At 41.4% G+C, this 72,089-nt stretch overlaps 1 protein-coding gene and 1 pseudogene across 1 annotated transcript; one reads left to right on the top strand and one right to left on the bottom strand.

Annotated features, from left to right (window-relative positions):
- Positions 1-25,774: 25,774 nt before the first annotated feature.
- Positions 25,775-25,907, bottom strand: LOC128564243 (uncharacterized; annotated as a pseudogene).
- An 11,631-nt stretch (positions 25,908-37,538) lies between these two features.
- On the top strand, positions 37,539-54,064 carry LOC128563308 (partitioning defective 6 homolog beta-like). The gene is made up of 2 exons (XM_053558650.1): positions 37,539-37,662; positions 52,830-54,064. The coding sequence occupies exons 1-2, from the start codon at positions 37,539-37,541 to the stop codon at positions 54,062-54,064; spliced, it is 1,359 nt and encodes a 452-aa protein (XP_053414625.1).
- Positions 54,065-72,089: the final 18,025 nt, after the last annotated feature.

The following is a 72,089-nucleotide window of genomic DNA, read 5'->3' as shown; positions in this document are numbered from 1 at the left end:
CAAGGTGGGTGGATTGGCTGAGCTAGAGTGAGACCCCTGCCTCTAAAAATAGGTGGGTGTTGTGGCGGGCACCTGTAGTCCCAGTTACATGGGAGGCTGAGACATCACTTGAACCCAAGAGTTTGAGGTTGCTGTGAGCCATGATGCTATGGCACTCTACCGAGGGCAACAAAGTGAGACTGTCTTAAAAAAAAAAGGAAAAAGGTATATAAAAATAAAATGACAGATTGGGGTGAAATAATTTGCAAAGTTCAACTACTTTTTTCAGTCATGATAAATGTAAGTTTGAATTTCTGCTACCATAATTGTACTCACAGAAATTATATGAATAATGCATTATTCATTAATAAATTTTTCTACCCAACCAATTCCTTGTACACTCTAGCTTGTAACTGCAACCCCAGTAAAATTTGTGTCCAAGAAAAAAGCTAACGTATTTTCTTCTTCTAAGGGCAGTCACCCATAAGTAGATGACTGTAATTATTTACTTACTTACTTTTTAGACTCAGAGTTTTGTTCTGTCATCCAGGCCAGAGGCTAGGGTGCAATCATAACGCACTACACCCTCAAACTCCTGGACTCAAACAATCCTCCACTTCAGCCTCCCAAAGTGCTAGAATTACAGGCATGAGTCACCGTACCCAGTTAATGACTAAAAAATAATTGCCCAGATGAGACATCATCAAGCATAGAACAGGACTATCCTGGGAAATCATGATGAAGGTGCCAATTCATAGCTCCAGAATGACCTGCAGTCATGAGGGCCAGAGTATGGCCTGATCCACAGAGCAGTGAGCCAACTCATTGGGTGCCATCCTAGGGAATAGACACATCACCCGGCACCTCTTCAAACCGAAACCTGGAAGAGTGCTGAACCCCTGATTCTTCCTCCCTTCCTTCTTCCAAACACTTACAAAGTATTATTAATTTCACCTCCTACTTCCATTCACTTCCACCCATATCGCTACCACTACCTTAGTTTGGGTCGTTGTTATCTATTACCCGCATTGTTGAAACAGCCTCCTCCCAGTTCCCATTTCACCTTCTCAGCCTACCAATCCATTCTTCACACTGACATCAAATTGATTTCTCAATTGATTGTCCTCCTAATTGGGCCTCCCTTGTCCTCGGGTAAATCTTCTCATCCTTCACAGTTGGAGGCACATTTCTGGCCTCTTCTCTCATCACTCTTCTCACCCCACTTTCATACTATGTTTGGGTACATTGAATCGCATTCAATGAGTAGAATGTTACTTCCCACTTTCTTTTTTTTTTTTTTGGACACACAGTCTCTTTTTGTCGCCCTCGGTAGAGAGCTGTGCCATGGTAGCTCACAGCAACCTCCAACTCTTGGCGTTAAGTGATTCTCTTGCTCAGCCTCCGAGTAGCTGTGGGACTACAGGCGTCTGCCGCAACACCGGGGTCTCACTCTGGCTCAGTCTGGTCTCGAACCTGTGAGCTCAGGCAATCCACCCACCTTGGCGTCCCAGAGTGCTAGCATTATAGGTGTGAGCCACCACGCTTGGCCCTACCACTTAATTGTATTTTGCATAAACCTTTCTGTTTTTACACTTCTCACACCAACATACCCTATTCAGTTCTCATCCCACTTCTGGGTCTAAAATTTCATTCTCATCATTTAAATCTCAGCTTAAAAACATTTCCTCCAGGGTGGTGCCTGTGGCTCAAAGGAGTAGGGCACCAGCCCCATATGCCGGAGGTGGCGGGTTCTAAACCCAGCACCTGCCAGAAACTGCAAAAAAAAAAAAAAGAAAGAAAGAAAAATTCCTCCAGGAAGCCTTCCTCCCCATAAGCCTGAAATCCTCCCTATGTGCTACCATCACATAGAGTAATGACTGTGATGTCTGTGTCTCTCATTAAGCAAACTATGGATCTTTTTTTTTTTTTTTTTTGTAGAGACAGAGTCTCACTTTATGGCCCTCGGTAGAGTGCCGTGGCCTCACACAGCTCACAGCAACCTCCAACTCCTGGGCTTAAGCGATTCTCTTGCCTCAGCCTCCCGAGTAGCTGGGACTACAGGCGCCCGCCACAACGCCTGGCCATTTTTTGGTTGCAGATTGGCCGGGGCCGGGTTTGAACCCGTCACCCTCGGTATATGGGGCCGGTGCCTTACCGACTGAGCCACAGGCGCTGCCCGGATCTTTTTTTTTTTTTTTAACAGTCTCATTCTATTGCCCAGACCAGAGTGCCATAGTGTCAATCTAGCCCAGAACAACCTTAAACTCGTAGGGTCAAGCAGTCTTCTTGCCTCTGCCTTGCAAGTAGCTGGGTCTACAGGTGTCTGCCACAATGCCTGGCTAATATTTTCTATTTTTAGTAGAGACAGGATATCACTCTTGCTCAGGGAGGTCTCAAACGTCTGAACTCCTCCTGCCTCAGCCACTCAGAGTCCTAGGATCACAGGTGTGAACCAGCATGCCCAGCCCTAGAGTCACTTCTTTGAAATACCAAAGGACTGTTCTTCATTGAATAGTTCTGCACTTCAAACCACACTTTCCTGGCCTTGACCTTCCAGCAACTTGGTTTGTATAATAAATCAAGAAAATCTGGGCGGCACCTGTGGCTTGGTGGGTAGGGTGCTGGCCCCATATACTGAGGGTGGTGGGTTCAAAACCAGCCCTGGCCAAACTCAACAACAACAAAAAAAATAGCTGGGCGTTGTGGCAGGCACCCGTAGTCCCAGCTACTCGGGAGGCTGAGGCAAGAGAATCGCCTAAGCCCAGGCGTTGGAGGTTGCTGTGAACTGTGTGACGCCATGGCACTCTATCAAGGGTGATAAAGTGAGACTCTTATCGCTACCAAAAAAAAGAAGGAAAAGAAAAGAAAAAGAAAACCTGCTCCCTTTTCAGAATGCCAGCCTAAATTTGTGCATATTCCTAACTCTCAGCCTCTGTTCCCAATTTTTATACCCTTCTGCAGATCATGGTAAATAGCTAATCATACCATCCTATCATTCATTTCTCCCCCATGCTATAAAGCTTTTCTTTCAGTGGAAACAAATCTCATGTACCTTGTAAGAGTGCCCAGGACAAACAATGTATGGAAAGGAAAATTGGCTTATTGCCCCGGAAAACACTAACTCAGCAGATTTTCCCTTCCTCCTAAGTTAAACCCGATGAGGAAAAGTGCTTACATCACCAAAGCTTCAGAGACCCCAGGGAAATTGCTGACTGCTGATTTCTCAATCTCTCCTCAGAGCAGAATAGAGGGCAAATGCTTCCAGTTATAGGAACTGGGTATTCACAGATTCATGAAGGTGCATAAAATGCTAGATAGATATTCATCAGTATTGCATGTTTACAATCACTATTTCTTTTTAATGTTTATTTATTTTGTCACATCACAATTGTATACATTTATAGGGTATAATTTGATGTTTTGATATGTGTCTATGTTGTATAATGATCCAGAGTCATTAGTGAATCTGTCATCTCATGCATTTATCATTTCCTTGTGGTGAGAACATTCAAAAGTCTCTCCTCTAGCTATTTTGTGATTAATATTTTACTGTTAACTATAGTCACCCAAGCATGCAGAGCCTTCTAATTGTAACTTTGTTCCCACTGACCAACCTGTCCCCACCCTCCCCGGTCTCTGGTAACCACTGTTTTACTTGTACCTTCTTTGGCATGACATTTTAATTTTATTTTTGTGTAGATTCCACGTATAAGTAAGATCACATAGTATTTGTCTTTCTGTGCCTGGCTTAAGTGATCATTATGTTCTTATTTCCAGATTGAGACTGCCTTTCAAATACAAAAGGATATAGAATAATAGCCTCCCCCTCATTTGAGAGAATACCTTGGAAGCAGAAAAATTCAGCTTATGCAAGAACAAACAATGAGAAAAAAAAAAAAAACTCAGAGAAAACAGTATAATGATCTTCCAGAACTCAAGTCTGAAGACAGCATCATCCAGCCCTGGCTAGAAGCACCTGCTTGTTCTACAAGCTCTATCTCAGGTCATTTTCCTTTTGGAATTTTGTGGCCAGGACAATAACCAATTAGAAAGAATGTTGCCATTTTGGAACCAGTGTGCCCAGAGTCAAAGAGAAAAAATTTTGTCCTCTGGATCCCAATGTCAATAGCCCTTTTTTCTCTGTGGACAGCTTTCTGAGGTTGGTGGAGAGGGCTGCTGTGAAGGGCCACTCTTCTGTCAACACACAGTTGACTAGATCTGCTAAAACATAACTGTTCATATTATGGAAAACTGTTCACTATGACAATATTTCATTCTGTATTCTGAAGAAATAAATATTTTCATAAATACTCCTTGAGTATCTGAGAAAACACAATTTAGTGCTTGCTTATGTGCAGCACAAGTGAGGGCAGTATGAAATAATTAAGATAAACAGTGACTGGCCTACCCCTCTCCACTTTTTCCATACAGTTTTTAGAAGGAATCCCTTGTAATGGCCCTCATACCTGTGCCATCCGGGCTTGGCCACTTCTCCAGCTGCACCTCACTCCATGCCTGGGATGCTGTATCCACATTGGACTTTTTTTCGGTTCCTCAAATTTAAAATGCTTTCTTTCTTTTTAAAGTCATTTTTATTTTTATATTTATTTCAAAATGTTACAGGAGTACAATTGTTTTGGTTACATGCGTTACTTTTGTACAGTTTGAGTCAAGGTTATAATTGTGTCCGTCCCCCAGAATGGGGTTCTTTCTTTACTGGGCCTCTTTAGCACATGCTGATTCCTCTCTCTGCAATGCTATTCCCTCACCTCTCGGGTGCTTGCCGATACTTAGCCCTTAGATCTTAGTCTGAAAGTCCCTTTTCTGGAAAGTTGTCTTTTTTTCTGAGACAGAGTCACACTTTGTTGCCAGGCTGGAGTGCTCTGGCATTAGCCTAGCTCACAGCAACCTCAGACTCCTGGGTTGAAGCGATCCGATCCTCCTGCTTCAGCTTCCCACTTAGCTGGGACTACAGATGCCCACTACAACGCCCACTGCACCTGGCCAGAAAGTCCTTCTTTGAATACCTTTTCCATCTCTCCTATTTCTTTCTAATATAGCTAGCTCTCAGTCTTTTCCACTCATAGGAGTCGCCCAATTTGTTATTACTTGCTTGCTTATTGTCGGTATCTCCTACTGGAGTATAAGCATCTTAAGGGAAGGGCCTTAACTTGACTTTTTGACTTTGCATCCCCAATACTGCATAGAGCCTGGCACTTAATAAGCTCTCGATTTATCTTTGCTGAATGAATATGTGAATATGTGGATATAATTACATCGGTTTTGTGAATTAAATACTGCGTTAATAGATTTGTATTTTATTAATCTCAAATATTTACATATATTTAAACAATATTTATACAGCATCGTTGTTGAATTATTCATACTTGGATATTCAGACTACAGCAGTGGATTAAAGACCACTTAAAATGGTATTGAAAGCCCGGCCTGGTGGCTTATGCCTGTAAGCCTAGTACTCTGGGAGGCCGAAGCGGGCAGATTGCTTGAGCTCAGGAATTCCAGACCAGTCTGAGCAAGAGCGAGACCCTGGCTCCACTAAAAATAGAAAATCTAACTGGAAGTGGTGGTGGGCACCTGTAGTCCCAGCTACTCAGAAAGCTGAGGCAAGAGGATTGCTAAAGCCCAGGAGTTTGAGAAAATTAAATTAAATTTAAAAAAAAAATTCACCTGCTTCAGTCTCCCAGTGTACTAGAATTACAGGCATGAGCCATTGTGCCTGGCCTATTTATTTATTTTTCTAAAAATGAGGATCATGCTATGTTGCCCAGGGTGGTCTCAAACTTCTGGCCTCAAGTAATCCTACCACTTCAACCTCCTGAATTACTGGGGTTATAAGTATAAGCCACCATGCCCACCTTAAAAAAAGAACAAACAAACACCTTTTCTCCTGAGATTTTAGAAAACATAAACAGTTTAAATTTTCTGCCTTGAAATTTTTCCATAAATTGAGTCACTTAGTTGTACTAATCATTTGGGTTTTTTCTTGCACCTATCAATCTCTGAAGCTTAACCTTGGCTTTTTTGTAACAATTTTATTATGCAAATGCTTTATTTATTTATTAAACTTTTATGTAACTGCTGCTAGATGCTGTGGAGACAAAGATGAGCTTTCTTTGGAAGTCCACAGCCTACCTAAAAACCTATATAAATAGTTACAATTCAGTGTACCCCAGTGAGGGCTCCTAGTTAAGCTTCCACAACTATCTCAGGCAACTTTAGAGGATCAGAGATAGTTTCTTTTTCTTTTTTTTTTTTTTTTTTTTGTTGTGGTTTTTGGCCGGGGCTGGGTTTGAACCCACCACCTCCGGCATATGGGACCAGTGCCCTACTCCTTGAGCCACAGGCGCAGCCCCAGAGATAGTTTCTTACAGGAAGTGACCCATGAACTGAAACCTCTAGTTTGCATAGGACTAAGCAGAGAGTGGAGAGTAGCAAGCGGACAGCATGCACAGAGACATTGAAACAAGAAACATTCCATTGTGTTCCAGGAGTTATAAGCAACTCAGTGTTCTGGGAGCATAAACTTTGGGGAGGGAGTGGCAGCAGTTGAAGCTTGGGAGGTAGGCAGGGCCAGACACTGGACAGGGAGCTTGTACCTTATTAGGGTGCATGGACTTTGCACCTCAGACCATGGGGATCCACCAAGGTGTTTTGTGGAAATTGTAAATTGTTAATCTCCAAGAACATGTGAATTGAAAAATTTTATGTAAATTGCTTTCCATTTATACGCTACTAGCAGTTGGAAGAGATAGATCATAAACAAAAATTTCAAAGGATTCACAATCTGGCACTATTTTAATTTTGTTTATTCCAAACACTTTCCACATCAAAATGGATGCTTAAAATGAATAAATTTGATATTATAAAGTAGTCCATCTTTTGTCCTGATGTTTATTAAATAGAAAGACTCGAAAATCATCCAATTATTCTTGGAAAATGTGCATGAATGTGTGGTATTTGGAACGCTATTTTGGAACCCAAATGTCATAGACATCTGGACACAAAAATTATGCAAGAGAGACCTTTAGAAATGTGTTACTAATTATTGACTCTTCCCTGCAACAGCACAACTAAGCCTTTGTTAGAGGAACTGTGTGCAGTACTCTACGGACTGGCTTTTTTCACATGTTATGCTTTATTTTTCATAACATATTCTTTCCTAACTAGCATCACAAAGTGCTTCATACAGTTGATAAAAACGCTAGTAAGCCTCACAAATAAATGAATTACATTAGCACTGATGAATGGGCAAAACAATATCTTAAAAATGTCTAAGGAAAGAAGAAGAGAAATATGATCAAGCTATTTGCAGGATTAGGGAAAGAATTCAGGGCAACTAACTGTAATGGAGAAGCCATGTAAAGTTGTGGAATTAGAAGAACTGGGTTGTTGTTTTTTTTTGTATTTTCATATTAATCTGCTTTATAGAACTGGATTCTGATACTATTCTCTATCTTTCTTTCTTTTTATTTTTTTGAGACATAGTCTCACTCTGTCTAGAGTGCAGTGTCAACAGCCTAGCTCTCCTGGTCACAGGTGATCCTCCTGTCTCAGCTTCCCAAGTACCTGGGACTACAGGCACCTACCACAACACCCGGCTAATTTTTCTATTTTAGGCAGAGATGGGAATCTCACTCTTGAGCAGGCTGGTCTCGAACTCCTGAACTCAAGTGGTCCATCCACCTCAGCCTCTCAGAGTGGTAGGATTACGGTGTGAGCCACAGTGCTGGCCTGATACTGGTCTTTTCACTTACCAATTATGCCATTTAACTTCTCTGTGCTTTGGTTTTTATAGATAATACATAACATGCCTCAATGCTATTAAAGCTTACAAAGGCCTCATTCCAATTCTAAAATATAGGTTTTAAGAGTTTAAAATATCATGACTTTATTGAGACACTGGCTTAACAAGGCAAGATCCCTGTTCTCATAGAGCTAAAATTCTTAGTGGGAAGGAAGACAGATAGCTATAAATAGATAAAATAATTGTAGTTAGTAACACATGCTACGAAGGAAACAAGATAGGAGCATGTTCTAGAGAGGGTCTGGGTGGTCTGGGGGCAACACTGTGGAAGAAAGCACAGACTACTAAGACAGAAGAAAGAGAAGGGTCTGGATCAGGAAACCTGGAAGTCAGCCATTCCTGATGAAGATTACAAGGGACAAAGACCTGGGGAGGGAACAAGCTATGCCCCAGTGGGGCTAGAATACAGAAATAAGTGGAAGAATAATTTTAAAAGAGCTAAGTTAAGTCATGTAGATCCTCACAGGCTGTACTAAGAAGTTTGAATTTTCTTTAAGCGCAATGGTTGGCACTTGGAGAAATTTAAACTGGAAAGTGGCACAATCTCATTTATTTTTAGGCTCAGCGCCTGTAGCTTAACTGGTTAAGGCACCAGCCATATACACCAAAGCTGGTGGGTTCGAATCCAGCCTGGGCCTGCCAAACAACAATGATGACTACAACCAAAAAATATCTTGGCATTGTTGTGGGCACCTGTAGTCCCAGCTACTTGGGATGCTGAGGCAAGAGAATCGCTTAAGCCCAGGAGTTGGAGGTTTCTGTGAGCTGTGATGCAACGGCACTGTACCCAGGGCAACAGCTTGAGGCTCTGTCTCAAAATAATAATAATAATAATAATTTATTTTTAAATAATCTCCTTTGGCTATGGTGCTGAGACTTTATGGCAGATGACAGAGTGGAAGCAGAGAGACCAGTTTCAGATAAGAGAAAATGGTAAATAAACTCAGTTGGTATAAGTGGGGAGCTCCCTAAGCAAGCCTAAAACAAACTGCAATTTATAGGATTAAATCCTTGTAATGTCTTCAGCCCAGGTATGGTAGCTCATACCCATAATTCTAGCACTTTAGGAGGTCGAGGCGGGAGGATTACTTGAGGCCAAAAGTTGGAGAGGAGCTTCAGTTAGAGCAAGACCCTGCCTGTGAAAAAAAGAAAGGAAAAATTAGCCAGACCTGTTGATGGGCTGAGGCAGGAGGATTACTTGAGCCCAGGAGTTTGAGGTTGCAGTGAATGCACTATGATGATGCCAGTGCACTGTAGCCAGGGTGCCAGAGTGAGAGCATGTTTCAATCAATACATCAAATCAATCAATAAAATACTGTAAGTGTTAATATGATATTTTAGAAGCTGACTCAAATTAACTCATAAATTTGGTAATTTTGACTTATTGAATGAAAAATGAAGTCAGCTAGGAAAAGGGCAATGCTGTATAAATGCTATTTGCTCTGAAAATTTTTATACTGAATTTGGTACCATGAATATTTAGAGATTTTCATTTGGGGTTACAGATAAGGGGAAATAATATATTTATAAAGAGAAATCCAATATCTTTAGAATAGCTTGATGACTAGCAAGGATTCCCAGTAGATACTGATGTCCAGCTCTCTCTTTTTTTTTTTTTTTGAGACAGTCTCAAGCTGACACCCTGGGTAGAGTGCTGTGGCATCATAGATCACAGCAGCCTCCAACCCAGCTCAAGCTATCCTCTTGCCTCAGTTTTTCTATTTTTAATAGAGACAGGGGTCTCAATTTTGCTCAGGCTGGTCTCAAACTCATGAGCTCACGCAATCCACTGCCTCGGCCTCCCAGAGTGCTAGGATTACAGGTGTGAGCCACCACACCTGGCCTGTCCAGCTCTATTTTTAAAATGTGAATTTAGGCTGGGTGCAGTGGCTCACAGCAGTCTGGGAGGTTGAGGCAGGTGGATTGCTTGAGGTCAGGAGTTCAAGATCAGGGTGAGCAAGAGCAAGACCCCCATCTGTACTAACAATAGAAAAACTAGCTGGACACTGTGGCAGGTGCCTATAGTCCCAGCTACTTGAGAGGCAGAAGCAAGATGATCACTTGTGCCCAGGAGTTTGAGATTGCTGTGAGCTATGACACCAGGGCACTCTACCCAGGGCAACAGAGTCAGACTCTGTCTCAAAAAGTAAATAAAATAAAATGTGAATTTATTCAACAATTTATTTTGCAAAGCATTAAAGTAGATATTTTCAGAAGATCAACTCTACTTTGAACAATTCTTCTAAACCAATCTTGTTGAGTTAAATATGTGGGGTTATCTTTGAAAAATACAAAATATATCTGTTTCTACTACTTTTTCTGTTCTTTTTTCTCTTTTATTGAGACAGAGTCTCACTCTGTCACCCGCTGTAGAGTGCCGTGGCATCATCATAGCTCATAGCAGCAACCTCAAACTCCTGGTTCCAAGTGATTCTCTTGCTTAAGTCTCCCAAGTAGCTAAGTCTATAGGCATGTGCTGCCAGGCCTGCCCAGTTTTTTCTATTTTTAGTCGAGATAGGGTCTCACTCTTGCTCAAGTTGGTCTTGAACTTCTGAGCTCAAGGGATCCTCCTGCCTTGGCCTCCCCGAGTGCTAGGATTATGGGAGTGAGCCACAGCTGCCTGGCCTCCTAAGCTTTTTATGAGAAGAAGGATGAATGAGGAATCAAGGTAGAGGGGTTAGTAAATCTACTGAAGAGAGCCCACATAACAAACGATCTTCAGAGGAACAAATGATGGTTTTATTTAATGTTTCTAAGTGGCCAGCTATAATAGTAAAGTGCTAGGATATGCTAATATTATAAAGATGATTTTAAAAATTATATGTGGGTGGGAAAAAGTTGTGAGTCATATACTGAAAGAAGCTTAGCTCTTTTTGTTTTGTATTATATAAATAATTACAGTCACATTTCAGAAATGTGCCCAAAACTCAACAGCCAGGATTTTTTAAAAAAACTTTTAAAACAATCAAATAATTTCTTTTTTAGGAGCTAAAATTGGTTTATATCTGTATCGTAGATCAAAATCAAGCGTTTGTTATTCCTGTTACACAGGTGTGAAAAATAATGCACAACTTATGACCTTCGAGGCTGTGAATAATTATGGCCAACCTTAGATGAGAAGTTAGCATTCTATAAGTAGGAAAACAACAGCATCAACAACAAAAAATAAGTAAATGCTGAGCAACAAAGAGAACACCTGCGTATACACACTCTCTTCTGAGCCACTGCAACCCTGGGGAAACACTGGGGGAGATGACATGAACAGAGCTTTTTCTAGCCTCTGGCAGTAATTCTTCTACCTCGATACAACCTTATGAAGGTCGCCTCCCATCTTCAGCTTTTGAGTGGAGGCAAAAAGGGAAGTGTTTTTAAGGGTTAGTATGAGAAAGATTCAGCTCATCATGTTTAATTTTCCCTCTTCCTTTTTAAAAAATATCTTGGGGCAGCAGCAGTTGTCAAGACCATCATGCTAAGTACAGTCAGTGTCTAGGGAACTACTGTGAGGTCCTCCCAGGAAGTTATTCTCTAAGAAGAAAATCAGAAAGTATAAAAATATTGAGGAGGGGACCTGACTTGTCTTTTATAGATGAGACAGTATGTAATTGGATGCCTGGGGGAAATGTGTGACCATTCCAATTCTATCCGGATGACTGTCTTATTGCCTAGTCCACCTGTGAGATCATCAAGTGGTAGTGAGAATCATAAGTTGGATACCACGGCCAGAACAGAACAAAAGGCCAAGGAGCAAAAATGGCTAGAAAAGTCAAGAGTAAAAGGAGATAAGTTCTGAGGTCACTGTTGTTTGTGCCTTATCTGAATACAACAAAACAAAACAAAAATTGTTAGCAGAGGGCAAGAATCTAGGCAATGAAGTGACCAAACTCAATGCCCCTAAAAAGAAATTGGGTAATGTCTCTCCTACATTGTCCAGGAAAAAGAGTCATTCAGTCTGCCAGACACAGTATGTCCAGGTCCTAGAAAGTAAGTATACTCTGTTAGAGCAAGCACTGGAAGAGTTCATCCAGCTTTTTCCTGGGTAGGAATAATGTCTCATAAGAGTAGTAGTTTCGTTTGCTCTGAATCCACACTCAACAAGTAACCCTCTGGTTTCTAATTATACCTCTTGCTTAGGCAGAAGTCTCTATCTTTTACTGTTAGTAATACACTGGCATTTTGTTTTATACTGTAAGCTTTTATACTCTGACATTTGAGGTTAATACTTATGCCTAATAACCTGGTCAATCCAGGTGCATCTTTAATCAAATTTCTTAGACACACCTAGACATACTTGGGCTATCCTCCGTAAAATGTGTAATCAGAGCAGAATAATGCCAATTAGGTGGTCTGCCGACTTTGTCTTTGATTCCTTTGTGTCATGATGATACAATATCAACAACAGAAGAACATTTTTGTGATAGTTGAAACAATTTTTCCTCTTACGCCATAAGTAAAGAAAAGAATGAGCCCAACTGCTCAGGGGGTTGAGGCACAAGAATCTCTTAAGGCCAGGAGTTGGAGACCACCCTGGGTCATATAGCAAGATCCTGAGTCAAAACAACAACAAAAAGAGCAAACGCTATAGGAGGCAGAGGTGGTAAAGCTGTATCATTCAACTTCAAGCATCTGGCTTTGGAGAACATTTGCACTAGAGATAAAAATGGTCAGGTTGTATTCATGCCTAATGTTACTTAACATAGTTAAATGAATGCAATCATTTCTTAAATATAATGTGTGTGTGTGTCTCTCTCTCTCTCTCTTTCTTTCTTTTTGAGACAGAGTCTCACTCTGTCACCCTGGGTAGAGTGCTCAAGAGATACTGTCTGCCTCAGCCTCCCAAGTAGCTGGGACTACCGGTGCCCTCCAAAACACTTGGCTAATTTTTCTATTTTTAGTAGAGACGGGATCTCACTCTTGCTCAAGTTGGTCTCAAACTCTTGAGGTCAAGCAATTTGCCCTCCTCAGCCTCCCAGATTGCTAGGATTACAGGTGTGAACCATTGCACCCCAGGCCCTTATTTTGTATCATGTATTGTATGGAAATGTCTAGAAACACAAACTGAACAAGACATATAAATAAATAACCAAAGTAAGTGTGTGGTGGATTATGAAATTATGTACAAGATTTAGGGATGTCAAAAGACAGAGAAATTCCTCAGAAGGCTCCTTAGAGGAGGTGGCCTTTGAAATGGGTTTTAGTTTATTGATTTTTTTTTCTGAACCAATGCAGTCAGAGAGTGTTTGCTTTTAGAGGAAATAAAATACAATCCCTTCTTGGCCTTTTGGCTAAGATCAAGTGTAAAGGAAATATATTTCCCTCTTGGCTTAGGAGGAAAAAGGGAATTCCAGGCAGAGGAAATAGCTGGAAAGCAAAGCCTGAAAGGTAGGAAACAGATTGGATGTTCAGAACATTGCTAGAATATTGATTGAGCAATGGGAAGAGGGAGGAGGTGTGCCTGCTAAGGACTTAATCAGGTGGGTGCTGGAGACATCTAAAATAGAGACAAAATGTGATATTAAGAAAAGTCTTTGTAGTTGTCATGACAATGAGGCAAAAGAGAGCAAGAGAAAGGAAGTCCAATTAAGAGTCTAGGTCCTAAATTAAGGCAGTTGTAACGAGAATGAAAAGGAAAAAGCAGGTTTGAGAATGGTTTGGCAGCTAGAATCAGTGGGGCTTGGTGACAGATTGCGTTTGGGGGCGAGAGAAGGAGGAACTAGCATAACTCCCAAATTACTGGCTTTGGAACATAGGGAACTCTTATTAGATCTTCCTCTAAACCATTATACATTATTCATTGTGAGATTAAAGATGTGCCTGCATTGAGAAGCATCATTAGCTACCGACTAAGGGAATCCCTAGATTAGAAATCAACCCGCCCACTCCCATCCCTCCTCTTCCTGTCCATTTTGTACCTTTCGTCAGAAGCTATGAGATCTGGCACCAGGCAAAAATATATATAACTAAAAAACAGACCCATTGTCTTAGGAAAAAAAAGCATGAACAGCAGAAGATACAATTAAACGCTTTGGAATGCTCAGGACAAGGTGTCCATGGGCTTATCACAGACTGTAGCTATACTCTCTGGGCTCAGCTTTGCCTGGTTTTCATTAGGGAAAGAAATTGGCTTTCAATAGCAAAAACATGAAAACTTATTTAGCTACAGGGTAATCAGAAACTTGTGCTTGAACATTTAGATGTGTATTAGCAAAATTACATCTTAGTCTTTTCTACAGAGTAAAAATAATAGCGCAAGTGTGTATTATTATAGATCCTGCATTCTCAAATTAAGGATATTTGAGGGTTAAAAGGCTTATGTGAAGCCTTATTATTTCTTCATTCTCAGAGTTTTATCATGGCTTTTGTATCTTTTTTTTTTTTTTTTTTTTTTGCAGGTTTTGGCCAGGGCTGGGTTTGAACCCACCACCTCTGGTATATGGGGCTGGAGCCCTACTCCTTTGAGCCACAGGCGCCACTCTCTATTTTTTATTTATTTATTTTTTTTTTTTTGAGACAGAGCCACCCTCAGTAGAGTGCTGTGATGTCATGGCTCACAGCAATCTTAAACTCTTCGGCTCAAGCCATTCTCGTGCCTCAGCCTCCAGAGTAGCTGGGACTACAGGCACCGGCCACAATGTCTGGCTATTTTTAGAGACAGGGTCTTGCTCTTGCTCAGGCTGGTCTCCAGCCTGTGAGCTCAGGCAATCCACCCACCTCCATCTCCCAGAGGGCTAGGATTACAGGGGTGATCCACTGTACCTGGCTATTGCTTTTGCATCTTGCTTCTGTGTGGCCTTAATGGGGGACATTCTAACGTAGTGGTTAGGAATCTTAGCTCCAGAGCTACATTGCTCAAATTCAAACACTAGCTCCATCGCTTAGGTCTCTGGAAGTGCCATCAGTTGTCCCTGTTATTTTGACACTCACATGCACAGAATTGATAACATCAACATGGTCTTTGAATGGTGCCCAATCCCAACACAGAAATACTAGTCAGGATTTGACTTCAAGAAACATGTGATCTAATTCAGAGGTTCTCAAACTTTGTCACACATTAGAGTCACCTGAAGAGCTTGTTAAGCCCCAGATCACTGGGCTCCAACCCCAGAATTCTTTTTGGGGGATGACAGAGTCTTGCTGTGTCACTTGTGGGGAGTACAGTAGGGTCATCATAGCTCACTGCAATCTTGAACTCCTGGGCTCATGCAATCCTCCTACCTCAACCTCCCAGGTAGCTGGGACTACAGGAGATTACCACAACACCCAGCTAATTATAGCTAGCACTTTGTATTGGCTTAATTAGTAATAATTGGAAGATTTTACTCCAATATAATTGGAGAAGGAATTACTTTGGGGAAGATTGAGAGAGAGAGGCACATAGAAAATCAAGCGTATGTGGTTAGTCACTGATATTGTTTAGGAAAGTGCACATCCTGCATCTGATGAGCCATTTGTGTAAGCGAGAATAATTTTGTTTTGTTACTAGAATGACCTGGAGTTTCTACCATTCTAGGAATGTATTTCCATAATTAGAGTGTGCAGTAGTCTCGCTCAAACTAATAGACTCCAACTTACCTTTTCCATTATTTCAGGGGGTTTTTTTGTTTTTTTTATTGTTGGGGATTCATTGAGGGTACAATAAGCCAGGTTACACTGATTGCATTATTTCAGGGTTTTATGCTTGAACTTAAACCAAACCAAACCATAAACCATTTAATTGGGAAATACGAGGCTAATTTGTTAAACTCCAAAACTAAACCAAATAGGAAATATGCTTTTCCTGAAATGTGAACCAAATGAAAGAGTTATTTTGTTGTTGTTTGTTTACTTTTATGCAAAAAATAGCAAGCTAGTTCAAAATAGCAATAAACCTTTTGAATTTCCAAAACTATTGAAATGCAAGATCGTATTTCCTGACATACCAATTCTTTTTTGAAAAGGCAAAAAGACTCTTTAAGATTCCTTTATACAAGGTCCTGGGGCGCCGGTCCCATATGCCAGAGGTAGTGAGTTCAAACCCAGCCTCGGCCAAAAACCACAAAAAAAAAATAAAAATAAAAAATAAATAAATAAATAAACACATTGCCAATTTCCCCCTCCCCCATTTACAAAAAAAAAAAAAAAAGATTCCTTTATACTAAGTAACAAGTAGCCAACTGAAATGGTAAAATAGTCCCTGTAAGAGTCAAGGTCCTGGCAAGAAGGAGTGTTCCACTCTCGGGTCCAAATCAAGATACTTTAATGAACTACTTACTGAGATGTGGTGGGGGGTTAAGGGAACCAGAGAGGGGCGTTTAGGTACCAAGAAACCAGCAATAGTGAGCTGTGATGCCACGGCACTCTACCCAGGGCAACAGCTTGAGGCTCTATCTCAAAAAAAAAAAAGTAACCAGCAACAGCAGGAAGTCTGTCAACCTGAACATAAAGAGGAAAAAGAGGATGTATGTTTACTGAGCCCAGTTAGAAGAGCTGGAGGTCTAGTCTTGGGGCACCTTCCCCTGGCAACCCACACAATTAGAATAGGGTACAACATAAGGGAGGAAGTGGGGGATGAGATAGCTCAGCTCCTCTCTCCTTCCTACCTTTTTTTTTTTTTTTAATATTTTTATTGTTGAGGATTCGTCGAGGGTACAATAAAGCAGTTTACACTGATTGCATTTGTTAGGTAAAGTCCCTCTTACAATCGTGTCTTGCCCTCAAAAGCTGTGGCACACAGCAAGGCCCCACCCCCCTCTCTCCTTCCCTCTCACTCTTCTTCCTTTCCCCACCCCTCCCTTTTCCTTTCTCTCTCTGCTCTCCCTGTCCCCCACCCCCACCATGTCCTTAATTGTCCTCATATCAAAAGTGAGTACATAGGATTCATGCTTCTCCATTCTTGTGATGCTTTACTAAGAATAATGTCTTCCACTTCCATCCAGGTTAATACCAAGGATGTAAAGTCTCCATTTTTTTTTAATGGCTGAATAGTATTCCATGGTGTACATAGACCACAGCTTGTTAATCCATTCCTGGGTTGGTGGACATTTAGGCTGTTTCTACATTTTGGCGATTGTAAATTGAGCTGCAATAAACAGTCTAGTGCAAGTGTCCTTATGATAAAAGGATTTTTTTCCTTCTGGGTAGATGCCCAGTAATGAAATTGCAGGATCAAATGGGAGGCCTACCTTGAGTTCTTTGAGGGTTCTCCATACTTCCTTCCAAAAAGGTTGTACTAGTTTGCAGTCCCACCAGCAGTATAAAAGTGCTCCCTTCTCTCCACATCCACGCCAGCATCTGCAGTTTTGAGATTTTGTGATGTGGGCCATTCTTGCTGGGGTTAGATGGTATCTCAGGGTGGTTTTGATTTGCATTTCTCTAATAGATAGGGATAATGAATATTTTTTCATATCTTGGTTAGCCATTCATCTATCTTCTTTTTTTTTTTTTTTTCATCTATCTTCTTTAGAGAAGGTTCTATTCATGTCTCTTGCCCATTGATACATGGGATTGTTGGCTTTTATCATGTGGATTAATTTGAGTTCTCTACAGATCCTAGTTATCAAGCTTTTGTCTGATTCAAAATATGCAAATATTCTTTCCCATTGTGTAGGTTGTCTATTTGCTTTGGTTGTTGTCTCCTTAGCTGTACAGAAGATTTTCAGTTTAATTAAGTCCCATTTGTTTATTTTTGTTGTTGTTGCAATTGCCATGGCAGTCTTCCTTATTAAGTCTTTCCCCAGGCCAGTATCTTCTGGTGTTTTTCCTATGCTTTCTTTGAGGATTTTTATTGTTTCATGCCTTAAATTTAAGTCCTTTATCCATCTTGAATCAATTTTTGTGAGTGGAGAAAGGTGTGGGTCCAATTTCAGTCTTTTACATGTGGATATCCAGTTCTCCCAGAACCATTTATTGAATAGGGAGTCTTTCCCCCAAGGTATGATCTTCTTTGGTTTATCGAAGATTAGGTGGTTGTAAGATGTTAGTTTCATTTCTTGGTTTTCTATTCAATTCCAAATGTCTATGTATCTATTTTTGTGCCAGTACCATGCTGTCTTGACCACTATGGCTTTGTAGTACAGCCTAAAATTTAGTATGGTGATGCCCCCAGCTTTGTTTTTATTACTAAGAACCTCCTTAGCTATACAGGGTTTCTTCTGGTTGCATACAAAACGCAGAATTATTTTTTCCAAATCTTGAAAGTACGATGTTGGTATTTTAATAGGAATGGCACTGAATAGGTAGATTGCTTTGGCAAGTATAGACCTTTTAACAATGTTGATTCTTCCCAGCCATGAGCATGGTATGTTCCTCCATTTGTTAATATCCTCTGCTATTTCCTTTCTTAGGATTTCATAATTTTCTTTATAGAGGTCCTTTACCTCCTTTGTTAGGTATATTCCTAGGTATTTCATTTTCATTGAAGCTATGGTGAAGGGAGTTGTGTCCTTAATTAGCTTCTCATCTTTACTGTTACTGGCGTATACAAAGGCAACTGATTTGTGGACATTGATTTTATATCCTGAGACGTTACTATATATTTTTTAATCACTTCCAGGAGTCTCATGGTTGAGTCTTTGGGGTTCTCTAAGTATAAGATCATGTCGTCAACAAAGAGGGAGAGTTTGACCTCCTCTGCTCCTATTTGGATTCCCTTTATTTCCTTGTCTTGCCTAATTGTATTGGCTAGAACTTCCAGCACTATGTTGAATAGTAATGGTGACGGAGGACAACCTTGTCTGGTTCCAGTTCTCAGAGGAAAAGCTTTCAGTTTTACTCCATTCAGTAAAATATTAGCTGTGGGTTTGTCATAGTTTCATAAATGTGCCACCTCTCCTTCCTGTCTTCTAATCCTTGCTGACACCTTTCTCTGTCTGAACCCAACTGAAAGTCAAGTGTGAAGGGAGCCCAAGAGATGGGGGATGTGCAGGGCTAAGCTTCCCCCAGAGAAGGGCCAGTGGTAGAGAATGAACACAGACTGACCAGCTAAAGCCCCCTTTACCAAATTAATGCTAGCCATTATATCAAGAATTAGTAAATGACTTATTGTATATAAAATTCTTAGAAAATTCCCTGGCAGATAGGAGGCATTATACCCTGTTAGCTATTATTATTGCTGCTATGATTAGTCCTATTTTACAAATAAGGAAACTAAGGCTCCTGGGCTTTATTTTTTTTTTTTTTTCAGAGTAGAGGAACTCATTGTTATTTTTATTTATTTATCTTTTTTTTTTTTTTTTTTTTTGTAGAAACAGAGTCTCACTTTATGGCCCTCGGTAGAGTGCTGTGGCCTCACACAGCTCACAGCAACCTCCAACTCCTGGGCTGAAGCGACTCTCTTGCCTCAGCCTCCCAAGTAGCTGGGACTACAGGCGCCCGCCACAACGCCCGGCTATTTTTTGGTTGCAGTTCGGCCGGGGCCAGGTTTGAACCCGCCACCCTCGGTATATGGGGCTGGCGCCTTACCGACTGAGCCACAGGCGCCACCCTGTTTATTTATCTTTTAATGTTTGGGATTCATTGAGGGTACAAAGAATTAAGTTACATTAATTGCATTTGTTGGGTAAAGTTCCAAGGCAACACTTTTACACAGCTAGTGGGACTGCAAACTAATATAAACTTTTTGGAAGGATCATCGGCTTTAAGCAATTTCTTCTTTTTTTTTTTTTTTGTAGAGACAGAGTCTCACTTTACTGCCCTCGGTAGAGTGCTGTGGCATCACACGGCTCACAGCAACCTCCAGCTCTTGGGCTTATGTGATTCTCTTGCCTCAGCCTCCCAAGTAGCTGGGACTACAGGCGCCCGCCACAAGGCCCGGCTATTTTTTTGTTGCAGTTCGGCCGGGGCTGGGCTTGAACCCACCACCCTCGGTATATGGGGCCAGCGCCTACTCACTGAGCCACAGGTGCCGCCCGAGTGACAAGATCTTACATTTACATCCTTTACTTTGCTTTCTACTTTACTGTCTAGTTATAGCATGGGTTGACTCATAAGAAATTGCATAATTACAGTAGAGGCTGGACCACCGTGGTCCAAAGGCATCCTTTGGTTTGGATAGACCTTGTAGATAGAATGTTCAAAAGATTCCCACACAAACATTACAAACCTATTTTCTGTGTAGCTCCTTTGCACTAACCACATCTACAGAAAAGACCCTAAATCCTAAAAACTTTAACCTCAAGAATATATGAAGTTTGGTGATTTCCTCAGTAGTTTGGAGCTAAGTCAGAGACCAAAGTTTAACAGGTGCAGATTTACGACACAGATTTGATTCAGCAGGTCTTTGGCCTGGAGCTTTGCATTTTGCCAATATTTGACTAATACTTGACCAGTTTGACCTACAAACATGGCAGTTTCATGGCTTCATTTTAGTGGTTCTGATTCTGATTTAAATAGTTCATGGAGCAGCAACATTTCATTTAGAAATCTTTTTTTTTTTTTTTTTTGTAGAGACAGAGTCTCACTTTATGGCCCTGGGTAGAGTGCTGTGGCCTCACACAGCTCACAGCAACCTCCAACTCCTGGGCTTAAGTGATTCTCTTGCCTCAGCCTCCCAAGTAGCTGGGACTACAGGCGCCCGCCACAACGCCCGGCCATTTAGAAATCTTTTAAAACTCATTCCATTGGTAAACACACTGCTTTAGAATATTCTACAAATGACTATCACTTCTGATGTTTTCCTTCTTATTGAAGATTTCAACTAAATTTGAATATCCAAGAAATCTGTGACATTGAGCTTTTAAGGTATTTGTAAAGAGTTTACATGGGTGAAGCACCCTACCCAAATTCCTGGTACATAGGAGGTGCTCAGAAGAATTGAGTGATAAGCTATCACCACAATAGTCACCAGTGTGAACATGTATAAATGTTGTATAGCATGTTGTAATATGGTCTTTGCTGGTTATGCATTCATTGAATACATTATTCTATTTAGTTTAGTTAAATCACCTAAAAAAACATTTGCAACATATTCAATTGAAATGCAAAATCATATTGCAAGTATATAAAAGGTAGTATTACATTGTTACGTAAACACTCTTCTAGTAGTTACCAGGGACATTGAAGAAAAAAGAAAGGGATTTTCGATGCATTTGTCTTAATTGCATGTTAGGCAATGTCATTATTATGATTTCTTTCTTAATGAGATTAGGAAATTATTTCTTACACACAGATGTCTGTCTTGTGGTGAATTTGAGGAACCCATGTATGTGATTAATATGAAAACATTGGGCCAGGCTCAGTGGCCCATTCCTGTAATCCTGGCACCCTGCGAGGCAGAGGCAGGTGGATTGCCTGAACTCAGGAGTTGGAGACCAGCCTGAGCAAGAGCAAGACCCCATCTCTAATAAAAGAAAGAGAGAGAAAAAAAAAAAAAAAAACTAGCTGGGAGTTGTGGTGGCACTTGTCCCAGCTACTCAGGAGACTCAGGCAAGGGGAATGCTTGAGCCCAAGAATTTGAGGTTGCTGTGAGCTATGACGCCACGACCCAGGGTGACAGTGAGACTCTGTCTCAAAAAAAAATTAATAAATTAAGAAATAAATATAGGGGGTGGCGCCTGTGGCTCAGCTAGTAGGGCGCCAGCCCCATATACCAAGGGTGGCGGGTTCAAACCCAGCCCTGGCCAAACTGCAACAACAACAACAAAAAAATAGCCCGGCGTTGTGGTGGGCACCTATAGTCACAGCTGCTCGGGAGGCTGAGGCAAGAGAATCACGTAAGCCCAAGAGCTGGAGGTTGCTGTGAGCTGTGTGACACCACGGTATTCTACCCGAGGGCAGTACAGTGAGACTCTTCCTCTACAAAAAAAAAAAAAAGAAAAAAAAATATAGAAACAGTATTATAAATAAGAATTTTAAAGAATAAAATATTCATTTTATAATTTTGGTATTATACCCAAACTCCCACTTATTATCTAATGCAAATTCTTACCTTTTGACAAGTTCATTGAAACTTCTGTAAGAAATTTTTCTCTTTGATGCATTTTTTTCACTGCTCTTAAATACAGAGAAAAATGTGTGCGGCACACCAACTGATGCATGAGGCCGAGGAGTCAGCCAGGTCCGCAGGCGTTCTTTGGCTTGGATAGACCTTGTAGATAGAATGTTCAAAAGGTTCCCACACAAACATTACAAGCCTGTTTTCTCTGCAGCTCCTTTGCACTAACCACATCTACAGAAAAGACCCTAAATCCTAAAAACTTTAACCCCAGAATACAGGAAGTTCGGTGATTTTTCTCAGCAGTTTGGAGCTAGATCAGAGACGAAAGTTTAACAGGTACAGATTTACGACACGGATTTGATTCAGCAGGTCTTCAGCTTGAGGCATTGCATTTTTAGGACCCTGCAGGTGATCCATTGTTGCTACCTGCAGACCACACTTTGAGTAGCAAAAAACTAGACATTTCCACCTTCATGACCTCCCAGCATCTCACAGGCAATAAACATCTTCCTCTCCAAATAACGTCTTCCTCTCCAAACCAGTTTTCCCCTTGAATTCTTTTTAATTTTTGCCACTCTTTATTCTCCACCTAACCACAGAGCAATGGGAGGCTCCTTCTAAGTTCTTCCACGATCACATTCAAATCAGCTGTGAAGTTCTTCTGACCCTTCCCATGTTTCTCATCACTTTCCATTCCATGGCTGCTCCTGGGACCCAGACCTTTCATTCCTAACTGTCCTTCCTGCTCTCTCAGTCTGCACCCTACCTCCTCCACCTGCATGCACACCTGATTGTTATGTGAATGCTCTGATAAACACTGCCTGGAATAGAGCCTACAGACCTCAACCTAGCACTGCAGGCCTCATGCTCCCGCCCTGTGTTCCCATTCTTATCTCCTACCATTGTCACATGTAAACTTCCCGGATTACTTGCCATGGCCTGTATACCTTTGATACTTTCAGTTCTCCTGAAGGATCCCAAGTTCTTATGTCACTTTAAATATCATATAAGTGCTACAAAGTGTCATGCTCATCCAAAGAGCCTGGGGTGAGGAGCTTCATGACATCAGTGAAATTTCTCTGGGCCTGGAGGGGAATAAGGATCTCTACAGAGATTATTGACTGTTTCTGTATTTCTATATCATTGAACTTATTTGATGGACATTCATTATTTAATAAAAGAAATGATGCAATAACAGTTTTAATAAGTACATTAACAATAACAAAAGAGCATCCCTTGGTCCTCTGTTCCCATTACCCGATAAACAATCAAATAATTACAAATCACATTGTAATTGCTTTTTCTTTCTTTCTTTCTTTTTGTAATTGCTTTTTCTTATGTCTCTTCTATACCAAGCCTCTCCCTAAGAGGGAATGTATCTTGTTCATATTTGTATCTGCAATATTTAATGTAATTTGTGACACAAGGAAGGCATTCAATCAAATGGACCTGGGGTTTAGAGCCAGAAGTTTATACAGTATTGCAGGGAATCTTTTTAAGAAATAAAATTCAAAAAAAAAAAAAAGAAAGAAAATTCAAAATTCACTCTCTCCCCCCAACTTTACCCCTATACCTCAGTTTTCAAAAACATGTGATCTTGGAATACATTCCTGGGACCCCTTGTAGGACCTTGAAAGGGGACCATGTAACTGAGTTAGGAGGAGATTCTGAAGCTTACGCATCTTTAACCACATGGTATATCAAATCCTACTTTCAATAAAAAGTGAAGAAATCCTGTTGATTTACTTGTGATTTTAATAACTGTTACCTTTCCTGCTATGCTGTCTAAGTATGGGGGCAGACAATATCATACATCTGAAGGTGTTCTGCTTTTAGAAAGGCATTCCAGAAGCCAGCGGGTTTGGAAAACTAAAAAAGAGACAGAGAAAGGGAAGGAAGTTTCTTTCAGGCTATATGTCTGATTTTTCTAGAGGTACCAGAGTTTTCTGGAGTTTGGAGGAATTTCAGATACCCTTGGGATCTGTCTTTGACAGTGCAACCTCCACTAACAACTATTCTAGTGAAGTCAACAGTTTTCAAATGTTTGTATTTTGAAATGAAACATCTTCTTGTAACACCACATCCTCTAAGTCCTTCAAAAAGTTTCCAAATAATATTTCCTTCTAACTGGAAACTTCCTTAGGAAATCTGAGACTTTGAGTTTAATCTGTATTCTTAATGATACTCTTCAAGGGCACTTCCTTATAGCTTGACAAGAGGAAACACAGTATTAGACACTGTTGGAGTTTCATGTAATTTCATCATAGAAAGTTACTGAGATTCATTGGTATTTGCTGTTTGTGTGAATGGAGGCAGCTGAAAGGTGCATGGCTTGACCAGCATTCCTGCATATATAACTCCTTATCTAAACCTGGTTCATAGCATTAATACCATACTTATGATCTTGCTTATATCTTTGTTTACTGTTGGTCTAGGCAGCCTTCCAGATAATGGTAAATAGCCATCAATGTAGACTATTAAATGCTGCTACTAGATTCAAAGACCATTTCATTTCCTAGTAGGACGTTAGATTCCAGGTCTGCAAAAAGCAATATGACTGAAGAACCACTGGCCCGGTGAGTTCTCACACGTATCATATCAGCTCCACCTCTTTCCTTGCCACCGCCCTCCAGGTGAACCATCCCGGCTATCCTTGGTGCCTTTGTTCCCTTCATTACATCTAGATTACTCCCGCCAGTCTTTGCCCAGCATGGGTGGAAAAATGGTTCAAATCGTAACTCTTCTTTTTACCAGTCGTGTCCCCTTGGATCCATCCTCTTCAAACCTCACTTTCCTCATCTGTAAAATGTTGATACTAACAATGCTGCTCTGCTGGGTACCTCACAGCGGGCCTTCATTCGGTGGCCTGCAATCATCATCGTTTCCTTTATGATTAGTTGCCTCACTTCTTTCAGGCTTCACCTTTTTGGCTTTTCTCTAGTAATTCTTTATAATTATTGATAATTTTACAAATAACTGTTCAAAATCATGTTGCATTTGTTAAGTTTTACTTTTTGAGCTAGATTTAAGCTCTTTTTTTTTTTAATTTTTCGAACATGGACAAGTTTATAATGTACAGTGTAGATGTGCAGTTAGCACCTACACTATTTGTTGGATTTTTTTTTTTATTAAGTCAAATACACATAGATCATGAATATATTTAAGCTCTTTGAAGTCAAATCTCCTGTTAACGCTTTACATATCCTGCTGTAGGAGTCTTATATCTGTTGCAGTGGTTGTCAACAGTGCAATTAATCTGTATCCCTGGAAGTGGTATTTTTTTTTTAATTATTTATTTATTTATTTTTTTGAGACAGAATCTCAAGCTGTCGCCTTGGGTAGAGCGCCATGGCATCATAGCTCCCAGCAACCTCCAATTTGGGCTCAAGTGATCCTCTGGCCTCAGTTTTTCTATTTTTTAGTGGAGACGGGGTCTTGCTGTTGCTCAGGCTGGTTATGAACACCTGAGCTCAAGCAATCCACCCACCTCGGCCTCCCAGAGTGCTAGGATTACAGGCATGAGCCACCACGCCCAGCTGGAAGTGGTATTTTAAGGAAGTATAAAAACATTTCTCCTGTGCTCCCCATTTGTGGTTATTCTGCTTTTGCTGCTTAGATGATAAAACCTAAAGCACCTCTTCCAGATTGGAGACTTTCTAACCTTCCCCAGTAAAGACGGTAAAGGAAGAAGGCTTTTATAGGTCTGCTTTATATGAGATTTTTCTCAATGTTTAATTATGTAACTATTATTAACCTTTTTCCCCCCAGTCTTTGTAGAGACCACCCAAAATTGCCAACTAGGCCAAAGTATGCTCACTCACACCTGTAATCTCAGCACTTGGGAGGCCGAGACAGGTGGATTGCCTGAGTTCAGGAGTTCGAGACCAATCTGAGCCAGAGCAAGCCCTCGTCTCTAAAAATAGCTAGGCGTTGTGGTGGGTGCCTGTAGTCCCAGCTACTTGGGAGACTGAGGCAACAGAATCTCCTGAGCCCAAGAGTCTGAAGTTGCCGTGAGCTATGACACCATAGCCCTCTACCGAGGGTGACAAAGTACAACTCTATCTCAAAAAAAAAAAAAAAATTGCTAACTATATTGCAAGTTATCATAATAGGGTATTGGGGAAAGTTTTCAATTAGCAATAATCATGCTTCTGATAAACCTCATTGGCTACAATACTGCCACCGCACAAAGCTGAACCACTACTAACTTCACATTGTGATTAGAGTTTCAAGACTTTAATGACACATTGCTATTAAGTATGTAGTCAATGCATGAGGATGACACTGAGGTGATTCCATGCTTGGAAACAAAATGATCTTCAGACAAATAACTTAAGAGCATCACATCTATAGAGGGAGTGATAGGATTAACCTACCTCCAAGAGATGATCGGTAGGGGCAGCGCCTGTGGCTCAGTGGGTAGGACGCCAGCCCCACATACCAAGGGTGGCGGGTTCAAACCCAGCCCTGGCCAAACTGCAACAACAACAAAAAAAATAGCCGGGTGTTGTGGCAGGCGCCTGTAGTCCCAACTACTCAGAAGGCTGAGGCAAGAGAATCGCCTAAGCCCAGGAGTTGGAGGTTGCTGTGAGCTGTGTGATAAAGTGAGACTTTACCTGGGCACTCTATGGAGGATGATAAAGTGAGACAGAGTCAAAAAAAAAAAAAAAAAAGAAAGAATCTGTAAATATGACCTTGACGGTATCAGTGAATAGTCAGATTTCATCAAAGGGCAACTAAGGTTCAGTCTTGAAAGCTATTTTCTTCTTCTTCTTCTTCTTCTTCTTCTTTTTTTTTTTTTTTTTTTTTTTTTGTTTGAGACAGAGTTTCACTCTGTTGCTCCAGGCCACAGTGCCATGGCATCATAGCTCATCACAAAATCAAACTCCTGGGCTTAAGTGATCCTCTTGCCTCACCTCCCAAGTAGTTGGCACACAGTCCCTGCCACATCTGGCAATTTTTTTTTTTTTTTTTTTTAGAGACAGGTCTCCCTTTTGCTCAAGCTAGTATCGAACTCCTGAGCTCAAGCAATCCACCCACCTAGGCCTCCCAGAGTGCTAGGATTACAGGCATGAGCCACTGTACCCAGGCAAGAAAGCTGTTTCTTAATTATAGATATTACAACGTAACAAAGAAATAATGTTGCTAATTAACAACTGCCAGGTGCAGGGCGGCCCTGTGGCTCAAAGGAGTAAGGCGCCAGCCCCATATGCTGGAGGTGGTGGGTTCAAACCCAGCCCTGGCCAAAAAAACTGGAAAAAAAAAAAAGAAAAGAATTAACAACTGCCAGGTGGAGAGTAATGGAATCTTAAAGAAAGAGAAAGCCAGCAAAATAGATTTTGAGCAGAGTTAATCAAATATTCTCTTGGGAAGAGATGTCATGCATTTTGAATTGCTCACGCACAGGAACTATAGGTAGACTCTGAAATTGGATGAGAATAGTTTTGAAGTTTACATGGTCTGCCTAAGCTATCCAAGGTAATACCATCTCTGTTGGTTTCTTCTAAGAAACCTTCTGAAGATTATTACTTCAGCTTCTTAGCACTGATAACTGCAGTGCTCTCTTAAAAAGTACTTCCACCACTGAAAATGTGTATTCTGGTTGAACCATCAATTCCTTACAGGGGTATATGGAAGATCTGCGCAGCCTGAAAATTATTTTACAATTGGTGAGGCTATCTTTAAGAAAAATAACACAGGGCAGTGCCTGTGGCTCAAGGAGTAGGGTGCTGGCCTACCAGAGGTAGTGGATTCAAACCTGGCCCTGGCCAAAAACTGCAAAAAAAAAATTACTATGCAATGGATATTATTACGTTCCTTTTACATTTAAACAAATTAAGGTGCAGAGAGCGCAAGTAATTTGGTCATGGTCACACAGTAAGAGATGGAGCTAGCTTTGAAAACATTCTGCAAAGTTTGAGATTTTCAGTAGCATGCTATATGTATTATCAATACTTAAGAGATTATCGGGCGGCACCTGTGGCTCAGTCGGTAAGGCACCGGCCCCATATACCGAGGGTGGCGGGTTCAAACCCGGCCCCGGCTGAACTGCAACCAAAAAATAGCTGGGCGTTGTGGTGGGCACCTGTAGTCCCAACTACTCGGGAGGCTGAGGCAAGAGAATCGCTTAGGCCCAGGAGTTGGAGGTTGCTGTGAGCTGTGTGATGCCATGGCACTCTACCGAGGGCCATAAAGTGAAATTCTGTCTCTACAAAAAAAAAAGAGAGATTATAAAAAATAATAATAATACTAACACAAACTGGCAAATATGAAATTGCTCCCAGGCTGTTGGAAGGGACCAGTGCAAGGGAGGGGTTTGAAGCTGAAGCTTTGTTGGCATCGAGGTGTAGCCTTTGGAGTTGGGTTAGGGTCAGTTCTGACAGCCTGTCCACTCCGGGTGCACCAACCTGCAGAGCTGAGGGTCAGACCTCAGCAGAAGCCTTCTCACTCTTATCCCACAGCACTTATATTTTACTAACATGAATGCAACAGAAGAGTCAAATTCCAAACCGTTTCTTAAAAGAATAATAATCTCTTTATGACTCTACCTGTATTATCATTATCCTGTTAAAAAAGTACAGACGCTCTCTCCCATTTCTTAGCTCTTCCCAAATTCTGTCTAGCTTTCTGAATTGCAAATACATAGCAATGCTAAAGCATGGAAAGAAAAAAAAACTGTAAAGATATGGGCTGTGCCCAAAACAAGATTCAAACATTGATGGGCCAGAAAGAGGAGAAAATTTAGAGCAGTAGACGCAAAGAATGAAGTGGCCTGACACACTGTGGGTCTGGAGGGAGCCAGCCAGGCCAGGAGGGTAACAGGGCAGAGAGACGCTCCCTCTAGGAGAGAGTGCGAGTTCCACAGCTTAAAGCCAGAGGCTGGAATGGGACTCTACTATTCCTGAGAGGAGGCTGACAAAAATCTGAAACCTGGGGACATGGTTTATATTAAAGTATGTACCTAAAAACACAGAGGCCACAGTCGTAGCCCAGAGACTAGGAATTGAGCCATGCTATACACTCATCCAATCACAAGATCTAGAATATCACCTCTTTCAGCTGCCTACGTAAAACCTGGCTCTAGGTTAAGGAACCCAGTGAGTTAAAACGGGCTGTTAATAAATACTGCCTGCACCTAACTGGTATAGGAGCCACTAGCCATATGCAGCTCATTATATTTAAATTCATATTCATTAAAATTAAACAAAATTAAAAATACAGTTTCTCAAGTGGCTACTGGACTGGACAGTGGAGATACAAAATACCTCCATCACTGCAGAAAGTTTTATTGGCTAGAGCCGACCTAGACAGAGAAAGCGAAGTACAAGGAGAGATGAAAGAAAAGAGTGTAGCAAAAAAAAGAAAGAAAGAAAGAAAGAAGAGTGTAGCAAAGAAGTATTCCACTGTAGACTTGCCACACAATCAAAATTCTAAACATATGATGAAAACACTAAGGTACAGTATTTTTTGGATATTTTCCCAAAATATTTATTGAAAAATATTTTCAGTAAATATTGTTTTAAGTTAAATTAACAAAAATTACAATATGAACAGTCCAAATACACTTCAAATGAAATAAATGTAATTAGAACAGGCTGATAAATATCTTTAAATGGGAATGCTAAGAATTCTCCATGATAATATCTATAAAAAAGAGCAGTAAATGAGAAAGGAAAACCAACTAAAATGGAAAATAAGACACCTATCTTTCTGATAAAGAACAAAATAGAAAACCTAAAAATGAAAGATTACAAAATTCAGTTTTCCTGGTTGTGGTCCAGTCCCACAGGGCCCTAGTGCGGGCCAGCCCTGGACATGCTGGATGGCTTTAACAAATGACTTTGGATGAAGGTTTCCCCATCAGTCGGGCCAGAACTTTCTTGGAACTCAGCTGTAGACAGAGACCGAGGTCATCAACCACAGTCATACAGAGGCTCGGCACTGATACCCTAACTAAGGATAATTGCACAATATTTTCTAGAAATGGGCATCTCAGCAATGATGAAGTAGTGAAACCAGGGATGCCATCTTCTGTGGGACTTTGCAAATCATGTGAGCAGAAGAGCTAATGACTGTGATGACTTAATATCAACCCTATGGATACCTTTTCTGTTTGACTTCTATTTTATTCAACATATTTTTATTAACTTCTACTATGTTATGGGTCCTGCACTAATCTTAGAAATACAAAGGGGAGAAAAGAAGCCCTCAGAGTTTTCGATTGTAACATAAGTGAGGGGGTGGATGCAGAAGCAAGTACTCACTGTTTAATGAGAAGCGGGGCACAGAGGGAATGGTGTGGACTGTCTCTTGGAAGGATTTCATGTACTGTTCATGGTGGCTCAAGCCTGTAATCCAAGCAATCCTCCCAATCGTCTGGGAGGCTGAGGCAGGAAGATCGCTTGAGGTCAGGAATTTGAGACCAGCCTGAGCAAAAGTAGGATACCGTCTTTACTAAAAATAGAAAAAATTAGCTGGGGAGCATGGTGGGTACCTGTAGTCTCAGCTACTCCAAAGGCTGAGGCAGGAGGATTGCTTGAACTCAACTTTGAGGTTGCTGTGAGCTAGGCTGAAGACATGGCACTCTAGGCTGGGCAACAGAGTGAGACTCCAAAACAAAAACAAAAAGCTTCACAAAGAAACTGAATGTGCACTTAAAAATCTTACCAAATGTTTGGAAATGTGATATTTACGATCACCCATTGGTATCCAGGGGAGAGTGGTACCAGCATTTCCACCACCCACCCTCTGTAGATTCTGAGGCCGGATACTCCAATTCCCAGGTCAGCCCTGTGAAATCTGGAAATACAAAAAGCCAATCTTCTGATCCCCCTCCCCATGCATGGGCTCTGCACCCTGTGAACACTGTATTCTAAATCCTGGTTGGTTGGACTTGCTGATGCAAACAATAAACTCCAGATGACATTTTTTTAATGTGGACAAAAGGACCAAAGAAAAAGAGGAGGAAGAGGAAGGAGGGATAGAGGAGGAGACGGAGGGAAAGGGGGAGAGAGGAGGAGAGGGAGGGGAAAGGGGGAGATAGGAGGAGAGGGAGGGGAAGGAGGGAGAGAGGAGGAGAGGGAGGGGAAGGGGGAGAGAGGAGGAGGTGGAGGGGAAGGAGGGAGAGAGGAGGAGGCGGAGGGGAAGGAGGGAGAGAGGAGGAGGCGGAGGGGAAGGAGGGAGAGAGGAGAAGAAGGAGGGGAAGGAGGGAGAGAGGAGGAGAGGGAGGGGAAAGGGGGAGATAGGAGGAGAGGGAGGGGAAGGAGGGAGAGAGGAGGAGAAGGAGGGGAAGGGGGAGAGAGGAGGAGAAGGAGGGGAAGGGGGAGAGAGGAGGAGAAGGAGGGGAAGGAGGGAGAGAGGAGGAGGTGGAGGGGAAGGGGGAGAGAGGAGGAGAAGGAGGGGAAGGAGGGAGAGAGGAGGAGGTGGAGGGGAAGGGGGAGAGAGGAGAAGAAGGAGGGGAAGGAGGGAGAGAGGAAGAGGTGGAGGGGAAGGGGGAGAGAGGAGAAGAAGGAGGGGAAGGAGGGAGAGAGGAGGAGAGGGAGGGGAAGGAGGGAGAGAGGAGGAGGCGGAGGGGAAGGGGGAGATAGGAGGAGAGGGAGGGGAAAGGGGGAGATAGGAGGAGAGGGAGGGGAAGGAGGGAGAGAGGAGGAGAAGGAGGGGAAGGGGGAGAGAGGAGGAGAAGGAGGGGAAGGAGGGAGAGAGGAGGAGGTGGAGGGGAAGGGGGAGAGAGGAGAAGAAGGAGGGGAAGGAGGGAGAGAGGAGGAGGTGGAGGGGAAGGGGGAGAGAGGAGAAGAAGGAGGGGAAGGAGGGAGAGAGGAGGAGGTGGAGGGGAAGGGGGAGAGAGGAGGAGAGGGAGGGGAAGGAGGGAGAGAGGAGGAGGTGGAGGGGAAGGGGGAGAGAGGAGAAGAAGGAGGGGAAGGAGGGAGAGAGGAGAAGAAGGAGGGGAAGGGGGAGAGAGGAGGAGAGGGAGGGGAAAGGGGGAGATAGGAGGAGGTGGAGGGGAAGGGGGAGAGAGGAGGAGAGGGAGGGGAAGGAGGGAGAGAGGAGGAGAGGGAGGGGAAGGAGGGAGAGAGGAGGAGGCGGAGGGGAAGGGGGAGAGAGGAGAAGAAGGAGGGGAAGGAGGGAGAGAGGAGGAGAGGGAGGGGAAGGAGGGAGAGAGGAGGAGGTGGAGGGGAAGGGGGAGAGAGGAGAAGAAGGAGGGGAAGGAGGGAGAGAGGAGAAGAAGGAGGGGAAGGGGGAGAGAGGAGGAGAGGGAGGGGAAGGAGGGAGAGAGGAGAAGGAGGGGAAGGGGGAGAGAGGAGGAGAGGGAGGGGAAGGAGGGAGAGAGGAGGAGAGGGAGGGGAAGGAGGGAGAGAGGAGAAGGAGGGGAAGGGGGAGAGAGGAGGAGACGGAGGGAACGGGGGAGAGAGGAAGAGAGGGGGAGGGGAAGGAGGGAGAGAGGAGAAGAAGGAGGGGAAGGAGGGAGAGAGGAGAAGAAGGAGGGGAAGGGGGAGAGAGGAGGAGAGGGAGGGGAAGGAGGGAGAGAGGAGGAGAGGGAGGGGAAGGAGGGAGAGAGGAGAAGGAGGGGAAGGGGGAGAGAGGAGAAGACGGAGGGAACGGGGGAGAGAGGAAGAGAGGGGGAGGAAAGGGGGAGAGAGGAGGAGATGGAGAGGAAGGAGGGAGAGGGGAGGAGAGGGAGGGGAAGGGGGAGAGAGGAGGAGGCGGAGGGGAAGGAGGGAGAGAGGAGAAGAAGGAGGGGAAGGGGAGAGAGGAGGAGAGGGAGGGCAAAGGGGGAGAGAGGAGGAGAGAGGAGGAGAGGGAGGGGAAGGAGGGAGAGAGGAGAAGAAGGAGGGGAAGGTGGAGAGGGAGGGGAAGGGGGAAGAGAGGAGGAGAGGGAGGGGAAGGACGGAGAGTGGAGGAGAGGGAGGGGAAGGAGACATGAGAAGGACACTGCCCTAAGCCAATCACCTAAACTTTGAAAAGATTTTGCATCTTTACCCACATCTCTGCTGCAAGGTGAATCTTTTAAAAAGTACTTTTTCCAGAGTAGAGAAGTAGACATAATGGTCAAGTATGATGAATCAAATAGATGAGTTGTTTTTTTTTTTTTTTTCTTTAAAACTTTCTCTCATATTTTCAGGTGCCAAGTAGGGTTTTGTGTTTATTTACTTTTTTTTTTTTTTTTTTTAGCTCTAGTCATTCTCTCTGAGGATTTTCATTCCTATTAGCTCCATCACCTCCCATTTCATTTCCAATGTGATATTCCATCCCACTGTGAATCTGGATACTTCACTCATTTTTGAACTTTCCTTTCAGTTACAAAGTTCCCAGAATTGTAAGTCAGCTGTAAACCTGTTGAATTTGATTTTTGGACACCTGCAAAACTTTTCTCTAGATTTCGTAGGACTTTAGTTATCCTGTAGCTGATGTGCCTGATCACTCTGAAAGGCAGGGAGAGAGGTCACTGGGAAGGGACCACCTGGACCCTCCGGTAGTTGAGCTGTCCTTTGCATTCCACTGGTAACACTTCGGGCCCTACTCACCCGCTCCCTCTGGCCTGATATCTGAAAGCAGCAATGTCAGTGCCAAGGACCAGATGTCTAGAACTTCCCTACAAATTCAAGACACTGTGAAATAATGATGCAAAAATAGTCACAATCTATAGTATTTCACAGTTACACAGCCTGCTTCTCTTCGTTCTTAGTATTTTAAATATAAGCAAATATTGTGTCTTCCTTATATTTATCTATGTTTCTCATTTGCTTTAGAATTGTACTTTCTTTGAATTGTCTCCCATCGTGTGGGGCTATGACCTTGTTGAGTTCTTAAGTTATTATTAATGGGTTGGTGCCTTTAGCTCAGCAGCTAGAGCACCAGCCACATACACCAAGGCTGGCAGGTTCAAACCCGGCCCTGGCCTGCCGAACGACAATGACAACTACAACAACAACAAGAACAAAAAATAGCTGGGCATTGGGGCAGGCACCTGTAGTCCCAGCTACTTGGGAGGTTGAGGCTGAGGTTGCTGTGAGCTGCGTCGCCATGGCACTCTACCAAGGGTGACATAGTGAGACTCTGTCTGAAAAAAAAAAATTATTATTCATGGTTCTGAAGACCTTTCAGGGGGAAATAACTTGATCTCACCCAGAAAAGAACACTGTCCATTGTCCCATCCACAAGGGAACAACACCTAGTGGGCCCCTTGGTACCCCAAGGGTTTAATGTTTCCAGCCTCCAAGGTCTGTGTAGCAAGTATGTGATACTGAAGGACTTAATCTCAGGCAGTGGGAGGGAAGGAGACTTGTGGATGAGGATGAGAAGAGGGTGCACTGTGCATGTGATGGTCCATTTCCAGGGTGCTTGGGGTGATGAGAAGCAAGCCTGCTAGCCATGCTCTTCCTCCCCCTTATCAGTCAAGGAAAAAATGAAGAAGGGCAGGGCGCGGCCACAGCTCTGGGATTGCAGATTATCGGGTCAGTGAGGGCAGGGCCGTAGTCAAGCCTGGCACAGCTTCCATTACAGGAAGAGCCCTGTACCCACTCACTCTAACTCTGTTCCCATTATTGTATCACTGTGACCGGAGAATAGCAATGAATTTTTAATTATATGTCATCGATACTGATATCACTATACATGATCATGATTCTTGCAATTTCAGGATTTGGAAAGCTCTCTAGGAAAATTTCCTTCAAACAGCAAAGATCTACACTCCAAAGCAAACTTAGCTCTCTTCTTCTCTGCAAAGCCTGAAGTTATCTTTTTTTTTTTTTTGTGACAGAGTCTCAAGCTGTTACCTTGGGTAGAGTGCCATGGCATCATAGCCCACAGCAACCTCCAACGCTTGGGCTCAAGCAAGCCTCTTGCTTCAGTTTTTTCTTTCTTTCTTTCTTCTTCTTCTTCTTCTTCTTCTTTTTTTTTTTTTTTTGTAGAGACAGGGGTCTCAATTTTGCTTAGGCTGGTCTCGAACTCATGAGCTCAAGCTATCCACCAGCCTTGGCCTCCCCGAGTGCTAGGGTTATAAATGTGAACCACCACGCCCGGCCACTGCAGTTTTCTTTTGATATCTCCAGGACAGCTGCCTCGCCACAGGCCTCCCAACTCCTACTCTCACTTCCCTGCCCTTAACTCCCATCCATTCTTTCATAGATACCTTTTTAATTGAAAATTTTGAGATAATTATACATTCACATTCGGTTGTACAAATAATGCAGGACCATCCAGTTTCACCCAATGGTAACATCTTGCAAAATTACAGTTTTTATCACAACCAGGTATAGACATCGATACAATCCACCATCCTTAACAGATGTCCACAGTGTTATCTGTGCTCACTTTCCTGTGTAGGTGCATGTAGTTTTGCCCCATTTTATGTGTGTTCACCCCCACGGTCAAGATACAGAAGGGCTCTGTCACCACAAACACCCCTCTGGCTGCCCTCTTGTAACCACACACCCTCCTCTCCTAACGATGGGCTGCACTACTGTGCTCTTTCTTTCTAAAATTGTTTCATTTCAAGAATATTATATAAATGGAATCATATAGTGTGTAACCTCTGGGGACTGGATTTTTTACTCAGCAAACTTCCTTGGAGAGTCATTCAGATTTTTCATGTATCAACAGTCATTCTTTTTTGTTGTTGATTAATAATCCACAGTATATGTAAAGCCTGTTGTATACCCATCGGTGTAGGAGTGGTCCATTTTCTCTGCATCCTTCTTGTCAGCATTTGGTGGTGTCGCTATTTTTTACTTTGTCTACATCCTGATAGATACATAGCAATATTTCACTGTGGTTTTAGTTTGCACTTCCCAATTGTTAATTATTTTGAACATTTTTTTATGTGCTTGTTTGTCATCTATACTCTCTCTTCAGCAAACTTTTCATGTCTTTTGCTCATTTTCTAATTGAATTAACCTTTTTTTTTGAGAAGGAATCTCACTCTGTTGCCCTAGGCTTGAGTGCCCCTAGCATTGGCCTAGCTCACAGCAACCTTAACCTCCTCAGCCACTCAAATAGCTGAGACTACAGACGTGCACCACCACTCCTGGATGATTTTTTTATTATTAGTTAAGAAAGGATCTTGCTCTTGTGCAAGCCACTCTCATACTCCTGAGCTCAAGGGGTTCTTCTACCTTGGCCTCCCACCGAGTTAGGATTACAGGTGTGAGCCACTGCACCCAATCCTGTTTTGTTTTTAACTGTTGCATTTTGAGAGTTCTTTATATAATCTAAATACCAGTTCTTTGTCAGATATGTGATCTGCAAATATTCTCCCAGTCTGCAACTTGTGTTTTCATCCTCTTCACAGGAACTTTGGCAAAAGAAGAGTTTTTCACTTCGATGAAGTTGAAGTTATCATTTTTTCCTTTTAGAGATTTGGTTTCAATTTTAAGAACTCTTCACCTAGCCCCAGGTCTCAAAGATTTTCTCCTATTCCTTACACATCTTTAAAAATATACAATGGATTTTCTCAATCCCTGAAGAAAACCTTTAATTGGTTTGCAACAGCATTTCAAATCAAATCCTATCTCGCTCTGCAGGGCGGTCAGTCCCTCCTTACTCTTTCAGAATCTCCTCCCATGGCCTTTCTGTCACTCGCCAGGGGCAATCCCAAGGACATTCTTTCTATTTTTCCATTTTTTCCCCATGCTGGGACATTATGCAGGCCTTTCTCTCTGTCCCAAATGCTCTCTATGTAGCAGGTTTCATCACACACTTTGGGACTCAGCTACATGTCACTATGTTTGCAAGACCATCTTGGATCACCCGGTCTATACACGTTCCACCGTTAGTTTTTATATCAACACCCAACCTTTATCAGTTAACTGCTGCTATATTTTAGCACTTTTTTCCATTCTTTGCTATTTAATTGTTTAGCATCTAGTCCCTCACCAGATTCTAAATTCTGCAAGAACAAGGACTCAGTCTTATCCCTCACACCGTCACCCAGTGCTCATTTCAGGGCTTAGCAAATACTATGCCCTCAGCAAATATTTGCTGAGAAAACTAATTAATGAGGACATTTTAAGAAAATCTTTTCCCTCAGTATACAGTATTTTCTGAGGAATTTCAAGAAGATGAAAAATTTCATTTGAGATCATAACTGCTTTGGACAAATTTCTTTTTAGATGAGCTCTTCTTATCCAGATGATCTTTATTTAGTCCCTAAAATTTGAAGTAGAAAGGAGATTTCAATAAAATTGTGCTATATAAAAAAAAAATTCTAGGCTGCAAAATAGTGTTTATGTGTCCTGTTTTCACTGAATTCCTACTATCCTGGTATCAAAGAAACTGTTTCTCTACTCAAGAATTTACAGTTCAGTGAGGGGGTGTGTGGGCAGATGGACAATGGAATCCATAATCAGAAAGCACTGTGAGAAGGACTCAAGATGCTCTTGGGACACCAGGGAAGTGCACCTTGCTCAGAATGGGGACTAGGGGCAGAGGGAATCACACAAGATTCTTCAAAGGAGACAACACTTGGCCTGAGCCTTAAAGGATACAGTGAAGTCAGCCAGGCAGAGATGCGGGGGGGAAAGGGAGGAGCTGGGGGTACCCCAAGGAACAGGAGGACCTGAGGCTATGGGGTGGTAGGCTCTGGATTGTGTGGGCCTTGTGTGCCAAGCTGTAGAGGAAGATTTGAAGGGTCCAGGAGCCTCACGACCACTGTATTCTTGAATGATCAATCTGTCCCTATTTGTAAGGATGGACAGGAGGCCGTGAGCCTGGAGCAAGCAGAGGCCATTACAGAGAAAGGCCCAAACTCAGGCAGTGACAGGGAAGCGAGGAAAAGGGTGCAGTTTGACTGATAGAGGGCAACCTGTATCAACAGCACTTGTTGACCAAATGGTAGACAAAGGGCATGATGAACAAGGGAGACTGGACCACAGGAAAGGGGAGAGAAGACATCCGCTTCAATCCCTCCACTCTCTGGGGGAGAAAATTCAGGAGGAGGAGCGAGCCACTTTGTGTAAGGGAGATTAAGAGTGAGGTGCCCCTGGGCCAGCCAGTGGGGAATGCCAATAAGACACATATCTAAGTCTGGAACTCAGATTGCATATCCTTTTAGAAATAATTTTCCCTGTGCAAATAACTGCTAGAACTGATTATTTTGGCCCCATAATATTAAAAATATTTAGGTACCCAAGATAATTTTTGCTGTTGGCTTGTGCTGGAAATCATGAGCATCACAGAGCACTTTGCATCCTTGGTCTGATGCGATGGATGAACGCTTTACAGTAGGAAATACTAAACTGTGAGCCTATAACATCTGAAGAGAGCTTAGAGTTATTTTTTGATGGAAACAGGGAAGTGAAATGAACTATGGAGTTCTGTTTCTTGGACCACTGGGGTTGGGCTCAATCCCACTCCCTTATTATATTGTTGCCAGAATACTTCATTAATCTGTTTAAGATAACCCATTTAGACAGAAATTTAAACCTATAAGCATTTTTGTTTTCCCATAATGAAGGACATAAGCATGTGTTTGAAAGAGTGAGTGTAACTGGGGTCTGGGTGGGGGGCATGAATCTCCTACGTATTCTTTTGAGCAATTTCAACACATTCTCCCACGAACCTAACACACAGCTTGTGGGCTGATACTGTAACCTGGAGCATGATAATTCACTGGCGTTAACCTAACCCAGTCTTACTGGGAACCCACATGTAAAGAGTGGCCCACCACAGGACACAGGTCAGCTGCTGCCTGGCACTCACAAGGAAGAGGAACAACGCGAGGATTCACTGAAGCCTGGAGCACCATGGCAAGCCTGAGGCTCAGTAGGAACTTGAAGCTGCTCCCAGGCCAGCCGGGCATCACGCTGGGAAGAAGGAGGCTGTTCTTTCTGGCAAAGAATATACTGTCTTGCAGAGTCTAAGAGGAAGGAATGGACCAGAAAATGGACTTTCCTGAAGTTTCATGCAACCGGCAAGAGTAGAGAACACACAGAATCCAAATCGACCTCTATGCCTCTTAGTGTTAGAATCAAATAAAGATAAGCCAGGTGAGACGGCACATGGTCTGTAGTCCCAGCTACACGAGAGGCTAAGGAGGGATGTTCACTGGAGGTCAGGAGCTCCAGGCTGTCGTGCACTGTGATTGTACCCGTGAGCAGCTACTACACTCCAACCTGGGCAACATAGCAAGATCCCATCTCAAAAAAAAAGAATCAAATAAACCTAAATAATAAAGAACACACACTAAGAATAACAACAGCAAAATGAACATACAAACACAAACTATTCAAGTACAGATGAGAACTATGTGGACAACTGGAAGCCTTTGTAAAAAAACCCTAAAAGCTGTCTCAGTACAGGTCAGCTGTGTATGATGAGAGTTCTGGGAAAGCTAGTGTAGATTTAAACTACATTCAGAATATTCTCAGGATTAGGGAGGAGGCATTTCTTTCCCCCAATGTTGATAGAAGTGGGATTCTATGTTTAAATTATATATGTGGGTAACATTTACTAAATGTTTAATATATATCAGCCAATGGGCCAAATGCTTCACATGATCCCACTTGATCCACACAGATCTCAGGGTATGTTCCATTGTATTTCACTTTTATGATTAAGGACACTGTCACTCAATGACATTGGACCAGGACATGCCAGTCTAGGGACAGACCTCAGTCTGTCTGACCAAACTCTTAGGTGGGAAATGAGATTTTTTTTTTTTTTTTTGAGACAGCAACTCACTTTGTTACCCCAGGTAGAGTGCTATGGCATTATTGCTTACAGCAACCTCAAACTCTTGGGCTCAAGCAATCCTCTTGTCTCAGCCTCCTGAGTAGCTAGAACTACAGGTGCTTGCCATATGCCCGGCTAGTTTTCCTGTTTTTAGACTCACTCTTGCTCAAGCTGGTTTCAAACTCTTGAAATCAAGCAGTTCGGCCTCCTCAGCCCACCAGATAGCTAGGATTATGGATGTGAGCCACCATGCCTGGCCCAGGAATGAGATCCTAGAAAGTGAACTATTGAAAAACTGGGGACCTAAAGAATACAGAGGACTGGGTTGGGAGGATCTAGGAAACCTAAAACACAAGAAACCACTGGAAAAACAAACACTGTTCAACAAGGAAAAGAGAAGAATACTCAAGCCCTTGTCCTCCCAGAGAAGAGGAATGAGACTCCACAGCATAGCAGGGGAGCAGACTTCCAGACAATCGCAGGGCCGGGGGTGGAGATGAGATCACTTTAAGGTGAAATTTCTGGCCTGGCGCAGTGGCTCATCCTGTAATTCTAACACTCTGGGAGGCCAAAGCAGGAGGGCTGCTTGAGGCCAGAATTTCAAGACGGGTCTGAGCAAGATTCAGATCCAGTTTCTACTAAAAATAGAAAAATTAGCCAGCATTGTGGCAGAGGCCTGTAGTCCCAGCTAACTGGGAGGCTGAGGCAAGAGGATCACTTGAGCTCAGGAGTTTGAGGTTGCTGTGAGCTATGATGATGCCACTGCACTCTAGCTGGGGCAACAGAGTGAAGCTCTGTCTCCAAAAAAAAAGATAAATTTTCTTTGTGTGTGTGCATAATTCACAGCAACCTCAAACTCTTGGGTTCAAGTAATCCTCTTGCCTCAGCCGCCCAGTTAGCTGGGACTATAAGCATTCTCCACAATACCTGGTTATTTTGTAGAGATGGGGTCTTGCACTTGCTCAGGCTGGTCTTAAACTCCTGAGCTCAGGCAATCCACCACCTCGGCCTCCCAGAGCCACCATGCCTGGCCCCAAGATGAATTTTCCATATGTAACAATCCCTATTGGTATTCAGAAATGGAACTGGCCTCCTTTCTGAGACACTGGGTGCCCATCTCAGCAAGGATTCCACAGGCAATAACTGATTATCTAGTGGGAATGGGCCCATGGACACTCAGTGCAAAAGCAAACGTAGGTCTGAAATTACTCTTGTGTTGTGCCCTCATACAGCATCAGTTTTTTTGTTTTTTTTTTTTTGTAGAGACAGAGTCTCACTTCATGGCCCTTGGTAGAGTACCGTGGCATCACACAACTCACAGCAACCTCCAACTCCTGGGCTTAAGCGATTCTCTTGCCTCAGCCTCCTGAGTAGCTGGGACTACAGGTGCCCGCCACAGCACCCAGCTATTTTTTTGTTGCAGTTTGGCCGGGGCTGGGTTTGAACCCGCCACCCTCGGCATATGGGGCCCGCGCCCTACTCACTAAGCCACAGGCACCGCCCAGCATCAGTTTTTAGAGGAGGCAAACATATCTACATAACAATATTCTGTAATTTGGCCCTTGGGCTAGGGAAGAAGAAAACTGAAGTCAGGTCTTAAGTAGCTGTAAGTAATGACAGTAATTAAGTCTGAAAAAATGCAGTGATGGCAGAGAATATGTGCAGTGAAACAAAATCAGTACTTTCTTTACAGAGGAAAAGAGGAAGTTAACAGCATGGAAGATTTATGGCATTTAAATGAAGATCTTGTATCTTCATGTTGCTTGATAAAAAACATAATAAATTTATTTTATGACATGGTAAAATAGTTTCTTAAAAGCAAAGTTAAACAAGGAACTTCAATCGGCTTCTTTTAAAAAGATTTAGCAGAGCCCTCATCTAATAATATATTAGGATAACATATATTACACCTTTGGTTCTCTTTACCTTGCTAATCCCAGAGCAAACAAAAACCTCATGGCCAGCAGTAGTATTCCCATTTCCTGAAAGTACACATATGATAAGAGTAGCAATTAAGCATTTTACTGCCCATCATATATTAACAAAAGTAAATTAGCAATTAAAACACAGAGTTACATATTATTAGATTGGCAAGCATTCTTTTTTGGTAGTGATGGGTTTTTCCTGTCTTAGAAGCTGAATGGCAGAAATTATGACCATCAACTTAAACAGATAACTAAGTTAAGCAATCTTGAGTGCTCTATCATATACGTTTATTTAGAGGTAAGAAGAGTTTCATTAGCCATAAAGTTTTTAGTAATTCTGAGTTTAGTCTCAAAGCAAGGATAACTCTGTAGCCAAATCTGAGAAGAGTGAGAATTTGGTTCATAACCAGTGATGTAAAACATTTTCTAATAAGAATGAAATTTTATTTTTCACTTCACCCAGAGGTTTTACACAACCCTCTTCCAAGCTCAGAATATTTAGTCAACTGTGGTGGTTTTAAAGATGTGTTTACCAATTCTTTGAAACTCTTCTCCTCAAGAGATAGAAGAGATGGATTCAGTTTTATAAAGACTGTCATGTCTGTCTCTCTTTCAACTCTCTGGGGTAAACTACAGCAGGGCAGCCCAGTGGAGATTCTCACATGGTAAGAAAGTATTAAAGCCTCCAGCCAACAGCCACTTGAGTGAGATTGGGAGTGAAAACTCCCGCTCCTGGGAGTTTTGCAGATGCGCAGCCGCAGCTGATAGCTTGACACGTCCTGGGCCTGAGAAACCTCCATAAGCTCTCTCAGGATTCCTGACTCTCAGAAACTGTGTGAGATAATTTACGTTTGTTGCTTCAAAATGCAAAATTGTAGGGTAATCTCTTATGCAGCGATGGATTATTAATACACTGTGAAAGAAAGATAATTTCATCTAAACTGAAAAGAAAAAGTCCCACATGACCAGGGGCAGGTAGTGGGAGAGAAGCAATGGGAAATTAAACATGACAACCAACCCAAACCCCGCTAAAATTGACCACTCTGTATCGTGGTGGTATCAGCCTGGTAATGAATCCATCACAGTAGTCCCCCTTTGGGTGCGGTTTTGCTTTCCATGTTACCCTCAGTCAACTGTGTTCCAAAAATACTAAACTCCAGAAATGAACTATTCATAGGTTTTAAATTGTGCCTGCTCTCAGTGGTCTGAGGCAATCTAGTGCCATCCTGCTCCCTCCGGCCTGAGGCCTGAATCTTCCCTTTGTGAGCCGATTCATGCTGTTTAGTCACTTTGGGGCTTTCTGAATCATCAGAACTACTGTCTTGGGTATTCCAATGTGTGTTCAACTTATTTATTTTTTTTTTTATTGTTGGGGATTCATTGAGGGTACAAAAAACCAGGTTACACTGACTGCATTTGTTAGGTAAAGTCCCTCTTACAATCGTGTCTTGCTCCCAAAAGGTGTGGCACACACCAAGGCCCCACCCCCCTCCCTCCTTCCCTCTCTCTGCTCCTCCTTCCCCCACCCCTCCCTCCTTCTTTCTCTCTCTGCTCTCCCCTTCCCCCACCCCCACCATGTCCTTAATTGTCTTCATATCAAAATTGAGTACATAGGATTCATGCTTCTCCATTCTTGTGATGCTTTACTAAGAATAATGTCTTCCACTTCCATCCAGGTTAATACAAAGGCTGTAAAGTCTCTGTTTTCTTAATGGCTGAATAGTATTCCATGGTGTACATATACCATAGCTTGTTAATCCATTCCTGGGTTGGTGGACATTTAGGCTGTTTCCACATTTTGGTGATTGTAAATTGAGCTGCAATAAACAGTCTAGTGCAAGTGTCCTTATGATAAAAGTATTTTTTTCCTTCTGGGTAGATGCCCAGTAATGGGATTGCAGGATCAAATGGGTGGTCTAGCTTGAGTTCTTTGAGGTTTCTCCATACTTCCTTCCAGAAAGGTTGTACTAGTTTGCAGTCCCACCAGCAGTGTAAAAGTGTTCCCTTCACTCTACATTCACGCCAGCATCTGCAGTTTTGAGATTTTGTGATGTGGGCCATTCTTGCTGGGGTTAGATGGTATCTCAGGGTGGTTTTGATTTGCATTTCTCTAATAAATAGGGATGGTGAGCATTTTGTCATATGCTTGTTAGCCATTCGTCTGTCTTCTTTAGAGAAGGTTCTATTCATGTCTCTTGCCCATTGATATATGGGATTGTTGGCTTTTTTCATGTAGATTAATTTGAGTTCTCTATAGATACTAGTTGTCAGGCTTTTGTCTGATTCAAAATATGCAAATATCCTTTCCCATTGTGTAGGTTGTCTATTTGCTTTAGTCGTTGTCTCCTTAGCTATACAGAAGCCTTTCAGTTTAATTAAGTCCCATTTGTTTATTTTTGTTGTTGTTGCAATTGCCATGGCAGTCTTCCTCATAAAGTCTTTCCCCAGGCCAATATCTTCCGGTGTTTTTTCTATGCTTTCTTTGAGGATTTTTGTTGTTTCATGCCTTAAATTTAAGTCCTTTATCCATCTTGAATCAATTTTTGTGAGTGGAGAAAGGTGTGGGTCCAATTTCAGTCTTTTACATGTGGATATCCAGTTCTCCCAGAACCATTTATTGAATAGGGAGTCTTTCCCCCAAGGTATGATCTTCTTTGGTTTATCAAAGATTAGGTAGTTGTAAGATGTTAGTTTCATTTCCTGGTTTTCTATTCAATTCCAAATGTCTATGTCTCTATTTTTGTGCCAGTACCATGCTGTCTTGACCACTATGGCTTTGTAGTACAGCCTAAAATCCAGTATGGTGATGCCCCCAGCTTTATTTTTATTACCAGAAACTGCCTTATCTATACAGGGTTTCTTCTGGTTCCATAAAAACACAGAATCATTTTTTTCCAAATCTTGAAAGTACAATGTTGGTATTTTAAATGGCATTGAATAGGTAGATTGCTTTGGGAAGTATAGACATTTTAGCAATGTTGATTCTTCCCAGCCATAAGCATTGTACATTATTACATTTGTTAATACCCTCTGCTATTTCCTTTCTTAGGATTTCATAATTTTCTTTATAGAGGTCCTTTACATCCTTTGTTAGGTATATTCCTAGGTATTTCATTTTCATTGAAGCTATGGTGAAAGGAGTTGTGTCCTTAATTAGCCTCTCATCTTGACTGTTATTGGCGTATACAAAGGCAACTGATTTGTGGACGTTGATTTTATATCCTGAAACATTACTGTATTTTTTTAATCACTTCCAGGAGTCTCATGGTTGAGTATTTGGGGTTCTCTAAGTATAAGATCATGTCATCAGCAAAGAAGGAGAGTTTGACCTCCTCTGCTCCTATTTGGATTCCCTTTATTTCCTTGTCTTGCCTAATTGTATTGGCTAGAGCTTCCAGCACTATGTTGAAAAGTAATGGTGACAGAGGGCAACCTTATCTGGTTCCAGTTCTCAGAGGAAAAGCTTTCAGTTTTACTCCATTCAGCAAAATATTAGCTGTGGGTTTGTCATAGATAGCTTCAATCAATTTCAGAAATGTGCCACCTATGCCTATACTCTTCAGTGTTCTAATTAGAAAAGGATGCTGGATTTTATCAAATGCTTTTTCTGCATCTATTGAGAGAATCATATGGTCTTTATTTTTGCTTCTGTTAATATGGTGGATAACATTTATGGACTTGCATATGTTAAACCAGCCTTGTGGATGGCACCTGTGGCTCAGTGAGCAGGGCGCTGGCCCCATATACCGAGGGTGGCGGGTTCAAACCCAGCCCTGGCCAAACTGCAACAAAAAAATAGCCGGGCATTGTGGCGGGTGCCTGTAGTCCCAGCTACTCGGGAGGCTGAGGCAGGAGAATCGCCTAAGCCCAGGAGTTGGAAGTTGCTGTGAGCTGTGTGACGCCATGGCACTCTAACGAGGGCAATAAAGTGAAACTCTTGACTCTACAAAAAAAAACAAAACCAGCCTTGCATATCTGGGATGAAACCTACTTGATCATGATGTATGACTTTTTTGATGATAAGCTGTAATCTATTGGCTAGGATTTTGTTGAGAATTTTTGCGTCTATATTTATTAATGAAATTGGTCTGAAATTCTTTTTAGGTGGGTCTTTTCCTGGTTTTGGTATCAGGGTGATGTTTGCTTTATATAACATGTTGGGGAAGATTCCTTCCTTATCAATTTTTTTGAATAATTTCTGCAGTATAGGAATAAACTCTTCCTTGATAGTTTGATAGAATTCTGGTGTGAAGCCATCTGAACCAGGGCATTTTTTTGCTGGAAGCTTTTTTGTTGTTTCTTTAATCTCAGTGCATGAAATTGGTCTGTTCAGAAGTTCTATTTCTTCCTGGCTAAGTCTAGGGAGAGGGTGTGATTCCAAATATTGATCCATTTTCTTCACATTGTCAAATTTCTGGGCATAGAGTTTCTGGTAGTATTCAGAGATGATCTCTCGTATATTTGTGGCATCAGTTGTTATTTCCCCTTTATCATTTCTCCTTTTTTTTTTTTTTCCTTTTGTGATTTTTGGCCAGGGCTGGGTTTGAACCCGCCATCTCCGGCATATGGGATCGACGCCCTATTCCTTGAGCCACAGGCACTGCCCCACCCTTTATCATTTCTGATTGAGGTTACTAGAGATTTTACTTTTCTATTTCTAGTTAGTATGGCCAATGGTTTATCTATTTTATTTATTTTTTCAAAAAACTAACTCCTTGTTTCATTAATTTTCTGAATGATTCTTTTGTTTTCAATTTCATTGATCTCTGATTTAATTTTGGATATTTCTTTTCTTCTACTGGGTTTAAATTTAGATTGTTCTTCTTTTTCCAATTCCATAAGATGGCTTGTGAGTTTTTTGATGTGCTCTCTTTCTGTTTTTCGAATGTAGGCATCTAAAGTGATAAATTTTCCTCTCAAAACTGCTTTTGCAGTATCCCACAGGTTTTGGTAGCTTGTGTCATCATTGTTATTATGCTCAAGGAAGTTAGTGATTTCCTGTTTTATTTCTTCCTGCACCCAACTGTCATTCAATAGAAGGTTGTTTAATTTCCATGCCTTTGTGTGGGGTTGAAGGTTTTTGTTGGAGTTGAGTTCCACCTTTAGTGCCTTGTGGTCTGAGAAGATACAAGGTAAAATTTCAATTCGTTTGATTCTGTTGATATTTGTTTTGTGTCCTAGAATATGATCAATTTTAGAGAATGTTCCATGGGTTGATGAGAAGAATGTATATTCTTTATCTTTGGGATGGAGTGTTCTATATGCGTCTTTCAAGCACGGTTGTTCCAGGGTCTCGTTTAAGTCCCTTATATCTTTGTTTAATTTCTGTTTAGAGGATCTGTCCAGCTCTGTAAGAGGAGTGTTAAAGTCCCCTGTTATTATGGTATTATAGGATATCATATTGGTCTGGCTGAGTAAGGTTTGTTTCAAAAATCTGGCAGCATTTAAATTGGGTGCATAAATATTTAAAATTGAATTGTCTTTTTGTTGTATTTTTCCCTTGATCAATGTAAAGTTACCATCTTTGTCTTTTTTGACTGTAGTTGCTTTAAATCCACATGTATCTGAAAATAAGATCGCAACTCCTCTTATCTTCTGAATTCCATTTGCCTGAAAAATTATCTTCCAACCCTTAACTTGGAGTTTCTTTTTTTTTTTTTTTTGTAGAGACAGAGTCTCACTTTATGGCCCTCGGTAGAGTGCCGTGGCATCACACAGCTCACAGCAACCTCCAACTCCTGGGCTTAAGCGATTCTCTTGCCTCAGCCTCCCAAGTAGCTAGGACTACAGGCGCCTGCCACAATGCCCGGCTATTTCTTGGTTGCAGTTCAGCCGGGGCTGAGTTTGAACCCGCCACCCTCAGTATATGGGGCCGGCGCCTTACCGACTGAGCCACAGGCGCTGCCCTTAACTTGGAGTTTTAATTTGTCTTTTGAAGCGAGGTATGTTTCCTGCAGACAGCAAATGGATGGCTTGTGTTTTTTAATTCAGTTAGCCAATCTATGCCTCTTCAGTGGGGAATTCAAGCCAGTAACATTTATTGAGATAATTGATAAGTGTGGTAGTGTTCTATTCATCTTATTTTGATGAATAGAGTCTACTGCTTAGTTTTATCTTTTGCATCAGTGTGGAAGTTAAATTCTGTCCTTTAATTGCTGAGTTCTTCCTTTGCTGTTGATCCATTGTGATGGTTAGTGTGTAGAACAGGTTGAAGTATTTCCTGTAGAGCTGCTCTTGTGGCGAATTTCCTCAATGTTTCTATATCCATAAATGATTTGATTTCTCTGTCAATTTTAAAGCTTAGCTTAGCAGGATATAGAATTCTGGGATGAAAATTGTTCTGTTTAAGTATATTAAAGGTAGATGACCACTGTCTTCTTGCTTGGAAAGTTTCATTAGAGAAGTCTGCAGTCACCCTAATAGATTTACCCCCGTAGGTCAATTGGCACTTATTCCTGGCAGCTTGTAGAATCTTTTCTTTTGTCTTGACTTGGGACACTTTCATCACAGTGTGTCTTGGGGAAGCTCGGTTAGAGATGAGGCAACCTGGAATCCAATATCCCCCTGAAAGGAGTGTGTCAGAATCTTCAGTGATGTTTGGGAATTTTTCTTTTATAATATTCTCTCATATGGCTTCCATTTCCCTGGGGCATTCTTTTTCCTTTTTTTTTTGAAGATCAGCAAGGTTATTTTAATACAGATGTGATACAGAATGTTTAATTACAGCAGGGCAGTGATCCCAGTTAAATAAAAACCTTTATTTTCCCAAATATAAAATCACTAAATTAATATCTTCAAAGAAAATATAACATGGTGAAAGCTTTAAATTATACCACCATTCACCATAGGGTTTATAATTCACCAATGACATACTCTATCATTTTGGCAAAATGACGAAAGTTTTTGAACTGTCTATAAACCTAATATAGCAAAGACTATATACATCTCCATATTGCACTTCTTTTATGTACAAGAATAAAACAGTGAAGTGTACTGCATATACTAAGGACAACACAAATCTGTCACAATTAAACTTAATGCAGAAGCTGATTTGAATATTAAAAAATGTAGAAATGTGGCATTCTTCTTCCCCTTCTGTGATATCTATCACTCATATGTTTGAACACTTCATAAAGTCCCATAATTCTGTCAGTGAACATTCTACTTTCTCTCTCTTCTTTTCTGCCTCTTTAACTATCTGAGTTATCTCAAGAGCTTTGTCCTCTACCTCTGAGATTCTTTCTTCTACATGGTCTAATCTGTTTTTGATACTTTCTATTGCATCTTTAAGTTCCCTAATTCACTGCTTCAGTTCCTTGAGCACTGCTATATCCTTTCTATATTCTTCATATCATTCATCTCTTATTTGATTCTGTTTTTGGATTTCCTTTTGGTTATTTTCCACTTTATCAGTGGTTTCCTTCATTGTTTTCATCATTTCCTTCATTGTTTTCATCATGTGTATTCTAAATTCCCTTTCTGTCATTTCTAACATTTCTTTATAGGTGGAATCCTCTGCAGTAGCTACCTCATGGTCCCTTGGAGGAGTTGCTCTGGACTGGTTCTTCATGTTGCCAGGATTTTTCTGCTGATTCTTCCTCATGAGTGATTTCTTTTGTCTGTTTCCTTGCCCTAGTTTTCCTTTCAGTTCCTCTTGCTCTTTAAGTTGCCATGCCTCTGGACCAGGATTTTGATGAGTCTGTACCCAGATGCAAGGAAGCTGTTACTCAGCCGCCATCTTGCTCCTCCTTCAAGTCACCCTTACTTTATTAATGTCCCCAAAGAGCAAGAGTTGTGATGCTGGCATATCATTATAATTATTCTATTTTATTCTTAGCTATTGCTGTTAAGCTCTTACTGTGCCTGATTTATAAATTAAATTTTATCATAGAAATATATATATACAGAAAAAAAAAATGTATGTCCTTACTATCTGCCATCTCACATATCCACTGGGTATCTCAGAATGTGACCATCAGAATAATAAGGGAGGCTACCATCCTAGAATGATAGAATGTCAGAACTGCAAGGAGCCTGAGTTTGCCCTTCATTTTACAAAAGAGGCAGCCCAGGCCAGGCACAGTGGCTCACACCTGTAATTCTAGCACTCTGGGAGGCCGAGGTGGGTGGATTCGCTGGGCTCAGGAATTCAGACTCTGTTCTCTAAAAAGAGCTGGACATTGTGAAGGAGGCCTATAGTCCCAGCTACTCAGGAGGCTAAGGTAAGAGGATCACTTGAGCCCCAACAGTGACACAGTGAGACTATGTCTCCAAAAAAAAAGGAAGCGCAGAGCTAAATCAAGCCACCTCCATCTACACACCTTGGTGTTGACAGAGCCAACACCAGAACTTTACTTTCTGGATTTTCAGGCCTGCATCATTGCTACTACTTTTTAATAAAATGTCCAGGAAAACCACAGGGCCAGCCAAACTGGTTGAGAATGACAGCTGGGTAATAGGCTGACAGCAAGAAGTGTCCCAAGCTAAAGGGAATGCCTTGCTCTCTCCAAGAATGGAAGACATCAGCAAAGTTTTGAGACATAAAAGAGTTTTAAGAAATTGTTTCCACATTTTCATTTTGTAAATTGGGATACAGTCTAATTTTCTTATATGCAATGTGTGTTTGCCACTTGGTTACCGTGGGCTGGCCTCCTCAGTTGGGACTCCTACCTGCCAGCAGGAGCCCTTCACAGCCTCATGTTCACACAGCTTCACTGGAACTGTGGGAGGAAGGTGGCACATGGCCTCGATGATGCAGGGGCAGCACATAAAGCACCTACTCTGGGGATAGGCTGGAGAAGACAGGCAGCCCTGGAGTTACAAACATATGACTTACACACAACTCACACTGATAATTTGGGTTTTTTGAGACAGAGTCTCACTCTGTTGCCCAAAGTAAGAGTACCATGTCATCAGCTTAGCTCACAGCAACCTCAAACTCCTGGGCTTACATGATCCTCCTGCCTCAGCCTCCTGAGTAGCTGGCTGCAGGTGCTCGCCACAATGCACAGTTAATTCTTCTATTTTTAGTAAAGATAGGGTCTTGCTCTGGCTCAGTCTGCTCTCCAACTCCTCAGCTCAAGTGATCCTCCTGCTTTGGCCTCCCAGAGTGTTAGAATTACAGGCATGAGCCATCGTGTCTGGCCTCTGATAATTTTTTTTTTTTTTGACAAAACTTCATTTGGGATTAGAATTATAGGCAATCTATTTAAATTTACATGGATTTCCACAAAAGGCTGCAATCATTTCACAAGCCCAAACTATCCCCAAGTAAAGGGTTTATTTGCATGAGCTTCTGTGGCTATATATGCAAACTTCAGTAACAGCTGAGACAAAATCAAGAGGAAAACATGTAGTTATTAGAAAGATAGATGGCTGTTTGACTATGATAGTGTTCAAAGGTGTCTTTCCAATGGCTTTGTGGTACTAAATGAATGGAGGCAATGACATGGCCTAGTGGTTCCTCTAGGCTACCCAAAGGGAATATTCTGCAACAAAGCAAATAAACTGAACAAACATTTGTGGAGGCAACAGATGCCACTTCTTCTGAGGAATGCTTCCCATTCCATAGCTTTCTGCTATTGGAACACTCTGTGAGTTATAATTGACTCTGCATTGTTCTTCTTCATTCCTTACTTAGTTTGTGTGATATTCTACCCCCTCTCCCTCTTTACCTGGAAATTCTTTTTTAGAAATATAGATGAACTATACTTTCATTTTCCTGGGCATACAATAAAAATAAAATGGCAGGAGAGTATGTATATCTATTAAGAAGACATGTAACAGATTTTTTTTTTTTTTTTTTTTTGTAGAGACAGAGTCTCACTGTACCGCCCTCGGGTAGAGTGCCGTGGCGTCACACGGCTCACAGCAACCTCTAACTCTTGGGCTTACGCGATTCTCTTGCCTCAGCCTCCCGAGCAGCTGCATGTAACAGATTTGACAAGTCATTTTCCCACTAATTTTATATCTGCCATTTTTCTGATATTTGCAGAAATGTGAAGGCTCATGTATGTGACTGCCAGGAAGCAGTTAACAAATTTTCTCCGTTTGTTCAAGCAAGAAGAGTGGTTATCCAGCAAGTGGCAGCAAACAGCTTATGGATTCATCTCTTCTAATTTTCCAACTCTCAGATTCTTATGAATGAAGCAGAATCATTGATTGAGCACTAGAAATGAATATGAAAGTGGAGGATGCACATTGTGAATCTCCTAAGCAGCAAATATGAATCCATCACTTCCTTCTCTCCAAGTTTTTCAAGGCAACAGAGTCTACTGATGCGTGAGCACTCAAAACACACCAGACGGCGTTTTCCACATGACTTCATTCTTTTTTAGACACAACGAGCAGGTTTTGAGGACTTACTATGAGCATTTTAAATTCATACCACTGTGTCGCCAGCATTTCGGAATTGCAGACTACTTGTCTAAAACAAAATGAGAAGTGAAAAATGCTAAATGACTGTCATGGTCACCACATGTCCAAGATTTTCTGAGACAGTCCCAATTTTAAAGATGTTTACATTTTTATTTCTTTAATTATACTTTTTTATCAAGTTGTGCATTCAGGTTTGAAAAATACGTTTTTGGGGCAGCGCCTGTGGCTCAGTGAGTAGGGCGCTGGCCCCATAAACCGATGGTGGTGAGTTCAAACCCGGCCACGGCCAAACTGCAATAAAAAAAAATAGCCGGGCACTGTGGCAGGCACCTGTGGTCCCAGCTACTGGGAGGCTGAGGCAGGAGAATCGCCTAAGCCCAAGAGCTGGAGGTAGCTGTGAGCTGTGACGTCACAGCACTCTACAGAGGGTGACAAGATGAGACTCTGTCTCAAAAAAAAAAAAAAAGGAAGAAAGAAAAAAATGTTTTTGAAAAGACCTACTGTTATTCTTAGGTATATGTTAAATTATAGTCTCCAGAATCAAAGAAAGTATTTTTAGACTATTACATGAATGGTTTCTTGATTATCCAAAGAAAAGTAAATTTCTTTCTTACAAATTATGAGAAAATACCCCGAACAGCATAATTCTTGGCTTAAGATTGATGATTGCGTTAGCAATTTTCACATTATTGTAATTGTGTTAATGCACTGGGATTTTACAATTGAAAATTACTTGACTACAACATGCAGACACAATAAAATACTTCTGAAGGACATTCAAGAGGTAGCTTTTTAGCTTAACTCTATTTTTGTTGCTGTTTCTTAGAATCTGAAACTGTTAAAGTTCTAGAATGTACACAATACAAAGTTACCAATCAGGAACAATTAGACCACACTTGATTCTAATGATCATGAGATGACTTGGGAAACAACTGCCTTTAAAATACAAGGAGCTGGCCTCCGCTCCGCGCCCCGCCCCCTACACACACACACACACACTACTGTCGCCGCGGTCGCGGAGGCCCGGAGGGAGGGAGTCGCGTCCCCGCTCGCCGCACCGCCAGTCCGACCCTCGGTCCCGCCGCGTGAGCAACCAGCCGAGTGGAGCTCAGCTCAGCCGCCCGAGCTGCGGCCTCCCGCTCTGCAGGTGCCTGCGAGGAGGCGCCGGGGCCGCAGCCGCGATCCGCGCCCGCTGGCGGAGCACTAGCTCCTCGCGCTCCTGAGGGACTGCCCGGCCCATGGGGGCCGCCGCGGGGCCCGGCGCTCAGCATGAACAGCAGGCACCGGGCCGGGAGCGGCTGCCTGGGCACCGTGCAGGTGAAGAGCAAGTTTGGAGCTGAATTTCGTCGATTTTCACTGGAGAGATCAAAACCTGGGAAATTTGAGGAATTTTATGGATTACTGCAATATGTTCATAAGATACCCAATGTTGATGTTTTAGTAGGCCACGCAGACATCCATGGAGACTTACTGCCTATAAATAATGATGATAGTTACCACAAAGCTGTGTCAACAGCCAACCCACTGCTTAGGATCTTTATACAAAAGAAGGAAGAAGGGGACTATAGTGCCTTTGGTACAGACACACAAACAAAGAAGAAGAACGTTATAACCAATGTGTTGCGTCCTGACAACCACAGAAAGAAGCCACACATAGTCATTAGTATGCCCCAAGACTTTAGACCTGTGTCTTCTATCATAGATGTGGATATTCTCCCAGAAACACATCGCAGGGTTCGTCTTTACAAATACGGCACGGAGAAACCCCTGGGATTCTACATCCGGGATGGCTCCAGTGTCAGGGTAACACCACATGGCTTAGAGAAGGTCCCAGGGATCTTTATATCCAGGCTTGTCCCAGGAGGTCTGGCTCAAAGCACAGGACTATTGGCTGTTAATGATGAAGTTTTAGAAGTTAATGGCATAGAAGTTTCAGGGAAGAGTCTTGATCAAGTAATCGACATGATGATTGCAAACAGCCACAACCTCATCATAACATTGAGACCAGCAAACCAGAGGAATAATGTTGTCAGGAACAGTCGGACTTTAGGCAGCTCTGGCCAGTCTATGGATAATAGCCTTCTTGGCTATCCACAGAAGATGGAACCAAGTTTTGAGCCAGAGAATGAAGACAGTGATGAAGATGACATTATTATTGAGGACAGTGGTGTGCCACAACAGATTCCAAAAGCTGTTCCCAATACCGAGAGCCTGGAATCATTAACGCAAATAGAGCTCAGTTTTGAGTCTGGACAGAATGGTTTTATTCCCTCTAATGAAGTGAGCTTAGCACCTGTAGCAAGTGGCACAAACACAGAATTTGAACCATATGCTCCAGATCAGAAACTCTTCGAAGAAGATGGGACAATCATAACATTGTGAAACCCTGTGTGCATGTTTTCTGAGGGAGGACGCCGTGGGGACTTGTGCATTTGGCCAGTTTAAAGCGCATGTATCTCTGACCAGTGATGTGGAATGGGCATGAGAAAATATTGCAAGCTTAGACTATTGTTAAAATAGTAGTTTGATAATTGTTAATATAAATTTTGGTGGATCAGAGGTGAATTTAAGTCTAAAACAAAGGGGCCTTTGCTAATGAAATTACGTGCTTTGGTTATTTTGTCTGTGGAGAACTGGATGTTGAAGCACATTCTCAGAACTGTGTGACAGGACTGGATCATTTCTGCTTGAAGTGGTTGCATATTAAACCTGCTGTGCAGAGCCCACTTATTTTTTCCTTTATATTTTAAAAATTCTAATGTGAAGAAGTCTGATCCTATCTCTCTTGGTACGTTGCGGGCCTCAGCTATTACGTTTCGGTGTCTTATTTTGATTTTTTTTCAATGCTGTTCCTCCATTACTAATTGTAACAAATTGTTTTGTAAATGCATTTTTTTTTTTTTTTTAGAGACAGAGTCTCACTTTGTCCCCCTCAGTAAAGTGCTGTGGCGTCACAACTCACAGCAACCTCCAGCTCCTGGGCTTAGGTGATTCTCTGGCCTCAGCCTCTGGAGTAGCTGGGACTATAGGCGTCCACAATGCCTGGCTATTTTTTGTTGCAGTTTGGCTGGGGCCAATTTCAAACCCGCCACTCTCAGTATATGGGGCCAGCACTCCACTCACTGAGCCACAGGCACTGCCCATGCATTTTTTTTCCTAATTTCTAAGAAATCAAATGACTTGGCTGTTTTTAGGAGTTTCTTGTCATGTGAAGCATCAAAGCATCAAAGCTGTGCTCCTGAGTGATGACACTCTGTAGCAGTTGTGCAACTTGGTGTTTGTTCATCCCGTTGCCTTCATATTTACAAACTAATTCCATGTGGGTATGATTTATGTTTTAAAGGCAATTCCGGTGACTCTGGAAATAATGGGAGACTCTGCTCTAACCTCTTTCTTCTTTCCTCATTCCCAATCTCACTGGAAATCATTCTGTTCGTTGTTAGTGTCTTTTGTTGGTGTCCTTTTATACTCTTAATGTATTCAGTTTCAGATCATTTTGGATGAAAAATATACCCAAATTAAGAGATTTTTACACACAGGACAAACTTGTGCACTTTTTATACAAAAAAGTTGGGTTTTCCTTTGACAGGATTTATAGAAACACTGCCTACACTTTATGAAAAATATGTAGTATTCTCCTATGACAGGTAAGATGTTTCACTATTAATTTTATGAGGTTATTTATTACTTCCTAATAGTGCATCCACTTAGAACATGTCAAGAGTGAGGCTGCTTACAATCATTCCTCGCCTGATTTCACTGTACAATGTGCACAAGCAAATGGTATGCTTGTATATAGAAACTAAGAATATTACAAAGTACATAAGTTCCCTGTGGCTTGTGAAGAGTTACTTATTAATTAATTTTATGGTAGGGCTAGTATGAATACCTTTTTAACAACTGTGCACTATTAAAACAATGAAGATTCAAATGATTCCCTTTTGAAGGATGTTTTCTCTATATGGTAAAATATATGAAGAAGTCTTAATTAAATGAAGATCACTTAACTTGGAATACTTCAATGCATTTTGTTCACATTACCATTATGCATATTATCAGTGAACTATTAGCTGCACATTATATAATACAATGTACTTTCTGTTGAATTCACCATTCTTCCATTTATATACCACTTTATTTTTAATGGCATTCCGCTTTAACATTCTGTGGGTCTTATAAGTTTGACTCTTGAATGGCAAAATAATGTTAGTATGTAGAAGGTTAAATTTCATTTATACTATAAGTGGTGCAGGGGTTCAACATTATAAGTAAAAATATTTTTACACACTACCTCTTTTTTTTAAACAAAGCTTTAACATCAGAACTTTTCTCTTGGGGGAAAAATACTTCAGGGCTTGACTTTTTGTACCAATTTTAACTGTAAAATACAGATTTATCTTGTATGCATTTGTGAAAATGGAAATCCAAACTGCTAGTGCTTCTTATTTTAAATATCCCGGGTATATGTCAGTGGTGTTTCCAACTAGATTTCTGTCATTTAAATTATTGGTGAAATAATTGATTACTGGACATATTGTAAAACCAGTATTGGTTATACAATAAAATATTAATTCATTAGTAGAATCAATTACTTCAAGTGTACCATATTAACAAAATTCAGTGGGTCCAGTGTAAAATTTTATAGTACTAAATGTCAAGCCTAACTGTGAATTTTGTTCTGTATCTTAAGTAAATTTAGGATAATGTCCTTGAGCTATCAACAAAACATATGTACTTTTGTGAACTATGAATTTTCTAATTAAATTTTGCATGCTATAACATGATTTTTACATGAATGATACTTTGTATAAACTATCAAATGTCAGTATTTTACTACAATTTTATTATAAAATGTACATTATCACTAAATGAATAAAGATAGACTTGTATAAAGAAAAAAATATAAGGAGCTGTTAAATTTTTCTTTCTTTCTTTCTTTCTTTTTTTGAGACTGAGTCTCACTCTGTCAATCTGGGTAGAGTGCAGTGTTGTCATCATAGCTCGCTGCAACCTCAAACTCCTGGGCTCAAGCAATTCTCTGCCTCAGCCTCCTGAGAAGCTGGGACTACAGGTGAGTGCAACCATGCCTAGCTAAATTCCCTATTTTTTATAAACATGGGGTCTCGCTATGTTGCTGAGGTTGGTCTTGGACCTCTGGACCTCAAGCGATCCTTCTAGCTTGGCCTCCCAAAGTGCTAGGATTGTAGGTGTGAGCCACTGCACCAACCAGGGTTAGTGCCTGTGGCTCAAAGGGGTAGGGCGCTGGCCCCATATGCCTGAGGTGGTGGGTTCAAACCCAGCCCCAGCCAAAAAAAAAAAACTGCAAAAAAAAAAAAAATTTATGAAAATAATTTTTTTTTTTGAGATAAAATCTCACTCTGTTACCCCTGGGTAGAATGCTGTGGCATCATAGCTCACCATCCTCTTGCCTCAGTCTCCCTAGTAGCTGGGACTACAGATGCCCACCACAATACCTGTTTTTGTTTTTGTTTTTTTTGAGATGAGGTCTTGCTCTTGCTCAGGCTGGTCTTGAATTCCTGAGCTCAAGCAATCCACCTGCCTCAGTCTCCCAGAGTGCTAGGACAATTAATTTTTTTATTTTTAGAGATGGAGTCTCACTCTGTCATCCAGGCTAGGGTACAGTGATGCAATCATAGTTCACTGTAACATTTAACTCCTGGGCTCAAGCAATCCTCATGTCTCTGCCTCCCAAAGTACTGAAATTACAGGTGTGAGCCACTGTACCCAGCCAGACCAGGAATTTTATAATCACACAAACCACAGTTTGAATCCCCATTCTATTGCACGTGAACTATATACCAAGCCACTTGAAGATTTCACTTCAGCCTTTATCATATAGGGACAATAGTAAATTCATACAATTTTTTGAAGATTAATTTATCTAAAGCATCCAGCTTTAGTACTTGGTTCACAGTAGGCTCTGAATAAATATTTCATATTTATTTAAATAATAAACAAGTGTGAGAAAAACAACACAAAAGAGAATTTAGAAGTAAATGAACAAGACATCTGTTATGTCTAGGTAGTAGATTAATAAATTAGGACAAGTATGAGATTTAACGACCAATGTGTCTTCACTGGGCTTCCCAATCCCAATCAACTGAGGACTGTTTTTCTGTTCTGTGAAAGCATGAATCACACTGACTCATGGAGTTATCATGGTAGAGTGAAGCTCACAGTAGGATAGATCTTAGCTTTCCTTTCCTTGCTTCTCTCTCTGTTTTTTTTTTTTTTGCAGTTTTTGGCTGGGGCTAGGTTTGAACCGCCACCTCCAGCATATGGGGTGGGCGCCCTACTCCTTTGAGCCACAGGTGCTGCCCCCCTTGCTTCTCCTTCATAGGGCATTCTCTGCCCACTTGTTTGTGGGCATTGATTGACCAATAATGTAATATCACTCTTAAAATATTTGAAGAGTCAGAGGAAACCTGAAATGATTTAGGTTCTTGCTTATGTTTCTGGTGGAAGATCAGGGTGAATCTCTTGATGATAACGTCTGTGTTACCAGTGGGTCTAAGCTCCTAGGCAGGTAAATTGAGGGCTATAAAGTGACTGAGTCAAAGTCAGTTGCACCAGCTCAGTAGAAAGATCAGCTGTTCTGATTTGCTGAGCCAGCTTATTCATTCCACTTACACTTACAAACTTCCACAAGTACAGGCACTTAAACCACTGCTAGTCCAGTGGTTCTCAACCTGTGGGTCGTGCCCCCTTTGTCACAATGAAAATACATCCTGCATATCAGCTATTTACATTACTATTCATAACAGTAGCAAAATTACAGTTATGAAGTAGCAACGAAAATAATTTTATGGTTGGGGGTCACCACAACATGAGGAACTGTATTCAAGGGTCGCGGCATTAGGAGGCATTAGGAAGGTTGAGAACCACTGTGCTAGTCATTTCCCTGGGAATGGCCCTGTCCTTACCAAGAGAGACAAATAGTACCAATAGTAGACAAATATTACAGAAATGCAATAGGTAGTGTAATTCACTTATTAATTTAAGAAATATTTGTTGAGTTTTTACTGGGTGCTAGGCACCATGACAGTGCCCTGGATAGAGTGGGGACAAAGAGAAAGCTAGTCCCTGACCTCAAAGAGTTCATAGTCTTAGAGAAGACAGAGAGCTCCTCAAATGGGAATTATATAGGGTTGCAATAGGGGGAGTATGAAGATCTATGAGTCTCTAAGGAAAGGAACTTAATCTACTGTACAATCAAGAAGCCTTTGAAAGGGAAGTGATTTTTAGGCTGAGAACTGAAGGACAGGGAGATGAGGTTATCAAGCTAGAGAAAGGGAGACGGGAGAAAGAAAGTCCTTGGCAGAGGCAACGGTGTATGGGGAGGCCCAGGAGCAGTACAGAGTTCAGCATGCCTGAGGAACTGACCAAACACTAATGTGGTTGGGCAGAGAATAATAAAAGGGTGTAGGTATAGGAACCAGGACAGCATAAAAGATACACTTAACTGTGCCCAGGAATATCACAGAAGGATGCACAGATGGGAGAAAACTAGAACTGTCGACGAATGTGAGTTCACTAAAGGGAGGTGAGGGCATAACTAGCAGAGGGATGGAAGGCATAAATTCCCAGAAAGAGTGAGACCAGTACATTCTGGAATGGAAGCTCACGGTTGTGGTTTGAATAAAGAGAAGAACAGCAGAACAGAGATGGGAAAGAGACAGGTCAAATCATTAGGGGTGTGGTTTAGACATTATGCTGTCAACTAGGATAGGATCCAGAGGAGAATTTTAAGGAGGGAGCCTCATGGGAATGTAATTGTGTGTCTGAGTGTGTAATAAGAAGGATGGGTATCAGGGTAGGCCAGCTAGAAGCCAAGAAGACAAACTGGGCCATCACTGCCGTCATCCAGGTAGGATATAATGATCGTATAAGAAGATGGGGAATAATTAACCGCTCTAGGATAGAATGATCTTATGGGAAGATGGGGAAACAATTGACAGCTCTAGGACATAATGATCATATGGGAAAATGGGGAAATAATTGACAAAAGATAGAGGCTACAGTTAAGGATATGGTGAATTAAAGTATGTATGGAACACCCAGGGTGGGGGGGTCTGCAGTTAGGGAGAATATGTTGACCCAGAACTTGGGAGAGTTGTTTAGGCTAGAGGTACAGATTTTAGAGTCAATAGCAGGAAATGATAATTGATAAGTGGAAGGGAAGGCTTGATTAGAGTCAAATAGAGTGAGAAGATAAAAGTTATTTCTCACTTACCTGTACTGTCTGATTTTCTTATTTTTCTAAAATAAGAATGTAATATCACCATGTACAAATGTAAAGACATTATTTCCAAAGCTCTTACACAGTAGAAGCAATGCCTGCTGTTCTGAAAACAAAGGGGTAGTGGGCAAGAAAAGGAAAAGTAGACAAGAAGTTTTTCTTGTTTGTTTTTCAGTTTTTGGCCAGGGCTGAGTTTGAACCCACCACATCCAGCATATGGGGCCAGCGCCCTACTCCTTTGAGCCACAGGTGCTTCCCAGTAGACAAGAAGTTTTTAAAAAGTTCATCATTAATGGCATCCATGTTTTTTCCCAGGGAAATGGTGGAGGGTCACTGCTGACCCAAAGAGGGTAAGGACTGAAAAGAGTGGCAGAAATTCAGAGTAGGCCACTCAAAGGAGCAATGGAGAGAAAGCTGTCTAGAGGTGAGATTTAAAAGATTGAAATAGGTAAACATGTTCTTTCTTTGCTAAAACAAATGGTGTTTGTAAGCAGTCAATGGCACAAAGTATTTGAAATGTGGGCTGCATGTGATTTTTTTGGACAATAACAAAATCACATATGAATTAGATTGATAACATGTTTGGTTTTTTTTTTTAGTTCTTTTTTTTTTCAGCTTGCTTGTTCATCATTCTTCTTCGTTTGAAGTACTCTTTTTTTTTTTGTTCATTTTCTTTCTTCTTTTTTTCAATGCTTCCTCTGGCGATGCTTTGTCCCGTTGCCTCCCCAGTAGCTGGGATTACAGATGCCCACCACAACACCTGGCTGTTTTTGATGTTAGTAGAGACGGGTTCTTGCTCTGGCTCACTGCTGGTCATACTGTTCTCGAACCTCTGAGCTCAGGCAATCCACTCGCCTCGGTCTCCCACAGTGCTGGGACTACAGGCATGAGCCACCACGCCCGGCCAATAACATGTTTTTAACACCAACTACCCTGTTTCCTGTCTTAAAATAAGACAGTGTCTTATTTTAAGGTGTGCTCCCAAAGATGCGCTAGGTCTTATTTTCAGGGGACGTCTTATCTGTCCTGTAAGTAGGTCTTATTTTCGGAGGATGTCTTATTTTCGGGGAAACGGGGTATAATGTATGTACAATGTGTCCTGTTAAGTTAGTAAGTTAGCACGTATCATATCACTAAAGAGGATTCAGTGCTCCCTTGTCTGTAAGTAGAAAATAATTATGTGACCTCAAGTATCAAAATGCACTTGTAGCTTGAAAGACCTACGGCTTTGTCAATTTAATCAGGCCAGACCCCTCCAGAGAGCCATCACAAATAAACTTGGAAGGGCATGTGTGTTTTAAAAACTAATTTTTAGGTCAGAGAGAAAGAAAATAGGCCTAAAGTGTTGACATGGCAAGAATTTACTGCATCTGTCTTGAGGATATCATCTAATCCAGCCAGTGACTCCTCCAATAATTATTTGTATTCCTGGGAGAGCCTGAAAATCCCAGTGAATGTGTGTGGCTACTTCCAACCTAGAGAAGTTGGTTCACTAGTAAGAGGATTTATTGGATTTTATAATGTTTTCCTTTTTGTCATTTTTCTTTGACCCAGAAATAAGGTTTTGATTTCAACAGTTCTCTCAAAACCACTGAATAAATGACAGTTTTCAGTCATCGTCAACTGTAATTAGAATACTATGTTCCCTCAGTTATGCTATGATTCTTCAGTTTGTTTTCTATCACCAATGAAGTATAATCCACCATCAGAATGATGATTAAAGGCATTCTACCAAAACATTTACTCCATTCTGCGGCAAACACTTGTCATCTCCAACTCAAGTGGAACAGCCCTTGCTTACCCCAATGTTACTATACTGTTACATGCAATAGAGGCATCTGGAATTGATTCTCTTATTCTCTTCCCATTTACAGATTAGCGTATCGACCACACATTTTAAAATGGTTATTTCTAGTATGCCTCTTCACAATGAAGCATACTAGAATTATTCATTTCAAAATAATGTTTTTATTCTTTTGAGGAATGAATATCACTGTGTATCTTTGTATTTTTTTCCGCATAGATTTGATTGTATAATTTCTCAAGTTCTCTGTTTTCCAAAGTTGTCTCCCTATACACAGCATCCCTCTTGACCCCAAAGAGTGTCATCTTCTCAGTGACACTCTTTCTTCTACCTGACAGACTGCGGGTCATGACCTTTAGAAGTGGAAGAGATCTCTGAGATTATCCAGTGTTGTCACATAAGAGGGGTCTGTTTTAACATAAGATTCACAAACTTCTGTCTGAAAAACTCTGATTATGATTCTGGGGTAGAGCCTAGAAATCCACCTTATTCAAATGTACCCCCAAGTAACTCTGAGCCCCTAGATCACACAACAAAACCCTCTTAATTACACTAATGTTTCCAGGGGTGTCCAACCTGTGGTTTGCAGGCCACATGCTGATTTATTATTAGTAGTAGTAGTATTGTTATTTGGGGGGATTCATTGAAGATACAAAAAACCAGGTTACACAAATTGCATTTGTCAGGCAAAGTCCCTCTTATAAATGTGTTCTTTGCCCAAGAGCACATGCTGATTTTTAGAGGAGTTTTTTTCTTTGCCTGTGGTGTCAGATATCATGAAAAGTATTCATGGACCTTTTCTTTTGCTCATCAGCTTTCATTAGTGTTTGTGTATCTAATGCGTGGCCCAAGACAACTCTTACTCTTCCAATGTGCAGCAGAGAAAAAATAAAAGGTTGGACAATCCTGCAACTTTTCCTTCTATACATGAGAGCACTAATGGAGTAGAAAATGTTACTTGCCCTTGGTCATTGGTGGTCTAATTAATGTAACTGTCATCAACTTGTTTCCATAGCTATTCTTGATATCCCTCTACTTACAGTCTAAAAGAAGAGTGGTCAGGACATGTTTGCCTTCCAATGAAAAGCTGCCACCCTTGCCCTAAGGGAGTGAGGGTAGGGGTTGGAAATGCGTGAAAGAATGCACAGGCTTAGGTGGTGCCTGTGGCTCAAAGGAGTAGGGCACCGGCCCCAAATGTCGGAGGTGGTGGGTTAGAACCCAGCCCCGGCCAAAAACTGCAAAAAAAAAAACAAAAGAATGCACAGGCTATTGTTTTACAAGGTAAGTTAATCAAGTGTGGGCATCGTCAAAAAGCAACAACCTTAAAAGTATAAATATAATGTTTTCTTTTGGTTCCAAGTGAATAAATGAATACATGGTAAATAAACAAAGGGTGAGCCAATGCGTCCTCCCCAAAGTCAGAAGGGAAGAGGCCGAGATGCTGTGATAACTATCTCAGGATGCCTGAAAAGTCCCCATCCTGGTAGTCTTTAATAATCAAGGCCTTCTTCAGGTAGCAGGAGGAACAATTCACCTGTAGAAAAGGAAAAACTTCCATGATAAGCGAGTATAGTTCTAGTATTTCGTTTTTTTAATTTATTTTAATTAATTTTTTTTTTTTTTTTTTTTTTTTAGATAGACTCTCACTATGTCACCCTCAGTAGAGGGCGGTGGCCTCACAGCTCACAGCAAACTCAAACTCTTGGGCTTAAGTGATTCTCTTACCTTAGCCTCCCAAGTAGCTGGGATTATAGGAGCCTGCCACAGCGCCTGGCTATTTTTTTGTTAAAGTTGTCACTGTTTTTTCAGCTGGCCCAGGCCAGGTTCGAACACACTAGTCTTGGTGTATGTGGCCAGCACCCTACCCACTGAGCTATGGGCATCACCAGTTCTGCTATTTTAGTAGTTTCTTTTTACTCTTTGTAAATAGGTAAAAGGTACATGCATATTTAAGTAGCTTAGGTATAATATTAGGTTATGATTTAATTGTTCAGAAAAGAGTTTCTCTTCTCTCTCTCTTTTTTTTTTTTTTCTGACTCTCATTTGAACTGGAGAGGTTATTGGCATGGGAGGCTTCCACTCTGCCTTTAACTAGCTGACTTCTGCTGATGAAGAGGTTACTTCAGTTTATTTGGCTTCTTGATCTATTGTGTCATTCATCTGTAGTTTTGCTTCTAGTCAAAATGGAAAGCAACTGTAGTTTGTCATCCTTTAATGCCGGGAGATGACAGGAAGCTGGGTTTTATTTGTTTTCCTCTTTGAAGTTATACAGCTGAGCGAGCAGACGTAAGTGTTTCATTTTAACTAGAAATTGTGCTTAACTTCATAGAAACAGCTACTTCATTGAGGACCTGTGGCCTGCTGGACTTGACTCCTGCATAATTACCAGAAGAATAGAAGGAAAGGTAATGAGTGATTCCAGAAAATTCAAAAAGAAGCACCCCAGTAACTCTAGAAATTCAGTTTGGTCCCACATTTATAAAACACACCAGGCCTAACCAAAATATGCCCTGGGAGCCATATGGGGCCTGTGGGCTCCCTCATATCTGTACTCCTCATTTAGATTCTCTACCACTATAAATGAGTCATCACTGACAAAAACAAAGCACCCTCTCAGAGACTTTGTGAGGATGGCTACAGGTGACATCATGTCCATTAAAGATCACAGGTTCAACACCTGTGAGACCCAAGTTGGGAACAGTGATGGAGCAGGGTAGAGGGAGCTGCCACAAAAGAAAAGACAGGCCACAGCTTACCATGATCCTGTGTTTTTATTTTTATTTTTTATTATTAAATCATAGCTGTGTACATTAATGCGATCATGCACCATACACTGGTTTTATAGACCATTTGACACATTTTCATCACACAGGTTAACATAGCCTTCCTGGCATTTTCTTAGTTATTGTGTTAAGACATTTATAGTCTACATTTACTAGATTTCACATGTACCCTTGTAAGATACACCGCAGGTGTAATCCCACCAATCACCCTCCCTCCGCCCATCGTCCCCCCTCCTTCCCCTCCCTCTCCCCCTTCCCCCTATTCTTAGGTTGTAACTGGGTTATAGCTTCCATGTGAAAGCCCTAAATTAGTTTCATAGTAGGGCTGAGTACACTGGATACTTTTTCTTCCATTCTTGAGATACTTAACTAAGAAGAATATGTTCCAGCTCCATCCATGTAAACATGAAAGAGGTAAAGTCTCCATCTTTCTTTAAGGCTGCCTAATATTCCATGGTGTACATATACCACAATTTATTAATCCATTCGTGGATCGATGGGCACTTGGGCTTTTTCCATGACTTAGCAATTATGAATTGGGCTGCAATAAACATTCTGGTACAAATATCTTCGTTATGATGTGATTTTTGGTCTTCTGGGTATATGCCTAGTAGAAGAATTACAGGATTGAATGGCAGATCTATTTTTAGATCTCTAAGTGTTCTCCACCCACCCCCCCTTTTTTTAAACTGGTAATGTCACTTAGACAAGGGGTGTTGGTTGTCTAGGGAACTGGACTGAGCTAATATAACTAGATGTGTCCGAAACACATCTTGTTTACTTGTGATCATGTGAGGTTATTTGATATCTAAGAACTTCCGTTCCTCATCTGTAAGGATTATAGAAAAGATTGAATAATATTAAGATACAAAGTGCTTGACAGAGCCCCTGGCACACGGGGAACGATCAGGAAATGGCCGTTGCTGTGAACGAGGCGGGCCACAAGTCAGGAAGCTGTCTTCTGTCCCACACTATAGCGGGAGAGGAGAGAAACACAGTTGGAAATAACAGGTGGCAGCAATAGAGAGGAAACAGGCTGGCCAATCCCTAGGGCTCAGAGAAGAAAGGAAAGAGGGCTTTTGGGAGCTGGCTGAAGCCCCGGAATGTCCTCTGGGTTTCATATTGGCAAGAGGCCTGGGCGCCTGCTGCTAACTCACCTACCAACTCTCTGGAATTTTTTAGGCCCAAGATGATTTATATGGTTGCTTGAGGGAGGTGAATAAGGAAGGGTAAAAGTGCCCATAGAAGGACCAATTTAGTACAACTTCTGTTTTTTCTTTCTTTCTGGCCAGGCCCTGCCAAGACCTCCATCCAAACTTGGCTCACTGCTCCCCTACGCTGTGAACCAGAGCTCCCAGCGAGGTCACAGCCGGTTATTATCCCCTCCCACGCTACTTATCAAGTTTGGCCCTTTTCTCCTTCAGCGTGAATGCTTGGAGCTCTTCACTATGCAATGAAAATAAACAGCAATGTAAATGGTCTCCTGGCTACTTGATCCAAACCAACACAGAAAACCTGCTTCACAGCTTCCACTGAAACTTCTAGTAGAATAAGCCACTGATAATTCTACACCAAATGTCTGGCTATTAGCCAGGACTAACAACTGTTCCTTTTTTTGCAAGCCACATTCTGGTGACCCGGGAGAGCCAAAATAGATATTTTGATTCTAGAACATTTTCTAAAGGAAGGTGAAATCACAGTGCCGTTATGCAAACTAACCATAGGTTTAGAATGAAGAAAAAATTAGCTTTAAAAACTTTAAAGCAATTGGTCAACTGACAATAAAGCATTCTTTAAAAAAAGAAAAAAGAACTCACCAGATTATTACCCTCCTTCAAACTGCTGGTACATATTGCTGTTTGATTAGGGTTGTCAGAGCTAGCAACAAAAAATATAGGATGCTCAGTTAATTTGAATTTCTGGTTTCTTTTTTTTCTTTTTTTTTTTTTGTAGAGACAGAGTCTCACTTTATGGCCCTCGGTAGAGGGCCGTGGCCTCACACAGCTCACAGCAACCTCCAACTCCTGGGCTTAAGCGATTCTCCTGCCTCAGCCTCCCGAGTAGCTGGGACCACAGGCGCCCGCCACAACGCCCAGCTATTTTTTTAGTTGCTGTTTAGCCGGGGCCAGGTTTGAACCCGCCACCCTTGGTATATGGGGCTGGCGCCTTACCAACTGAGCCACAGGCGCCGCCCAGAATTTCTGGTTTCTAATGAATAATATTTTAGTTATAAGTATGCACCAAATCTTGTGTGCCCCAAATATTGCATATGGCCATACTTACTAATAAAAAATTTATTCATTATTTATCTGAAATTCAAATGTACATAGGTGTTATGCATTTTAGCTGGCAACCTTAATTTAGATGCATTTCACTATGATGCCAGGAATTAGGAGAAGGGCAGGGTAACATTTTAAAATTCTGATGAGATGGGCGGCGCCTGTGGCTCAGTGAGTAGGGCGCCGGCCCCATATGCCGAGGGTGGTAGGTTCAAACCCAGCCCCGGCCAAACTGTAAGAAAAAAATAGCCAGGCGTTGTGGCAGGCGCCTGTAGTCCCGGCTGCTCGGGAGGCTGAGGCAAGAAAATCGCGTAAGCCCAAGAGTTAGAGGTTGCTGTGAGCCGTGTGACCTCATGGCACTCTATCTGAGGGCAGTACAGTGAGACTCTGTCTCTACGAAAAAAAAAAAAAAATTCTGATGAGATAGTTAAACCTTTTTGCTAGGTCAAAAGATAATACTGCCCTTTTCTTCTTGCCATTTTCCCTCTACTAAAATTCATTCTTTCCCTTCAAGCTTTAGGGGTAAAGTTTTCATTATTCTTTTAAAATGTATGTGAGGGAAAGAATTGATAATTACTAGATGCCAGGCATTTTAGATATTATATTACTTAATAACTATTTTCCTATATAATTTTAGTTTGAAAGTGATCAGCAGAATAAATTTATCATCATCTGAATGGACCTTTGAAATATATAAAGTGGCTAAGTCAATTTATGTCAATAAAAATTTACCAAACCCAAGATGAATCAGGTACTGTGCCTCAAGTAAACCACAGCCCTAAGAAAAGATAATATTTATTCATTTATCTTCAGGGAAAAAAATAACCTTCATCTCAAGCATGAATGCCCTTGTTAGCAGCAGAACATATTAATTAAAGCTGGAGAGGAAGAGAACAATTGGCTATTAACAAATTTGCTAATTATTCTTTCTTATGGATATAATTATTTATTCATAAACATTTTATTGTTTTTTTATTTTTTATTTTTATATTACTTTATTTATATATTTTTTGAGACAGAGCCTCACTCTGTTGCCCAGGTTAGACTGCTGTGGTATTGGCCTAGCTCATAGCAACCTCAAACTCCTGGGTTCAAGTGATCCTCCTGCCTTAGCCTCCCAAGTAGATGGAACTAAAGGCAGTCACCATAGTAATGCCTGGCTAATTTTTCTGTTTTTAGCAGAGACAAGATCTCCCTCTCACTCAGGCTGGCCTCGAACTCCTGAGCTCAAGAGATCCTTCCACCTCCACCTCCCAGAGTATTAGGATTATAGGCCTGAGCCACTGTGCACAGCCTCAAAAAAAATTTTTTTGATTTATTTTCTATAGGAAAAATTCACATATTTATCATGTACATAACATGATGTTTTGAAATATGCATACATAATGGAATAGCTAAATCAAGTTAAATAGGATATATATAACCTCACATATTTTCTGTGATGAGAAAATACTAAAAATCTACTCTCTCGTATTTTCACTTGGCAAACATTTACTGAGTGGATATAAGTGCCAGGCAGAGAATCAGAGGCTATTGTCCCTAGAGCAGTGGTTCTCAACCTGTGGGTCACAACCCACAGGAACTGTATTAAAGGGCTATGACATTAGAAAGATTGAGAACCACTGCCCCAGAGTCATGTTGATTAGTGTTCTTTGGGAGAGACATTTGGTATCACATAAGACCAGTACGACCTTGAGATAAAGGTTTCATGGGCTAGGATATAAGCCCAATTATGGAGTCCAAAAGGCTCCCTACAGGCAGTCAACAGCGTATGAATGCCTGAAAGACTCTGTACACTCTGCACATGGATTCAGATGACCCGTTTGGCACAATCTGGGAATCCAAAAGGATTAGAATGGGAAGCAAGTAAATAGGATTCTACACAAGCTACAGCAAACATAATTTAGAGGAACTGCCTTGGGGACCAATGCCAGGCTGCAGTGCAGGTATACATGGCACCAATCTGACTGACAGTACAATACTGGTAGGTGAGATCTACTTGAGTCTAATTTCAACTGTGTTTTCCAAATACTCTATTCTAGGTAGACAAAATGCTATATAATGTGATTGGTTTTGTCCATGAAGAAATTTCCTGGGCACTGTTGTGATGACTGCACCTGTTCACTACAGCATGTTTGACAACAAAGACCAGCAAGGCACATTTTCTAACGATGCAAATCTCATACGTTCACTTGTGAACACATACACATGCATCCCATAAAAAGCCATAAGCTTTTTCAAAGATCTAATGCACCTGAGGCTACCTTACACTTGTAATTGCTTGATGAGATGTACTTAAACTTGACCTTGGGATACTGGGCTGGATAGGATGGAACCATTCATGTGGTAGAAGGTGAATCATTTACACAATCCTCCATTTCATTTAAGTTTAAAATAATTTAACTTGTGATAGTTTAGACAAAGGTATAATTTACTTGATTTTTTTTCCTCTTCACACACTTTTTTTTTTTTTTTTTTTTGAGACAGAGTCTCACTATGTTGCCCTGGTAGAGTGCTATAGCATCACAGCTCACAGCAAACTCAAACTCTTGGGCTTACGCCATTTTCTTGCCTCAGCCTCCCAAGTAGCTGGGACTACAGGCGCCTGCCACAATGCCTGGCTATTTTTGGTTGCAGTTGTCATTGTTGTTTAGGTGGCCCAGGCTGGGTTCGAACCCGCCAGCCTTGGTGTATGTGGCTGGCGCTGTAACCATTGTGCTACAGGCACTGAGCTGTCATACACTTTTTTAAAAGACAAAATCTAAGAGTATGAGAATATGGTATTATTGAGGACCTTTAAATTGTAATCAGCCAAGGTGTCCATGTGGCTAACCCTCCAATACATTTACTCATAATTTTCAGCCTCTTTGGTTTTCGTATATTTTAATTGTGAAGCGGGTGACGTCGAACAAATTCCATGGTGCGTCCGGGAATTCCATGCCCACCCTTAATATATTTAGAGAGGGGAAGAATGATTAAGTGAACAATCTTGAAGACACGAAGTCATCAAAGGACAGCATGCAGAGCAGGCAATTGGTATGTGGGAGGAAGGAGAATTCCTACTAGTTCTGCTTTGATAATAAAGGTGGGTGAAATAAGTTAACACGGGGCCCTTTCTTTTTATTCACCAGCTGCTTTCCATCTTTCTTGAATATCTGCAATGGATTCTACATTAATTTGCCTTCCTTTGACTCTGTGTCCAATTGGAATGAGCTCAAACTTTAATATTTAGTTCCTCAATTGGGTTATATTATATCTGAAGCTCTAATTGTATCACCTTTCAACATTTTGACAATCATCAACTTAAGGCTAATTAAGAGCAAAATAATTACCAGACATCCCGCCACAGAGGAATTTGTTTTTTTCTTTCGTCTATACATAGCTTCAATTTAATTTTTTACAAAGTAATTAATCTAGTTTGCAATTTTTCCATCCCTTTTTAATTTAACTCTACAACCATTTATCAAGAGCCTGCTCTGCCCTGTGTGTTGGTAGTGTTCAAATAGGTAAAAGAGTCTGAGAATTTTGTAGCTTGCAGCTGAAGAACTTGAAAGTCGCCTGGCCCGTGTTCCTCATTTTACAGATGATGAAACTTCTTGATAAACCAGAAATGTCATAAATAGAGAGTTAAGATCAAGCTGCCTTTCAAATTTACTCTTTCCTCTGTTTCAAGGTGTTGTGTGCACTTTAGAGGGAAATTTGAGTTCATTCCAAACCATTTTTCCAAGGACATGAAAAAGGTGTATTTGGGATCAGGAATCATGACATTGCTCTTTTTGCTCCTTCCTAGGATGGAAACCCCCATTAACCAGAGGAAAGAGAGGGACTGCAAAATGGCTTCTGCACAAAGGTGTTTGCAGATGGGCCCCACCTGCTGCTCAGGCATCTCTTCGGTGCCCTACACTCACACCCAACCCACCATCGCCTTGTGGCTCAACCTCCAGGATTACAGGTGTTTTCATTACCAAAAAATAGTTAAACTGGATCCAAGGGTTTTAAAGCAACATTCACAATCGCTAAGACATTCATTCGGTGCCAGGTGTATGATTTTTGACAGTTCATAATTATTTCAAGGGATGCTGTGGGAGCAAGGGAACAAGGGAGTTTTGGGTCCAAGAAACATGTGAATATCCAGTTATGCTTTTAAATCATGTAGTTAAAGAGGTTAAATGGATAGACATCGTCACATTATACGTGATTATCTCTTACTGTGAGCTTGTGGGTGATCTTTGAGCTTTGCTTATTTCCATGATTTTTTTTCCTTTTTAAAATTAGCCTACCCAAGATAGTACTTCATCTAATAATCTGTGATTATTATATCAATGAATATGTAACCAGAAGAAAAATGTTTAAATCATGCTTCTTAATCTGTCAAGTACACACAGATGTAGGAACAAGAATAAATACACACTTTGTGCAGTGCTTATACAAAAAAGCAACTTAAATGGCTAGCAAAAAGGTTAAAGACAACAGAATGCTATAATACTATAAATCCTACTAATGGCTATCAATAAGGACTGGTAGGTTCCGATGGAAAACTATGAACCCGTAGAAAGGATGTTGTGTATCCACACGCATTTCAGGGGGAAATGTCCATGATGATGCTTACAGAACTTGATGTACGTTGTGCAGCCATTTATACTAGAAAGCACTTAGAGAAAATATGTTAAGCTCTTAAAACTGTTTTGTTTCATCCTGGGAGTGAGATCATGAGGACAAGTTCTCTGTGTGTATACTCCAATAGGGCCCCCTTGGGCTGCCATAACGAAATACCAGATTGTGTGGTTTAAATAGCAGAAATTTATTTCTCTCAATTCTGAAAGCTAGTAGTCCAAGATCAAGGTGTTGGCAGGTTTGACTCTTCAAAGGCCTCTCTCCTTGCAGATGGACACAGATGGATGCGTTCTTCTGCTGTGTCCTCATAAGCTCATCACTCTTCCTTATGTGTTATGTGTGTCCTAATCCCCTCTTATAAGGATGACATATGATTGAATTAGAGTCCACACGTGGGACCCCTTGTCTCCAATAGAGTCACATCCTCAGGTCCTGGGTGAAGGACTTCAACTTATGAATTTGGGGGAGGTCACAATTCAGCCCACAATATATGCCTTGGTATTTTCTTAATTTTTTCTGTAAACATTTATAAATTTTATAACCAGCAAACAATAATAAATATTCAACTTAGGAAAACATTATTCAAATAAATTGATATTGTATTTCTATCTTCCAAGAGAAAATAATACTTTACCCGTATCCGGGCCAATTTTTTTTTTTTTTTTGA

This window comes from Nycticebus coucang, chromosome 13 (genome assembly GCF_027406575.1).
Source record: "Nycticebus coucang isolate mNycCou1 chromosome 13, mNycCou1.pri, whole genome shotgun sequence".
NCBI lineage: Eukaryota > Metazoa > Chordata > Mammalia > Primates > Lorisidae > Nycticebus > Nycticebus coucang.
Note: the sequence above shows the minus strand (reverse complement) of the source record. Positions and strands in the feature narration are given on the sequence as shown.

Bases quoted from the DNA above. Each gene is read 5' to 3' on its own strand.
- LOC128563308 (XM_053558650.1), top strand. From the start codon at position 37,539: ATGGTAGACAAAGGGCATGATGAACAAGGGAGACTGGACCACAGGAAA. The intron at 37,663-52,829 runs GTAAGGGAGATT...CCCGCTCTGCAG, and splicing joins GGAGGAGCGAGCCACTTTGT to GTGCCTGCGAGGAGGCGCCG.